General features: G+C 37.1%; 1 protein-coding gene across 1 annotated transcript; it reads left to right on the top strand.

Annotated features, from left to right (window-relative positions):
* The first annotated feature begins 23989 nt into the window (after nucleotides 1-23989).
* AGTR1 (angiotensin II receptor type 1) lies at nucleotides 23990-69981 on the top strand. Its single transcript, XM_036115636.2, has 3 exons — nucleotides 23990-24178; nucleotides 33799-33883; nucleotides 67989-69981. Exon 3 carries the CDS (start codon nucleotides 68039-68041, stop codon nucleotides 69116-69118), a length of 1080 nt encoding a protein of 359 aa, XP_035971529.1. The 5' UTR covers nucleotides 23990-24178; nucleotides 33799-33883; nucleotides 67989-68038; the 3' UTR covers nucleotides 69119-69981.
* Nucleotides 69982-72089: the final 2108 nt, after the last annotated feature.

Genomic DNA, 72089 nt, shown 5'->3' with positions numbered 1-72089 from the left:
CAAAGTGGAGGGGATCTAGAATTAGTGATGGAGGGGGAAAATGAGGAGGACCACTTACAGCCTGGGATCCACTACAGCATCAGGGCTGATGTCACAGTAACGTTCCTTCTGTTAGTTTTCAGAAATGTTAACCAAGCAAGAATCCTGCAGAAGCTGTGTCTGGATAGAGTAAAATTAAGGTGAAAAGAAAGTGTTTCTGCATTGTGCAAGGGCAAATCTGTAATGAACACTATTGATGCTTAGCCTAGACTCCCTTTCCGGCTGACACCCCTCTCCTAGAGGTTGAGTGTTGGCTGCTAATGGCTCACAGCTGCCCCCTTCTGGGGGCCTCCTCATCCTGGAAACTAGTACTTCCCCACATAGCCAGGAATGGGAGGACCTCAGCCAGTGACTGACTGGCAGTGCACACAAAAGGCCACCCCCCTCATTTCATGGTGGATCAACTTAGTACTGCAATTTGTACTCCAGAGCTTCCTTGTGGAATCAGAATGAAGCTAGTCTATGAGGCCACATCCATGCTTAGCTTTTTTCCCTGACCCATCCCACTTTCCTTACTCCCCTTCTTCTGAGATTGTTCCCTCAGTAAATTACTTGAACAAGAATTCCTGTCTCAGGTTCTGCTTCCAGAGAGCCCAACATAAGACACTATTTATATAAATTAAATATACATGCACATCAACACACAATGCAAATTTGCAAGAACACACATAAATAAAAGGAAGTACATCAAACAAATTAGAAACATTGCTTCAGTGGGGAATCAGCATAAAAGAGAACAAATAAATAAAAAAAATAAAAGAGAGGACTGGCACAGACCAATGTAGATACTATGACATGAATTGAGGACTGTGATTAACTATGCACTGCACACCTGAAATCCAAAAATAAATAGACAGGTAGTTAGATAATTCTTTTAAGCAAATTCTTTTTTTAAGATTTATTTGAGAGAGCGAGAGAGAGAACACGAGCAGGGTTAAGGGCAGAGGGGGAGGGAGCGAGAGAATCACAAGCAGACTCTCCGCTGACTACAGAGCCCCATGCGGGGCTCAATCTCACAACTGTGAGATCATGACCTGAGCCGAAACCAAGAGTCCGATGCTCAACCAACTGAGCCACCCAGGCACCCCGCAACTTCTTGTCTCATACTATGTAAATGTACTCAAGGATAAAATTGTCCTTTCCTTAACATTTGTTATTTGAGTATTCTTTTACTTCCCTTGAAGTAAGACTTGAAAAGATTAAGAAAGGTAAAATCCCAGTTGGTTTTTATGGGTCTGGACCATCCTTATTTCTCGTATTCTAAATAGAAAATTTGTAAATAATGCTAAATTTATTACTTCAACTTGGTCCTACCTTTTTTTCTGTCTGCTTGGCTCCCATCTCCCTCTGGCCATTCCCCACCCCCACCTTTTACCATGAATAATGTGAAAACCTTATAATCAATATCAAAGCTACCAAAAGCATTTCAGCCTGAGTTCTTCTCTTTTGGCAAGGCCTACAAGTATGTAGTAACATCACAAACACATAAGAACAGAGAAATACAATTTTAGCATAGGAACTGAATAATGGATTTCTTTCAGACTGTGTCTTATGTGTTTGGTATCTGTATAATACTAGGCACAACAATATGTGTTCTGCTTTATCCAGCTGAATTTGCCACTATGCTTTTTTTCTAATTCAATTAGGTCCAACTAGCAAATACTGATTAATGATAACTGCTCTTGGTTGCTGCAGAAATCATTAAGACACAGTCCATCTATTTAAACATTTTGTAATCAGTGTTAAGGAGAATATTTGAATATATTGGGTCTTTCTTCAAACTTTCAAGGAGAAATTTTCACATTCCTAACTTCTAAAAGTGTTCTCATTTCCATTCTTTTAAAATTATCTCCATACTTTATTTAGTAAAGAGTTAAAATTATTTTCTGATATCTTTCTTTTCAAATCTGCTTTGTAAAAGTTTTATATTATCCCTAATCTTTTCCTTGCCCTGAGATGGGCAAGGAAGAGATTATCCCTCCCTGTTGAATTGCTAAACTACCCAGAAAAAACCTTGACAGATTCTCAAATGTCCATAACAACACTGCTCTTTCTCTTGATAGTAAAAGTGGCTCGAGACTGTAGGGATGTCCAGGGATTTCATCAGAGGCAATTTGTATAAGAAGCTCTCTGGGTTTTTTGGACATACAAGTGATGAAATCATTGCTTGAGAATATTGGGAAGGTGTTCTGTGCCCTGCTTCTGTTTCCAGAGCCCCAGAGTCCTGCCAACTCCATTCATATATAAGCAACTACGCTGTTATGACACCTGGTGTCTTCTTTATAAAGCACAGTCATGAAGTTCAGACCCCTAGGCTAGCCTCACAATCTGGCTGTCAACTACTTTCCTTGATTTATATTCCCAGTGTGACTTCTGTTTTTCTTTCTCAGTATTCCCAGGCATTCCAAGAAATTTCACTCCTGAGTGGTACTGTACATACCCTGCTGATGCAGTGCCTGTGCCCCCTTACTCTACCTGGTGAACCAGGACTCACTTGGTGAATTCATGACTGAATGCCCACATCTCTCATCTCCTATGGTCTCGAGCTACAAAAGCTATTTGTGGGTAAGATACTGGTGTTTCAGAACAGCTTTTATTCCCACTTGGTCTACATCTGATCAACAGGACTGGCTGCACAACCCTTCCCCAAGTCATCCTCAATTCAGACAACTCAGGAAGAAACTCCAAGGCTAACCCTTTCACTTATCCACTTACACTTATTCCTCTCACAGCCAGTACTCTCTCCTCCTCTAAATTTCATCCAGCTCTCCACTCTGACCCTCTTACATCATCTCTCACTCACACATGTTCCTCTGCCCCTGGGGATAGAAGTGCCCACATAAGGGAATTACTGCCCTCTGAATGTCCATGTGTCATTTTCCATTCATGGGGTTTATCTCTAGTCCAAGATTAACCTGAAGAGTGAACTCTCCTTTCCAAATACTACACATTCAGTCTTACAAGTCAAGGGGCCTGGAATTAGCTTCTTTGTTTGCATACACTTTGCTTTATCTCCCAGGACACCTTCCAGTAAGAAGCACAAATCCTTTGTGCAAAACTCAAAACACTTTAATTACAGCAAAGGTCCCAGGACCAGCTTGATTATCTGTACCAAGAGTTCCCAGGACAAGTGGTTCACCTCAGGAGCAGCTGACCCCTCCAGAGAGACCCGATCCTTCTCTCCTCTCATCAGATACTAGAGACAGCTGGAAACACTTGGTGGGAAACTTTGGAGCAGTAAAAACCTTCATGTCTCACATCTTTCCCTAACTAATCCCCATCATGCTCTGAGATCCCACAGCCACAGATTCTTCCCCTCAGATCTCCCCGCTGTGTTCTCTGGAACATCCATGGAATCATAAATAGAGTGTCCTACGTCCTCAGTTTCTTGACTGAACATTTCATCTCCCGCCTCCCCATACTGAAACTGCCTTTTCTCATCAGACACCACATTCCCTGTGGCTTCACGATAAGGGACAGTGTCACCTTACTTCCCAGTGCCACCCCCTGACTTCTATTCCTCTTTCCAATGTGTGTAGCAAATATCTGCCTCTTTGAGACTTTCCCTTTCTGGCAATACCCTCCACATTGCCATCACTCTTGGAAGACATTAGCACCTATCTTGTTACATTTTTCCACCTCAAGATCTGATATCATTCTGGGGAATATTAATGTCCACATGAACTACCCAACACCTTCACCTCTTTCCTTAGTCTTCTCATTGCTGGGGGCCTGCATATCCAGTTCACTCACAGCCTCCTTGGACTCTGAATAGGCACTTCCAAGGACTAAATTAAAGCATCCTGCTTTGGCACCACAACCTTCACTCCTGCCAGCTACTTGCTATAGTTACTCCTATTCCTTTAACTTTCTGAGCCCTCCAGTCCCACCACCCTTCCACTTCATTCCAAGCAACCAACCCCTCCTCACTTCATCATTTTCCTCTCAACGTGAGCCTCAATATTTCAGTTCCTCAACAATCACTTGCCAATATTCTCAACTCCCTTGAACATGATCTCCCCATAGCCCCCATGTGGCAAAAAAAAAAAAAAAAAAAATCAACTTTATTTTTACTGTTTTATTCCAATGTTTAACTGGGGATACAACATGGTATATTTATCTTACATGTTATTTTTTTAATCTGCTCTGTCTTATTATATTTTAATTTTTAGATGATTTTCCCATTTACAATTTCTTAGAATTTTCTTAGCTGTTTGGTGTAAAGCACGATGTACTTGAAAAATGCCGTGCAAGCAGAGTACATGCTGAAAATATAGTTAAGTAAGATGGTTTGCAGCCTGACTGCAAGCCTAGCCAAGAATTCTGAACAATGCAGGTCCGTTGCTTGCCTCAGGGGGAAAATTAGCTAATTTTTAACTATACATTTATAATACTGTATTTTTTATCTCTGTCTATAAACAAAACAGAGGAGTTGGAGGTGAGAGTACAATGATTGGGTAGGAGTCAGTTGCAAGGGAAGTCTTCTGCTGTGTCTCCCTATATGCACCCCTGTCAACCCTCCATGGTAAATGCTTCTAATCAGGGCCACCACCAATGGTTGCACAGGTTGCTTCCTGCAAAAGAGCACCTAGTAAGGAAGTAAATAGGGGTTAGAATTGAAAGTACATGCTCTACTCTCTGACCTGTATGCTCTGGTTTGGAGGAAGAAGTGCTTTTTTCTAATTAATATAAAGGCATAATGTAAATGACCTTTTCCCCATCCCCTCCAATGCTGAACCTCCAACTCAAAACTTGAGACAAGTTGATCCAATCAAACCACTACTGATCGCCTTCTTTATGTGTGGTGTCTGCAGTCAGACATACCTGAATTTTTTTTTAATTTTTTATTGTTATGTTAATCACCATACATTACATCATTAGTTTTTGATGTCGTGTTCCATGATTCATTGTTTGTGCATAACACCCAGTGCTCCATGCAGAACGTGCCCTCCTCAATACCCATCACCAAGCTAACCCATCCTCCCACCCCCCTCCCCTCTAGAACCCTCAGTTTGTTTTTCAGAGTCCATCGTCTCTCATGGTTCGTCTCCCCCTCCGATTTCCCCCCCTTCATTCTTCCCCTCCTGCTATCTTCTTCTTTTTTTTCTTTTTTTAACATATATTATTTGTTTCAGAGGTACAGGTCTGTGATTCAACAGTCTTGCACAATTCACAGCGCTCACCATAGCACACACCCTCCCCAATGTCTATCACCCAAGCCACCCCATCCCTCCCACCCCCCACCACTCCAGCAACCCTCAGTTTGTTTCCTGAGATTAAAAATTCCTCATATCAGTGAGATCATATGATACATGTCTTTCTCTGATTGACTTATTTCGCTCAGCATAATACCCTCCAGTTCCATCCACGTTGTTGCAAATGACAAGACATACCTGAATTTGATCTCACCTCAAGTGCTTACAGACTAGGACCTTACACAAATTACTTGACCACTCTGTGCCTCAATTTCCTCATCTGTAAAATGGATGGGTACTGACTTTTTTTAAAGATTAAATGAGATAAAGGTAGTGAAGCCCCTAGTACAGTGCCTGCATATAGCATGTACCTAATTAATATTGGCAGTTAACTAATAAGCAAGCAAGATGGATAGATGGGTGGATGGATGGATGGATGGATGGGTGGATGGATGGATGGATGGATAAAGCAAAATATAGTCTTTGGCTATCTCCAGTCACTCTGCCTTGAAAAAAGTGATATATGATCTACATGACTGGAGTGATGGTATTAGAGGAGAGAATCCTAAAGAAGCAACAAAGGAAAAATTTTTGATAAGTGACTTTATTCCTGGAATTTCTGCCATTTATTTTGTCTGACCAAGGCAGCACTTTATTACTATAGGACAAGAAATGATACATATCATGGGGAACTGTCCATCTCTCACGTCTCTGATACTTTACACATAAACTTAAAGACCTTATGCATTTTATGAACAAATTAAGTGAATTAACTTGCATTGTAGGTGCTCAGTTTTACTGATAACTTGTTTACAGTGACATCTTATTTCTAAAAAAAATGTTACTTATCTAATTTACAGATACATAGCACATGGGGTGAGTAAAATGATATGAATTAGTTTCAAGCAGAACATATAAAATATGTTATAGGAGTTGAGAGTATGTGATAAATTGCTAATAACTTTAGGAATGGCTAGGCTTTAGGATGTTTGCATGGGAGTGGAAAGTGTCACAACTGGAAGGTTTGCATGATTAAGATTATGAAGGTCCTTCCATGCCATGCTAAGGATATTATAGTTTACTCTGAAGTCTTCAACCAAATGTTGAAGTAGAAGAGTCCCAGGAAAAGATTTGTATTTTGGAAAGTCCCATTTTAGGTAATGCAGATTCTCACCAACTCCAAGGGTAAAATTGGAGGGAAGGAAGAGTAGCATGGAAGCTGTATTAATTTCCTAGGGCTGCCATAGCAAATTAAGACAACTTAGGTGGCTTAAAAGAATAGAAATGTATTCTCTCACTCTTCTGAAGACTAGAAGTTTAAAATCAAGGTGTCAGAGCTATATTCTCTCTCTGAAGGCTCTAGGAGAGGGATTTACCCTGCAAAAATCTTACTGGTCTAAATCCTATTTACCTGTTGCTTATTGATTCTCATTTCCTTCTTTTTCAGATGCAAAGTACAAACTACTTTACTAATCTTCACATGTTTAATTGCTCTCTCTGAACACTGGACTCAGGCCAAAATCTGTCAAATTTTTTTCCTCTGTAATTCTGGGACATAGTGAAGAGCTAAGAATAAAATGAGGAATTATCATTAAGACAAATAAGGTTATAACAGTCACTTAAGCCAAGAAATGAGAAGAATTCTAAGGATAGTTACTAGTCTGGTTTATAAATATCCATGTTCACCCTCAAGTCACTCCGTATGAATTTATTCAGGGAAATTCCTCTTTGCTTAATTTTTATCAATATATTTTAATAGATAAGCCATTTTAGAATATTTAATATTTTCCTTTATTAATAACTACCCTTATGATATCATATTATTAATCAGTCAATTAAAAATATTGATTTTATAACATAAAAAATTTTGAGGTCATTACCAATAGTGTTGAAAATATAGTGGCATTGGGTGGGAGGAGGGAGAATTGGAGGAAGGTGGTCAAAGATAAAAACTTCCAGTTGTAAGATGAAGTACATGATGCCTATAGTTAACACTGCTATATGGTAAATAGGAAAATTGTTAAAAGAGTAGATCCGAAGAGTTCTCATCACAAGGAGAATTTATTTTTTGTTTTTATTGTATCTATATGAGATGACAGAAGTTAATTAAACCTATTGTAGTCATCATTACAATATGTATAAATCCAAACTTCATGCTCTACAACTTAAGCTTATACAGTGACATATGTTAATTATTTCTCAATAAACTGGGGAAAAAGAGGTTGTTTGGGGGTTTTTTGCTTTGTTTTAGAGAAGGGGCGAGAGAGAGAGAGAGAGAGCGAGAGAGAGACGTGGTGGGGAGGGGCAGAGAGAGAGGGAGAGAAAGAATCTTAAGCAGGATCCATGCCCAGCGCCAACCAGGTGCCCCCAAAAATTTATCTCAATACCAATACTGATCATTATCATTCTCAGTCATGATCAATCACCAATCAAATCATCATCAATAGTTTCTTTTCCTTTTTTGCAGAGCAGTATTCTACAGTATGGATATACCACAATTTATTTATGTACCTACTGAAAGACATTTCGGTTGTATCAAGTTGTTTTGGCTATCACACATAAAGCTGATATATAAAATTATGTTAAAAAAATAAAATACTGTCGTACTATGTTAATTTCATGTAAATTAACCAATTTAATCTTCACAAAATCTGAGGTAAGTGTTATTATTATATCCATTTTACAAATGAGGAAGCTGGGGCCTAGGGAAGTGACAGCCCAATAAGTGGCAAAAACACTACTACAAAACAAACGGTGTAGCTCAAGGGTCATTCTCAACTACTAGGTTCTACCATGTAATAACACCTTGCATTATGTGATGCTTTGTGTTTTACAAAATGCTATCACATAATCTTCTTGCCAAAACCAAGAGGTAAATATATCCATTTTCAAACTGAAGTTGCTGAGACTCAAAAAAGTTAAGTAATCTTTCCAAAGTCTAACAGCTGAGATGTGATAAATTGGGGACAAGAAATCCAGTTTTCTCCTAATCTGTACTCCTTTTCCTATACTCTGCTTCCTATAAAAGAAGTTAAAATTATCAACCCGTAAAATGCATGGCAATAGTAAAAATTCTTGTTTTCTTGTCAAATCACACTGTTTCCTTTAAAATATCCAGAATTTAATTGTTACATTTTTTTGCATGCATGAAAGACATTCATACTGTAATAATGCATATAAGGATCAGTTTGGGAATTAAAACCTATATTATAAGAACAGTGTTTTTTTCTGATCAATTATAATTCTTTATCAATTTAAGTCATCATTTGACATGTGCTAAATAATAGAACACTGGATAGGGAGTTAGAAGACTCGACTTCTGGTCCTGGTTTCATCAATAACAAGTGAAACTGGACTATCACTTAACTGCTCTAGGCTTCAATTTCCTCATCTATACAATGATTGGACGCTCTAAGTTCTTTAAAGCTCTCTACAGCTCTAAGAATTATGAAAAATCAGTATGTCTTTACAGGACACTTTCCATGTGCTTTACTAAGTTTGTGGCAAGTAAACAGCAAAATCTGTACAAATTTATTCAACAGGGACGTTTTAAAGAATGCATTGACCTCTTTCTATTCTTCAGCTACTGTACTAAATGTTTTCATGTGCATACTCTCTTGTTACACAGTTCAAAATCACCCCAAGAACTTTAATCAATTCACCTGGAAATGTTGATTGGGTACTGCCAAACCTGCTCCTTCTATTGCCAATGTTAATTATGCTCTACTTTCAATTTGGCATCTTACCTTAGTACTGATTTTTCCTATGACGATAACTGGCTTCATCTTGTATTTTTCAGAGTACTGAACACATTCAATTAAAATATAGTCAAGGATCAGAAGCCAGAGTCAGTAATTAATGTAGCATTAAAATATATATGTGGGGGGGCGCCTGGGTGGCTCAGATGGTTAAACGTCTGCCTTCGGCTCAGGTCATGATCCCAGGGTCCTGGGATCAAGCCCTGCATCAGGCTCCCTGCTTGGCGGGGAGCCTGCTTCTCCCTCTCTCTCTACTGTTCCCCCTGCTTGTGCTCTCTCGCTCTATCAAATAAATAACTAAAATCTTTTAAAAAAATAAATAAAAATAAATAAAATAAAATATATGTGTGTGTGTATGTGTGCGTGTGTATATAAACACACATATAGAAACATATAAAACAATAGATTCATTCTAAATCCTCAGAAATTTCACTTATTTATGAACTTTAAGCAATTAAAAGTTAATAGAAAAGGAAAAATAATTAATTTTGAAAACTGTAAAGACACTGCAATGTCAAAGTAATGCTGAGCATCTACTCGTACTACAGTATGCATTAAAACCATTACATTTTTTTTCTTTTCCCTAGGTACAAATGTTACTATAATGTGTTGATGAAAATTATATTTAGACTTGTTCTCTTTATTTAAAAGCCTTATGTTTTGTGTTAGGAGAGGACAGTTGTAAAATTATTAACTGTACATTAGTCTCATACTAATTTCAGAGGCTATTAACAATACAAACAACATCTTGGTGGCTGGGAATTAGCCTCAATCACAGCATATTCCATAGGAGTTCATCTTTACAATCTGTTTCATACTGCATGCAAAACACTAAAGCTATAAGCAACAGAACTGTTGGAATAGCAAATGAGGCTTGTATGTTAAATATTTGGCAGGTATGAAGGATCAGACGGGATCTTTTCAATGAATGGATGACATTTGGCTTTCTCAACAGCAACATATGGTCTTTATTGAGCACCTAATATGTGCCAGTCACTACTCTGAGCAACACGAATATCATAGGCAATATTATACCATCCTTTTCCTTGGCTATAACATACCAAGACCAAGATTTCTTCCATTATTTCAGCTCGAGTATTCAAAGGGAGTCAACTAAAATATTTCAACAAATAAAACCTTCACTACCTCTATCTACCCAAGAGTAAAACAGTATCTCTGGGGTCAACTGAATATGTTGACCCTTATTTTTGGTTTTTCTTCCTCTATAGGTCGAACGCCTTTGGGTGTTTGAACACAAATAGTGCTAGGAAAAGACAGTTTTTCAAATTGTGTTCAAATTAAATGGTAACTAGTTTTTAAAAATTAATTCCCTTAATCATTTGACCTAAAATTTTATAAAATCAAAATACCCAAGACAAAAATAGATTAGCAAACACATGTGTTTCCTCAATGTAGACTTAGGAATTCATACCAAGCTTAGAGTTCTCAACACCAGCAATGCCCATGAAAGCTAAGCTAGGATTATATGATATTCTGAGCTCAACAGATCAGGAATTCTGGAAAGGCTGTGCATATTTTCCTCTTCCAAACTTAAGTAAATAGAAAACAGAGGTAGAATCTATGACCAGTGAAATGTTGAAAATTCTGGTTCTTTCAGAAATTTAGCTTTGTTACCACACTTACGAGTATGACTGATGTACTCTCGGCAAAGACCAGAACAAAAGGAAGTTAGACAAAATGCAGGGGAATGATTTAGTTGATCTTAAAGAAGAGTCTCTTAAGCACACTTATAAAAGGGCAAATAATAAACCTTTGAGTATTAGAGATTTAGAGAGCCATAAATAATTTGACTAGTCACCAACTTGCAGACAAGGCATATGGGCTCTGATTTATGATTCTAGATTAATTCATATATGGCATATTTCAGTTCACTTTTATGCATATCACCTAGTACTTAATTATACTAATCAGTCGTTGATACCTCTTTTTATATTGGGATGCGTGTTTTCATTTTTAGCAACACTTTCTACTTAAACTTAAAATAAAATGTGACAACTATTCAGGAAATTTGAATAGGCATTGTGTTTGAAGAAACACAATTTCTATTTAATAGAAATTTAAAATCCAGTTATCAGGCAGAGTCCCAGTAAGAAAGAGAATTTATCCTAGAAGGATCATTGAAGACTTTCAAAATCCTTAGAGAAGTGTGGATAGGGATAAGGAAATAAATAAAGTACAATATTGTACCTAGAGACAAGCAACAGTGGGAAACCATTACGACCCCTAGAACTAAAGGGATGAAGAGAGGAAATGGTGGTCCTGGAACCAAGTGAAAACTGGAGCCATAAAGAATGAGCTTCCCAGAATGAACTAGACACTTGGAGGGTGACATACTGCCAGAGACTCCATACCAAAGCAGGGAGGGAGCTGAGAAGAAATATACCAACCTCCCGGCCCTCAGACCTCTTGCCTGTGCCTCCTCTTAACCAAATCCAACAAGATGCCAGAACGAGAAGCCAAACCCAATCTCCCATTGACCAATTTTAACCAGAGGCCAACCAGCAAGAAGACCAGATGATGTCTTCAGGAGTAGTCAATCTCCCCAGGAAAAGAGCAGGATAGAGGACACAGAATGGATTTGTGTGGTATAGAGGTGCAAATGGAGATTAATCATCACACCAGAATAGCTAAGTGCACTTTACTTTTTTTAAGATTTTATTTATTTGAGAGAGAGAGATGATGGTGCAAGTGGGGTAGGGGATGGGGGACAAAGGGGAAGGGAAAGGGACAAGCAGGCTCCATGCTGAGCGCAGAGCCCGACTGGGGGCTCCATCTCATGGCCTGGAGATTATAACCTGAGCCAAAACCAAGAGTCAGAAGTTCAACCTACTGAGCCACCCAGGAGCCCCAGCTAAGTACCCGTTAGATTTAAAATATGAATTGGAAACATTAACAGGGTCCTTTTTGGAGTTCACCAAGTGACAACAGCATGAAGAGAAAAAGCATTCAAATGTATTCCCTAAGAGAGTGGTTATTACAAAGCTATCACAAAATGGCGAATCTAAAACCAATGCTCCTACCACCTGGGCTTTTTCTCTGCAAAAAAATATGATCCTGTCTTCTGGAGTGAAGAACGGAAATATGAAGTCACATTTCTAAAATAATTGGTCCTTGAAAATTTTATTTTAACAGACCCTGTGAGCCAGGTACTCCATTCCAGGTATGTACCCTTGAGAAATGTATATATGAGTGGAACCATATACAGGGATGTTCATTCCAACAATACTCATATTAGCCAAAATGTCAACACAAATAGCATATGGTAGGCATATTCATACATTTAAATACTCTATCATAATAAAAATGAACATACAAACACTATACATAGCAACATGGAAAATTGGGACCAACCTGATGTAGAGCAAAAGTAGCAAAATGGAGACAAATACATTAAACAGTATAGTTCTATCTATATGAAGTTTAAAATCTATATTGTTTAAAGATACATTCATACATGGAAAAAGTATAAAGAAAAACAAGGAAATGTTTACCATACAGGTCAGCATGCTGGTGACCTCTAAAGGGAATGTGATAGAAAAGAGACACACTGGGGGCTTCTGACATTCTGGCAATGTTCTATTATTTTTTTTACTTGCACAGTGTATTAGTTAGCTAGAGATGCCTTAACAAAATATCACAGACTGGGTGGCTTAAATAGTAGACATTTATTTTCTCATAATTCTGGAGGCTGGAAGTCCAAGATCAAGGTGCTATCAGTATTCATTAAGGCCTCTCTACCTGGCTTTTACAGGGCTGCCTTCTCACTGTGTCCTCACATGGCCTTTCCTCTGTGTACTCACGGAGGGGAGAGAGCTCTCATGTCTTCCCACCTTCTTGTAAGGACAACAGTCCTACTGGATCAAGGCCCCACCCTTATGACCTCACTTAACTTTTATTATTGGCTCTATCTCCAAATACTGTCATACTGGGGTAAGGGGTTCAACATATGAATTTTGGAAGGACAAAATTCAATGCAGAACAGATGGTCCTTACATGGATGTTTGCTTTATAATTAGTCACTGTTTATTTTATGTATTCTTCTATATGTGTGTAACATTTCACAACAAAAAAAAATTTTTTTTAATTATTACCTGAGTTCCTTTTACTTGAATATTTTGAGTTTTACAATGAAGAGGTTTCTTGATAATTAGACAGATAATTCCTTTCCAGGAAATTTTATGCTTTGAAATAATTTCCTTTGGTTCCTAATCCTTAGTTATAGCACTCACCAGATATAATAAATTAGAAGTAAAAATCTAAAACATTTTGTTTCTGCAACGTCTTTGGGAAAGGCATCATAAGTGTATCTATTGATGAAGACTATTTGTCCCAGAACACATGTACCAAGCATCTGTTTTTAGGAGATAGAGCATAGAAAATATAACTGCATTGTTTGATCTCAGAAGGGAAGAATTATAGTATGGAAACATCATAAATAATAATTAAAATAATACCAGTGTGCCAAAAAATATATAAAATTTGATTCTGGTGACTTTGGACTGGGATTTATCAAAGTAAGGGCCAAGCTTACTGATGAGAGAGTGATGTCCCCAGGGACAGAGAAGTAGAGAGAAAGCAACTCTAAGGCAGGAGGAAAAAGGCCTTCTGAAATTAAATGTAACTTAAAATAGAGTCCTAATTAGAGTGGTGAAATAATTTATTCAAAGAATAATCTAGCCTTAATATGACATATTTGATTTCTATTCCTTGAAATTTAGACAAGTTCCATTTCACCTTGACATTATTTTCCTTTCATATGCAAGCATTTATCAGAGGTAATAAGAAATACTGAAATAATAATTTAGGGGGCTTGAGTATCAACCTTTTCTGCTAATTTTCTTTAACTTCTTTATATTTTTATTTTTTATTAAGTTTTTTAATTCCAGTGTAGTTAACATACAGTGTACTATTAGTTTCAGGTGTACAGCATAGTGATTCAACACTTTCATACAATACCCAGTGCTCATCACAAGAGCACTCCTTAATCCCCATCACCTCTTTTCCCCATTCCTCCCCCCCACCTCCCCTCTGGTAACCATCAGTTTGTTCTCTATAGTTAAGAGAGAACTCTCTCTCTCCCTCTCTCTCTCTTTTTTCCTTTGCTCTATGTTTTGTTTCTTAAATTCCACATAGGAGTGAAATCAAATGACATTTGTCTTTCTCTGACTGACTTATATGGCTTAGCATTTAGTCTCTAGCTCCATCCTTGCCATTGCAAATGGCAAAATTTCATTCCTTTTTATGGCTGGATAATATTCCATTTTATATATATACCACATCTTCTTTATCCATTCATCTATCAATGGACTTTTGGGCTGCTTCCATAATTTGGCTACTGTAAATAATGTTGCAATAAACATAGGGGTGCATGTATCCCTTTGAATTAGTGTTTTTGTATTTTGGGGGTAAATACCCAGTAGTGTGATAGAACGATCATAGGGTCATTCTATTTTTAACTTTTTGAATAAACTTCAAACTATTTTCCACAGTGGCTGTACCAGTTTGCACTCCTACCAATAGTGCAAGATGATTCCTTTTTCTCCACATCTTCAACACTTATTGTTTCTTGTGTTTTTCATTTTAGCCATTCTGCCAGGTGTGAGGTAATATGGCATTTTAGTTTTGATTTGTATTTCCATGATGATCAGTGATGTTGAGTATCTTTTCATGTGTCTCTTGGCCATCTGGATGTCTTCTTTGGAGAAATGTCTGTTCATGTCTTCTGCCCATTTTTAATTAGATTATTTGCTTTTTGGGTGTTGAGCTTTATTCCTTTTTTATATATTTTGTATAGTAACCTTTTATCATATATGTAATTTGCAAATATCTTCTCCCATTCAGTAGGCTGCCTAGTTTTGTTGATTCTTTCTTTTGCTGTGCAGAAGCTTTTTATTTTGATGTAGTCCCAACTTTTATCATATTTTTACTAATACAAAACTCCTTTTCCTAATATATTTTTCTCATGACCTGAAATGTTTCTACATCAATTATGTTTTTATACTTGCTCATTTTTTTTTCTTTTAAATGACTTTCCCTGGAAACCAAATCCTAAAATGAAAAAACACACCACAAAAATACTCTCTAGATATCACCTTTCCCTTAAGGTATCACCTTAATTCTGTCTTTTCCTTCCCTGACAAACTTGATAAGAAAGTCTATGCTTATTCTGTCAACCTAGTTATCCCCCAACCTGTGACAATGGGGTTTTGCCTCTCCATTCTACTGAAACCACTTTTGCTGGGTCATCAACTACATCCTATTTGCAAGATTCAGTGATTTTTGGGGGGCTCACATGTTTGCATCTGATGCTTAACACCCTCTTTTACTTTAAACCAAGGTTTAGCAAACTGCACCCTCCTCCCTGCTTTTATAGAGCCCATGAGCCTAGAATAGTTTTCACAATTTAAAATGGTTTTAAAAAAACAAAAGAATAATATTTTGACATATGAAAAATATATGAAATTTGAATGTCAGTGTCCATAAATAAACTTTTATTGGAACACAGACACAACTACTTGCTTATGTATGGCTGCTTTCTCACCTCAAAGGCAGAGTTGTAAGGTTGTCTCAAAAGCCTAAAATATTTACTATCTGGCCCTTTGCAGAGAAAGTTTGCCAATGCCTACTTAAAATTCACTCCAGCCAAGTTTTCAGGATGCCTGGAAAAGCTCCTACTTCTCTGATAAGATCTCCCAGAGCTGTTGTGAAGATTAAACTAGACAACATATGCAAAGTAACTAAGACAGCATCTGTCTCACAGTTTGTGTTCAAAACAATGTTAGCTCTCTTGTCGGCTGACTCTTCCTGCTCTATCACTTAGATGTGTGTTTCCCAAGATTTCATCTTCATTTTTTTCCTCCCTTTTCTCTTCACTCTCTTTTGTAAACCTCATTTTCTCCCATAATCTCAAGCATCATTTCTACACTCATGAGTCCCAAAACTACATATCCCAGCCCAGATCCTGCTTTACTTGGATGCCCTTTAAGAAACCAAGCTGAGCACATCCAAAATTAAATTCATCCTTTCTCTAAAATATGTTCCCTTTCAGTATTCCTGAACTCAGTTAATAGCACTGCCATCTACCCAGCCTCCCAACCCAGAAATCTCATCTTTTCCTTTGTGCCTCTCTCTCACCCTTCATATCCAACTAGTCAGTCTATGAATCCTTTCCACTGCATTTCAGAAGCTTGTCCCACTATCCATAGAGCCAGCACTCTAGTTTAAGTCCTCTTCATTTTTCTTCTGATATTTTTAATTCATCTCCTGGAATTTCTCACTCAGTGGGCCCACAATCTGGTCCCATTTGGATATATCCTTTACATTTCCACCAGAATTACTTTTTACCTTCTTACATAACAAATGAGATCATAGGACTCCTTGCTCAAGGATTCCTATGACTCTCATTACCCACAGGATAAGTCAAATACTTGAACCTGGCCTTTCAAAATCTTACCCTCACCTCATCCATTCATCCCTTCAACAAATATTTATTGAGGATGTACTATGTGCCAACTGCCATGCCAGACTATGGGTACAGAGTGAATAAGGCCACCAAGATCTTTACTTGCTGGGGGATTCCAATCCAGCAGAAGAGGTCAAGATTAAACAAAGAACCATTTCCCTTCTACCCATATTGGAAAAGACACACTGTCATAGTGTCATCTGCACATATAGTGACCTCTGTCTAGAATACCCTACGATAACTTTCTCCAGCTTGGCTATCAGAGTTAATTCTGGCCTTCTTTGCATTCTCTGAGCATATCTCTAATCTTTAAATGTAATGTTGTTATACAACCCTGCTAATTTTACCTCCCTGAATTGTGAGCATCTTATATTCAGAAGCTGTGTCTTATTGATGCCCTCATGTCTAATCCAGTAGTTATTATAGGTGCTTTGATTAATTAATAGTATCTCTTCTGTGACTAAAGGCCCAAAACTGGCTTATGTCTACACTATAAAAATAAGCAATATTTGAAAAAAATCAAATAGTAAGAAATATTTAAAGAGACAACATATGTTGTTCATGGATAAATGATATGGATAAAATAATACTTTATTTGCATTTTTAAGCAATTATTTTAAAAATGTTTACTTTTACATTTTGTTCATTCAGGAAAGGCCAAATGATTTGCCAATATAAAGTATATTTTAGCTGTTAATGCTTAATTTTTATCCAGTAATTTTATTTCTTATTTTAGTATGTTCAAAGTATATTTTAGTATAATATAAATGTCTTTGCTAAGAAATATGTGAGAATATTATCCTCACAGTAAGATATTTGTTTTATATGAATAATATATTTACATCCTGTAGATCTTCAAGTCATAAACAATGCAGAAAATAGAGAATGATGGATGAGCTGCAGAAAGATTCAAGAAAGTAATTATAATAATAACTATTCTAATCTTTAAGATGTGCCAAAGGGGAGATCCAGGAAATTACCAAGCAGTTAACATCAATACTAGGAAAGAATAAGAACAAATAATAATAGAATTGATCAAGAAGTACTTAGGCAAGAACAATTTAATGAACAACTAGCAGCATGAGTTCATGTAGAAAGACTGTGGAATATTAACCAGACAGAAAGGGTGAGTACAAGCAGAGTCAGCCAAAGGAACCTGAATGTCTATTTAAAATTATACAATAGCCATTGAAAAAGTGTCTTAAAATAATCCTGTAAGGATAAATATAAAATTAACTTTTGGCTGACATACTAGAAAAGACAGGACTTCATTTAAAAAAACTTCCTAGACAGAAGAGATCTTCAACCCAACCACGCTTCCACCACTGGATTCAAAGTGGTACATATGAGTGCTGATGGTATTACTTCAATACTCTTACTCCATCTCCCAACAATCAATTGCTCAAACTTTGCTAATAAGTGGTTTTCAAGCCATCCAAATGTGGACTGTTTATACAGGCTGTCTTTGTGAAATGCCTCCAGCATGAAACTAGTGTAGATGAAATCCTGACTAGATGACAGCTCTTAGCAACACAGGGGCAGCAGGTGAGTGCATCAAGTTTTTCTTTTTTAAAGATAATTTGCTTATGTGTAGGGAAGTATTTTGGGGCTGCATGGTCAAGTTAAAGATTCTAAATGGGCCAGAGGAAGCTTCATTCATTAGGAATTATCTCCAACCCAGTGGAGCTCAGATCAGCTATAAACATCTCCCCTGTCAAAGACATGCCTTGCACTGATTAGGGAGGAGCCTTCTGCTTGGACTAGGAATCCTGCAGCTCAATCAGCAGGGCAAGAGTGTATCCTAGGCCAGCATGGGTGTTCTCAAGATGGCCGGATGCCAAAGAAGCATCAGCCAAGTGGGCAGCCTGATATCATGACCTCTGTAGTGAGTAAAGGACAGCCAGCATGATTGTGTGAACGAACAATCTGACAGTCAAAAAAGAGCCACCCAACAAAATTGAACCAAAACAAGAAATGTGGTGGAAAATATTTAGGTTGTACTATTCTAAAGACAATGGGAACTTAACTAAAATTGAGATAGCCTAATCTCCTTATCTTTCCTCAACCAGTTCAATTCAAACGCTATTTTACAAACGTCACTCATTTTGCTAGAATTTTTAATCTGAAAGTCTGTTGAATTCTTTATATGGGTCAAAATATATTCTGCTTGCCACCCTAAATACCTACCCTGTTCTTCCTAAATACTTCATTTCTCAGCACCTCCATCTTTTTAGCAATTATATAAAACTTCCTTCTTTTAAATTAAATATTTAATAAATTTATACAACTCTTAGGTGTGTCAGTTCCTCTATCCAGAGTATGATGTATCTATTCAATGATTATTAATAAAAATGTTCATAGGGGCACCAAAGTGGCTCAGTCAGTTAAGCGTCTGACTCTTGGTTTCGGCCCAGATCATGCTCTTAGGGTTCTCAGATCCAGCCTTGTGTTGGGCTCTGCCCTCAGCGAGGAATCTGCCTGAGATTCTCTCTCTCCCTTTCCCTCTGCCCCTCCCCCAGCTCTCTCTCTCTCTCCCTTTCTCAAATAAATAAATCTTTAAAAAAATAATGATGTTCATAGATTTAAAACACTCACATATTACAACTCCCTTGTTAGGAATTTTATTTGTGTGTATCTTTTCACTCTTTCTTATCATCTATCAACATTTTTATTGGTTAGTATACTAACCTTGCTTTTTTTTAGAAAGTGAAATTAATTCAATACTAAAGTGATCCATCTCATTTATTATATCTGACTTAATCTCTAAAGTTAAGAATAGCTTTATTCCTATTAGTTTTTCCCTCATTCCTCATGAACATTTAAATAATTTTTAAATGTTTAATCATAGTTAAAGTCAGATAGAATAACATATTTTACTCTTTTAGATTCATCCAAGCCTCTACAAATTATATTTCACATTTGCCAGCTTACTGGATAACATTTATTGGGCTATCCTTATGCTCTGGTGAGTTACAGAACCTTACAAATATTCATTCTCTTATCTTTATAAATGAAGGTAATAAGAAATAGTAGAAAGGCTGTCTAGTTAATGATATATGAAGTTTATAACTCTGTTTTTTAAGAGGTAACATCTGTAAAAAGGTATAAAATAGAAGGGGGAAAACAGTTGTTTACTCACGCTACATATTAGTTTCTGAGAGTATACTATATGGAAAATTTAAATAAATTTCCTGAGACATTGATCCTCATTATAATACATAGCATTGTAAAACTCATTTATACTTAATGAGGCTATCTATCTACATGCTCCAGTCAAGGATATTCAACAATGCTCTTTTATCGTCATAGTCATCTCTTTCTCTATATGCCTGTAAAATTATTTAAAGCAGGGATATCAATTTTGGTAAAGTACATTAAGTAAGACAGGCCCCTATCTTATCAAAAAGACTTCTTAGAATAGTGGCTATATTTGAATAATTGGACAACATACATGCTTAGAATTAATGGGGTTAACTTTTTTTTAAAGCTAACATTTGTTTAAGTACTAACTAACTATAGAACAGGCACTATTCTATTTGCTTTACATGTATTATTTCATTTAATCCTCATTCACAATGAGTGAGATACTAATAGTACTCACATTTTACTAATGATTAAACTCAACCATAAAAAGGTTAAATAACTTGCTCAAGTTCACATAACTTGTAAACAGAATATTGGAAAACCTTATTTTAAGGAAAGATCTAGATGTTCACTGGTTTGGCCAACCTTCACTGATGGCTCTTAAGAAAATGGAAAATGGACTCCAGGTCTCTAAACATCTCTTTCAATAAAATCATGCTACTTTATGTATTCAAAAACAGTCGCATAAATTCAAAGGAAAAAGTGGTAACTTCTGGCAGATGTGAGTGGGAAAATTAAAAACTGGCATGTGATCTGCGTCTTTAAGGATAACCAAGTTTTCAAATGGCAAAGGTTGGAAGGTAGTCTAGAAATGCATCAATATGGGCAAAAAGATGGAAATTAAAAAACCTGAAGAGATGTGAAAGGCACATCTGAGAATCTAGGAATAGAGGTAAAAATTTCAAAAGCTGGAGAGAGAGAAATTGGAATCAAAATGAAGTTTTTTCTGTAAGTTTAAACTTCATGAGGCTTAATGATATATTCTTTGAGAAAAATTTTAGAATAAGAGAAATACAGAAAATGTTGGTTTTCTTCCATTTTGAGTAACGTAAGTGGCCATTTGCATGAGTTCCAATTTACAATTGCCAGTAGCTATACAATGAATTCACTTAGAAGTACTATACATAGGATAAGAGTATATGATGTGATGTCTTACCCAATGTTCTCTGAGACAATAAACCAAAGTACATGCAGTAGCAGATTAGGTTAATGTCTGCCATAGTATCTATCTGAAAAGTATGGCTCTATTCTCTTAGCACTTCTACAATCACTAGAATGGACCTTCATTTACATTGCAAATATTTATGTATGTTTATAACACTTTCTCCTCATATAAATGCAAAGTACTGAATTGTCATAAATATGAGAACCAACTGCATATTCTAAATCATAGGAATGCCCTAGAGTACAGGTATAGGCACACTCATGTGGTTGTAACAATTAGGCCTTCAAGTTTAGTGACAGCAAAATGTGTCCACACAGACGTTTCTTGCTCTCCAAACAGTTCCTGTGCTAAGCTCCCTACCTTCTAGTTCACCCTGCTATACTGATGTAATTGTTACAATAAAATTTGGGTAACATACACAAGCATAAAAATCAAATATCCTCTAAAAGTATCCATAAGTATGACCTTCAAACAACCACTGTATGCATTTTAGTGAAAGTAATCCATTTTTCTATGCATATACATGTATATATTTGAAACTGGGCTTCAAAATCCGTGTCTCTAGTCATAACTCTAAGACTCACCTTTATGTATAGGATCAATGTGGTATTATATCCAGAAAAGCCAAGTGTTTAAAACCATACTATTACTCAGCTGATGCATCACAATAATAATGATGCCATTAATTTCTTGGGAATTTTTCTTCTCATCTGTTTGTTTCTGGTGATATAATATCCCTAAGAGCCAAGCCCACCCTTTCAAGAAGTTTCACCCAAAACAGATGACTCTCTAAGGAACTTCTGGTCCTCAAAACTATCACCATTTCTAAAACCAAGCTGGAATTTAGTACAGGCAGGATTTATAGCACTAAATCGATTTAAAAATATAAGGCTCTCCCGGGGCGCCTGGGTGGCTCAGTCGTTAAGTGTCTGCCTTCAGCTCAGGTCATGATCCCAGGGTCCTGGGATCGAGCCCCGCATCGGGCTCCCTGCTCAGCCAGGAGCCTGCTTCTCCCCCTTCCACTCCCCCTGCTTGTGTTTCCTCTCTAGCTGTCTCTCTCTCTGTGTCAAATAAATAAATCTTTAAAAAAAAATAAAAAATAAAAAAAAATAAAAATATAAGGCTCTCCTGAACCTCATATAATAATTACAGGAACATTGGGGCGCCTGGGTGGCTCAGATGGTTAAGCGTCTGCCTTCAGCTCAGGTCATGATCCCAGGGTCCTGGGATCGAGTCCCGCCTCGGGCTCCCTGCTCCTTGGGAGCCTGCTTCTCCCTCTGCCTCTCTCTCTCTCTGTCTCTCATGAATAAATAAATAAATAAATATTTTTTAAAATCTTTAAAAAAAAAATTACAGGAACATTTCCAAATTTCACTCAGACTCTGGCATTTGGTTGTCACATTAGTTGAAAAGACTATTCATTCTCCATTGAATTGTCTTGGTACCTTTATCAAAAATCAATTGACCAGAATATGCTAGAATTTCTGGACTCAATTATATTCCATTGAAATGTATATCAATCATTATGCCAGTAAAACCCTGCTTAAGTTATTACAGCTTCATAGTAAATTTTAAAATCAGGAATGTGAGTCCTCCAACTTTGCTCTTCTTCTTCAGGATTGTTCTGGACATTTTGGGTCTCTCGCACTTCCATATGAATTCTAGGATCATCTTAATTTCTTCAAAAACAGCTTGTTGGGATTTTGATTGAGATTGTGTTTAATCTGTACGTTATGGGGAGATTATTGCTATTTTAACAATATTAAGTCTTCCAATCCATGAACATAGAATGTCATTCCATTTGTTTAGGTCTAATTTAATTTCTTTCAATGTTTTATGGTTTTCAGAATACCAGTTTTACACCTTTTTAGTTAAACTTATTCCTAAGTATTTTATTTTTTTGATCTATGGTAAATGCAATTTTTTTTCTCATTTCATTTCTGGACTGTTCCTTGCTGAATATGCCTATTAGCTCTAACAGTTTTTTAATTGATTCCTTAGGATTTTCTAAATGCAAGATCATGTCATTTGCACATAAAAATACTTTTACTTCCTTTCTAACCTAGATGACTTTTATCTCTTTTTCTTGCCCAATTGAGCTGGCTAGAACTTGTAGCACAATGTTGAATAGAAGTGAGGAGAGCCAACATTCTTACCTTATTCTTGATCTTAGATACAAAAACATTCAGTCTTTCACCATTAAGTAAGATGTTAGTTTTTCACAGATGGACTTTACAGATTAAGTTCCTTTCTAGTCCTAGTTTGTTGAGTACTTTTATCATGAAAGGGTGTTGAGTTTTGTCAAAGCTTTTTCTGATTTATTAAGATGATCCTGTGGTTTTTGTCCTTTATTCTACTGATATGATGTATTACATCAATTGACTTTCAGGAAACTAATCTTGCATTCCTGGGATAAATCTCCCTTGATCATGGTGTATAATTGTTTTTATAGGTTACTGGATTCAATTTGTTAATATTTTGTGGAGGATTTTTACCTACACTCATAAGAGATATTTATCTGAATTGTCTTTTCTTCTGATGTCTTATCCGGTTTTAGTATCAGGGCAATACTGGTCTGATACTAAAGGGTTGGGAAGGGATCCTCTTTTGTTTTTTGGAATAGCTTGTGAAGAAATTCTATTAATTCTTCCTTAAATATTTGGTCATATTTTGTTCTTTAATTTTTTCTATTTTTATACTTTTAAACATGCACTCTGATAGCATGTCCAATAGGAGGACATAAATGTCCAGCCTTTCACTCTGTAAACCTGAAATTAATATATGGTATCTATGATCCACAACAGTATTGTCAAAGTTTGAGTTACAGGAAAGAGAAGTTCACTAATTCCTCCTTAAAAAGTTTTCCAAGTTTAAAAAAAAAAAATAGTTGGGAAACGTTTGTTTCGGGCGTGAACTGTTTCTCCTGTTCCCCCAGCTCTCTCCCATTTCGCGACCCTCCCCAATGCAGAGTTCTGAACCACGTGCGCACAGATCTGATAGGTGACACTGGGGTATGATTGTTGCATCCTCCCGCTTCCGTCAGCATCTGGAGGGGGAGGAGGTTGGGCCAAGAGGGTCTCCAGAGGCGGAGCGGAGGAGGAGAGAATGCAAAACAGTGCCTCGTCCCTGGAACCTACGGAGGAGCAACGCCCCTCGCTATAAATTCAGAGCTGCCTCATCGCGGATGATTCCAGCTCTTGTCAGCCAGGGCCCCAGACAGTGGCGACAGGCACGGCTAGCAGCTCTGCCGTGCTAGGGCGGTGATTGATGGGGAGCAGCCCAAGCGAACCCCAGGAGTGAGGGCGCACCGCAGGGACGCGGAAGCGGCGGGCGGAAGCCCCGCACCAGCGCTGCCAGCTTGCGGTCCGACCTGGGCTCAGCGCCCTGGGCGCGGGTGAGTCGACACCGACTCCCATGCCGGGTTTGGGGGCTGTGGGGCGGGGCTGATCAGTTTCATGTCAAGGCGTCCTAACTGCGGGTGCTGTGCTGGTAGGCTCCCGGGGACGAAGGAGAGAGCGAGCTTAGTTCCGGCCGGCACCCACCGGGAACTGGCCGCGCTTCCCCAAATCAGGTGAGGGGCGCCTGGGTTGCAGGGAACAATTTGAGACTTCGCTGCGTGCCCCCAAAATTTCATTCCGATTTGACCAGACTCTTTTGAGTACAAGCAAGATATCTTCAGAACTGGGATGCAACCACGTAAACTTTCTTCCCGAGGCTTTTAACCAACTCTTGTCCTTTCACTGTATCTTGAGTGAGAAGCCGGTATAACTCCGCGGGGCGTCCATTTAAAAGTTGTGCTATTTCTAAGGTGAAGTTCAGAGTGTCCCCAACCTCCCCCTCCGCTTCCAAGGCAACACCCCAGCACAGCTCATTTCCCCCTCACCCCTCCCTGCAAACCATACTGGTGGGTCCTTGGTACTGGACACCGCCCCCACCTGGAGCAAACTCTTCCACCTTCAGGTGTTCCCAGGTGCCCTTTGATTCATCAGATTGGCAAGGGGGAGAAGCCGGGGCGTCTCCACACCCCAATCCCCACAGCCCTGGCCAGTACACGTTTGTAAGAGAAGCTCTTTTTGGCTCCCTTCCTCCACACCACCTCCTAGCATCCCATTCTTCAATTCTCTTAACTGCAGCCCAGTCTTTCTACACTGCCAGCCTGCTACTTCTCCCCAAGACCTCAGCATGTCTTTCCCAAAGCGTATCCTGCCCCATTGTCTTTGCGCAGCTAGTAGAGACCCCGCTATTAAACCCAGCTGGGGTTTCTTTACCTTTTCTTTGTTTTCTGGTGGTGTATCAGAAGTCCGTGACTGGCCCTCAAAGCCCTCTCTTCTCAGTAAAAGTTTGGGTGCTCCTGTTCTCCTGGGATCGAATTTGTGACTTAGCTACATTTATTTCTAATGTCATTCAGAGAAGAGAAAGTAACAGTGAGGGATGTAAGAAATCTGGGACTCGACCGTTCTGTTTTATAACTTTGTTGAGCAACTTGTTTCTCCTAAAGGTACCTCATCCCCAACATAATTCTCTTGGTAGATACCATCTGAATGTCCTGGTTTATTTCCTTTAGCATAAGCTGTAACCTTTTGTAAGTCTTCTCTAAGAAACTGCTTCTCTGTCTCCTGCAGTGCTTCCCTAGCTCTAAAGACCCCACATAGATAATCTCTAGTTAGGTTGTGGTGGATTCTGCCACCCTCACAGGCAGACAGTGGAGGGGCAGGGAAGCGCCAGGAGCAGGGAATGGGGAGACCCACTTAAATGGCTGTGTACTATTAGGAGAGTTATTTCACAACTCTGAACCTCAGGTCCCTGCCCTTGAGGTTCCCTCCAGTGATAAAATTCCTTGATTCCTTTTGTTTCCTAGTTATTTGCTTAAAAAATAATAGTCTAAAATAATTACCCATTTAGCCCATGTTTGGGACTCTCAAAACTCTTTAAATAACTGTCCTGGTAAATTATCTATTCTGAAAATCATTACGTTTCCAGGGCTGGCTCCAAAAGTCCAACTCCCTCCCCCCCAGATTATGGCTGGCAGTTCCCATAACTTGGTTTATGGCTCAGGGAGCGTACCCCCAGTTGCCAGGTCTCAGCATTTGTTAAAGTTTCACAGTTATTAGTGTCAAATCTGTCATCTCCTCTGTCTTTTTCTTTTTTTTTTTTTCCTGACTTCATTGTTCTTTGTGCCCATCATGAAACCTCCATTCCTGGTAAGGCTCTTCTTTGACTTAAACTGAATCAAATGCTCCATCATCCAACTCAGAAGAAAGCTGGTTTTCTTCCACTGGTTCCACTGATGCCAAAGGAAGACTTAGCTTCCTTGAGATGTATAAAGTGCCTTTCAGTCACTTTTGCTTCGCCAATGCTCCCCATCCCAAGAGTTCTAAGCCTAAATCTTTGCTGTCACTCTCTAATCCTGGTTCAGTGTTCAAAAAAGAAACAATCTGTGGATTGTTCAGGTTTCTTACACTGTGTTTTTTTTTTCCAGTTTGAAGTAAGAATTATGTGTGTGTGTGTGTGTGTGTGTACATTTTTTGGTTTGTTGCGGCTGCTTATTACTGTTGTTGCTACCATCACTAATTATTTGCCCTGTGCAGGAGGAAAAAGAGTGAAAGAAAATTTAATCTGCTACTTACCCAAAGCCCCGGTAAAATACTTAGCTGAGAGAAGTCTAAAACTAATAGTTTAAATGTATGATGACTGTTTTCTGTAGTTTTATCTGTGCCACCACATCCTTTTCAAGCAAATAACAGATTTGCTGTATTTTGTTTTCAAATTTGTTACAGGAACCTAGACTAAGTCCCATAACACCTGCATGTTTTGGCTGCCTGGTGCAGGCTCCCAGCCTTTAGCCCCACACTCATTAGTTGACCTAGTGCTTTGCCTGCTCAGTCATGACTGGGCTATGCCAGAGAGTCTCCCAAGTAAGCTAGCAAATTAAGAATTTTATTTAGATGTTTGAAGTAAAGCCAAGTGTTGTAAAGATTAGAAAGCTGTCTTAAAGACACATTGTGGCAAATAACAAATATAGAGCCAGACCAGCAAACTATGACAAAGCAGTCAAGTCCAGGTTAGGAATGCTCTTCTCCCATGTTATCTAGTAAACTGGACAAATCACCTTTTAAACTCATCGCCACTGAAAAGTGCTATTATTTTTCTTCAAAATAGTTCTAAGCCATCCCTTTCAAAACTGCCTAAAGTCACTGGATTGCATGGTTTGTGTTCCTTGCCATGTAGTTACTTATTAAAATAGCATATCAAAGTTCCCATAAGTAAAAGTAAGTTTTGTTCCACTTCCAGCCTAAATTTAGCTGTCATTTTACTTTTTTTATTAATTATATGAATTTTAACTACCAAAATTCAACTTTTCAATGACTTAATATATAAAGCTATCTTAAATCAAGGAGTGTCTATAGGGATTTAAGGTAATATTCAACTGATTTGACAAATAACTACTGTTATCCTATTAAAGCTCTAAAATACATCCAAAATAAATCACAGCCAAAAAAACAAAAAAATCAACAACTAAAGAGCTATACATGAGTTATACATTTGCCAAATGTTTTACTAGTCAGTGGTTATTTTAATGAGAAATTTGACAATTGGAAATAGAAAATGAAGTATAGTCATAGAAATGACAAGTGAATCTTGATATTAGTCATTGTATTAACATTGAAAGTTTTGCTATCTGATTTTTATTCTCTGTAGCAGATGGTCACAAGGGAAAACAATTCCTTTGAGAGTTAAAATCAATCTTTCAAATATTTTACTGACAGAATTCACTATATGCTGTAAATATCATGACTTCTGTATTTTACATTATTCTTATAGCTCAATTTAGAAGTTTTTATTTGTCTGGTTCCTAAATAGGTGCATCATCCAAATGTCTTAAGTAGAAATAAATGTCTAGAATTTGCCAGAGATTACCAGAGTTTCCTTCCTATATCTAAGAATATTTTAAATTGTGTTGCTAGTCTCACATTTAATTACTTTTCTAACATTTAATAGTTTAGAAAATGGGTGAAGAAATGGGTATGCTTTGTTTTTCCCAATCACATTGTGCCTTCATATTCCAAGTCCTAAGTCTAAATGTCCTTAAAATTTTAAATCATGGAATTAATAATCATTCAGTTTGGGTCAAGTTTTATATGATTTCTTGTTCACTTTATACACATATAAGCTGTTTTATTCTTCACCAAATGATGTTAAAACTTATTTAGATCAGTGGATTTAAGTACTTTGAATGGTTAACTTCAGAGTGAGAATACTGGAGAACACACATATGATTGTGTACTATTAAAAAGAGTTTATGGGGGCGCCTGGGTGGCTCAGTTGGTTAAGCGACTGCCTTCAGCTCATGATCCTGGAGTCCCGGGATTGAGTCCCGCATCGGGCTGGGAGTCTGCTTCTGCCTCTGACCCTCCTCCCTCTCACGCTCTCTATCATTCTCTCTCTCTCTCAATAAATAAATAAAAATCTTTTTTAAAAAATAAAATAGTTTATGATTGCTAATTTGCTCTCTACGATGTCTTTAGATATTTACCAATTAATATTAATCAAAGCTCCTCTATCCACCTTGGAAAATAAAGAATTATATGTATGAAATGTATCAACAATAGAAGATACTTACAAAGGAAATACTATGGATCTGAGTGATATTAGCTCCTTAAGAACACTGAAGTATAAAAATGGTCTTTGGCCTAGAGAGATGTTGGTCAAGCTAAGTACATATTTGGATATGAGTCTCTCCAGGCATCTCCGTGACACTGGGGTGGGAGGCCATTTTAAAACAAGCCTCCTTCCGTCCTACTTTTCAGACCAGGTGAAATGTCTAATGTGGTCACATTGTTTGATTCCAGCCACTTCCACAACTTTCCCTTCCTTAAGGGAGTATACCTCCTTTGATAATATATGCACCACATCCAATGCATCCTTGTATTCTATTACTAAATGCTCCACAAATCACTTTCTTGCTTGCTTATTATTTGTTTTCAGCTAAAGCCATGGAAAATGTTAAATACATTTTTCAGATCCCTATATTTTAGAAGAGATACACTAGAGAGGAACCATTTTCCTAACCTCCTTGAGTATAGTATCCTATTAGACACAATAAAATGACTTGAAATTGATGCTTTACTCTTACTAATTGGGGAACTAACTACTATTTTTTAGTCTAAAGCTTAAAGGCAAGGGGAAAGTAGAGGAAAGAGTAAGAAAAGGAGAAACAGAATAAAAGTTGAAATGGCAAATCAGTGGTTCTTAGGGCATTAGGGAAAAGGTAAGGCAAGCATGTTACAATTACCTGGGAGGCATTTTAAATCCATATATATTGTCTAAACTTTACTTATTCCCATTGCCCCTACTGAGAACCACTGTACTATAAATTAGGAGCAACCATCCACAATTACCTCAAGTGTCAAGGCAAAGATCAGCATCATGGCCATCATGTGGGAGCTTGTTAGAAATGCAGACTTTCCGACTCGACCCAGACCCATTGAATAAGAATCTGCATTTTAACAAAATCCTCAGGTGATTCAAATGCACAGTGAAGTTAGAGGAGTCCAAGTGTACAACACCTAGGCCTTGTTTAGAATGATTACCTAGGGCACCTGGGTGGTTCAGCAGTTAAGCCTCTGCCTTGAGCTCAGGTCATTTCCCAGGGTCCTAGGATCCAGCCCCACAGGGCTCCTTGCTCAAGGGGGACTTGGCTTCTCCCTCTGCCCCTCCCTCTGCTCATGCTTGTGCACTCTCTCGCTCTCTCTCTCTCATAAATAAATAAAATCTTTTAAAAAATAGAATGATTACCTAGAGGTTATTTTATTGGCTTTTTAATAAACTAACATTTTTACATAAAGCTAACATTTATTGAGCACAAATAATATGCCAAACACATTCAGCCTTTAATATTGTTTTTATTTAATCCTCACAACATCCCTATGAAATAGGCACTGCTTTATCCTCATTTTATAGATTAGGATACTGAGTAATAATGAGATAAGTAACTCACCCAAATGTGGTAACTGGTAAAGATTTAAACACAGGAATTTTGATTCCCGTGCTTTTAGCTGCCACCCCACACTGTCTACATTTGGCTGCCTGCTTTTTAAGGCCTCCTAATTATTTGAGAATTTACTTAACATTATAATTTGAAATCAAGTTCTGTTTCATCGAAAAAAAACAAGATCTATTCCATTTTAGTTGTAACATTTGCCTGTCATCTTACCTTTAAGTGCAATAATAAAGGATTCTAGAAATTCCTTCTTTAGTTGGAAAATAAATACTAAAACTATAACAGCTCATTATTTAAAACTTAAGATTTGATATCTCTGTGTTTTCTCATAACTTAACTAAAATTTACTCTTTTTACCTTTTGGTGTTCTGATGCTATTTAAAAAAAAAAGTTTTCTCTTGAACAAGTGATTCCTTACCTACACAAATTATTCAGCCTTCCAACTCAAATTATAGAACACTCTTTCAGCTTTAATATGAACATTTATCTACAAGCATGTTCACAAAACTAGTTGAATATAGTTAGTAATCAATCAGTCTGCAAGCAAATGGTGACTTCTTTTAAGCCAGTGACTCCCCAGATGATTAAGTCTCTGAACAATTTCTCCTAGTGCATGTAGATTCTCCAAGAGCTGTCAGTTGGATCTGTCCAAAAGCCTGTTGTTCTGACAGGGGCTCATTGATGTTGATCAAAAGACAGAGGTGAGTCTGGGTTCCCTGTGATCATGTTTGAGAGGAGAGGTGTGTCAACATGACTGAGCAGCTACAATTTTCCCAGTGATAAAGGGACATCCTTGGGAGATGGAACTTCACCAGCTGCTTAGATCTGGAACTTTAGGCAGCACTAACAGTACAGTGTCTAATTTGTAACTTATGGCTTAGGACACAATCAACCCAGGGCTGCCATAATGCCAAGTTGTACGGGCCTAGCAGGGCGGGAGTGCCCAGGAGACATACTGCACATAGCAGCAGAATTCCTTAGAGCTAATAAATGATCAAATACCAGTGATTCTCTTATGACCCTTTATAGTCCTGCTAGTCTCACTGAGCCCAAATACTTGTGACTGCCGCTGCACAGAATCTGCACCAGGTTTTCTTCTAAATAAACTGAAAAACATAGCATTTCTACCAGTAAACTTCATACATTTATACCTTTATCATCACATACACTTTTCTTCACTTTTTGACCCAAACTCTTCTCATTATCCAATTCAAATGCATTTTACATGCTTCTAAATCTGTGTAGTATGCCACTAGAACAAGAATATTCCATTAACCGAGCTTTAGTAATCTTTCTGTTCAAATGATGTCACTTCACATAAAACACATTGTACCATGATGGATCCCAGCCCTTAACCTTCACACAGTTAATTGCTGCCACTTTATCAGGAATGGAAAAGAATCGGATGTGATTCCTACGTAATGATTTCTTGAATGTGTTCTGGCATTTGATCTACTGGGTTAATAGAATAAATTTTTAAGAGAAACACAAATCTATTCTTTTAAGTTCCTATTAGATTAAGCCATATGATGGGACATTATATAGTCATTTTTACATATTTAATAATATTTAATAGCAAGGAAAGATAATCATAAGTGAATAGAGCAATATAAAAACATAAATCATGAGAGTGATCCAACGTGTGTGTGTGTGTGTGTGTGTGTGTGTGTGTGTGTGTGTTTGGGAGATTCTTGTCAAGTTGCCATTATGCCCTTATTGGGTCATTGGTATTCTAATGAAAATAGTTATATTAGCACTGATGTGTGGTTAAAATCACTGATATATTTTTTAAATGTCTGCATTTTTGTAAACCAGATAAGACTAGGAAAAATATATAACAAATCTTAAAATCTTTTGAGAGTTATTAAGATCAAGGCTAAGATCAAAAGTGACTTTTTTCTTTCCCTTATTTTTTGGTATGTGCTTTCAAAATCTCTATTACTTTTATACTTCTTACTTTTTGTTTGTCTCAGAATATCTATTACTTTCCCTCCAACTAACTCTAGATTTCAGATCTTTAGACAACTGCTACTAACTCTGTAGAGAAGGATACTGGCAAATCCGATGCTTTCTCTGATTTTTTTTTTCCTAAGATACACTAGTGCCTTACAGGAGTTCACAAGGTTTATACCATGGTGGTATTTCTTGTACGAGAAATAATCTTGTGGGAAATGTCTTATTGCTATAACAACAAAACCACTGAAATGCAGGGCTAAAAAGAGATTCTTCTAATGCCAAAATCATTCCAAATAAGAATGTTATATTAAAGTTGGTATACATTGTGGTTTAAAAAGTAACCTATACTATACCTATTGTCTTTTTGAATAACTCTTCAGATTTAAAAAATTTCTTACTTAAATATGTCCCCCAAATCCATAATGAAAATTACTGGTTAATTTGGCTACATAAAAAAATTAAAATGATCATATAGTAAAAAGGACCATAAACAAAGTCAAAAGATAAACAGGAACTTGGGAAAGCTATTTGCCACACATTACATGTAAAATGCTAGTTTCCCTAACATAACATAAGCTCTTTAAAATGAGAAACAGTGAACGACCCAATTGAAAAATGAGCAAAGGCCATTACTGGGAAAACTAGTAGAAGAATAACTACAAAAAATAAAAAAATAAACTCAACCTCATTCATAACTAAAGAAATGCAAATCAAGACAAATATATACTTTTCGTTTATCAAACTGAGAAAAAAAATTGAGATTTGATAAAAGCCAGGTTGTTAGCATCATATATTGGTATAACCTTTATAGAGGACATTTTTTAAGTATCTCTCAAAAACATGGACTATACAGTTTGCTTTAACAATCATTTTGAAACTTTTCTACTGATATATAGCTTTAAAAAATGCATATGTATAAATAGGATCACTGAGGCATGTTCTTAAGCAGCCAAAAAGGGAAACTGAAAAAAAGAAGGCCGTAAGGCCCAGTAATAGGGGCCTGGTTGAATAAATCATCATGTATCAGTGCAATGAATGAAATATTGTATAGTCATCAAAATAAATGAGGCAGATGTATGTATACAGTATAGATAGTTCTAGCCATATTAAGTTTAACAAAAAAGCAAACAGCAGAATAGTATAATGTATAAAATGAAAAAATATGGATATACACATTTGTATGCATGTGTGTGCTTTTTTAAAAGTCCTAAAAGGGGGCGCCTGGGTGGCTCATTCGGTTAAGCGTGTGCCTTCGGCACGGGTCATGATCCCAGGGTCCCGGGATCGGGCCCGCATCGGGCTCCCTGCTCAGTGAGGAGCCTGCTTCTCCCTCTACCTCTACCTGCCACTCTGCCTACTTGTGATCCCTCTCTCTCTCTCTGTCAAATAAATAAAATCTTTAAAAAATAATAAAATAAATAAAATAAAAGTCCTAAAAGGATACATATGAAAGTGTTAGTAATAAGTACCTCTAAGAAGTGGAACTGAGAGACCATTACAGAAGGCTAGGAGACATGAAGTTTTATTTTTATACTCTTTTATAACTTGACATTTATACCACAAGCATGTATCACTACACTGAGAAACAAAAACAGACATACAGAAAAAAAGATCTCTTAAAAAGATTTTTTTTCAATTCTTGTGCAATAACGCTTATATAGGTTTATATTAAAAAGAATCATTTATCAAAGTTTATAGATTCACAAGTGAGTAATCTATTATGATATTTCTTATATTAGTAGTTATGTCTACAGAAGTGTCTTAGAATAAGATTGCACTATTTTACCCAAAAACATTGTTTTTCTCCTCTAGTGTGTATCTACAAGGGTATGGGGGAAGATGTTGACTATAACCAGGAAGAAGATGAAATCTCATGACAGACTGCCACTTGGTACAGCCTAACTCTCCATAAGGACAAACACATCCTTGATATGGGCCAAACGGTTTCATTCCCTTCAAAAACACATTCCAGATGTAGTGTTAATATTTACTCTGTCAATTAAAAAATGAAAATCTGACCATATTCAGTGAATCCCATTAATCTTTTTTCTTTTCAGACTGAATACATGATAAATTGGTCTAAAATGGCTGGGGCTTCATCTGAATAAGACACGAAAGCCATCCCAGAAGTTCTGCATCCAGGTAACATGTCTTACACCTATAGCACTCTATCTGTCAGTGGTTTTTCTCTAATATGTCAACAGTGGAGGTAGCACAAGAAGCCACATACACCATTGTCTAGAGATAGAAACAGAGGAAGCAGAAAAGAATGAAATTCCAGTCTTATCTCATCCCTTATATGCAGCTTAAGAACATATATATTTATATAATTTTAAATGTAAACAATGTTAGAATTACCATGATATTCATCTATTAATGTAAACCATGTGAGAGATTTGCAACCCCTTGGCAAGGATCTCCTTGTGGCCAGTGGTGGATTGTTCTTCATACTATGTAGGGCTTTGAGAGAACCAGGAAGGAAATGATTGTGTTCTCTCCTCAGCCACCCAATGGGGGATTTGGGCTCTATGAGGCACTCACTTCCAGAAGCACATGTCCAAAGACCATATGTCCAAGGACCATAAACCTTAAAACTTGACCTGCTCACCTTCAGAAAATCCAGATGTCTCTGAGTCTCATTCTTACAAAAGTTTCCCTTACTCCCGTAAGATATAGGCAGAAGGGCAATGTGGAATTGGAGACAAGGTACCCTTTAATACCTACAGTCTAGCCCTCTAGTAGGCATGAATCCCATGGAGTCATGCAGCTGGGCATTACACTCAGAATCTGAGAGGGCAGCGTTGGTAATCAGAGACTGCTCTGTCCTTCTATTTCCTGTCATGTGGCCCTGCCTTTTTCATAAAAAGACTCCTGGATTTTCCAGATTAAAAGATTTTTTTCTCCTCACAAAAACTCAGCTCAAGGAACAAGTCCTCAACCTCCTAAATTAACAGGGGAGACACTCCCTAGTCCCTCCAGGGAGAATAAAGAGAATAGCTTGACCCCTTCTCAATATATTGTGATTACATTTTATCAAAGCATAAGATAGATACGATAGGTGGTGAGTGGGTAGACAAATGTTAGAGGTGATTTTATTCTTCTTTGTTCCGTTGGCAAATGTGAAACAGTTGCTGGAAGCACTCCACGGTGGTATTAGGAAACTATTTAGGATTGCTTTAATCTTGGAGACAAAAATAGTAACATTCTACAGAGTTCTGTCACTGGAAATCTTTAGGTTTGGGGGGTTTTTTGTTTGCTTTTTCGAGGTGTAGTTAAGCTTAGAAATCTGGGCTGTACATGTTTTCAGCAAAAATCCAGCTCTAGAAAAAGTACATTGAAATATATGTCCTAAATAGGAAGCTTTATTTTACATCCAAAGAGTCCTGAACAGAAGGAACTCTGTCCATAATATTCCATCAGCCTTATAACAGAAGAAGCAAGACAGTGATCCGGGGGGGGGTTCCTGATGGAAATGATTCTGTGAACAGCCTCCCTTCTCCTGTTTTGGAAGCTCTCAGTTTCTAACAGTCACACATTTGTAGCAAAACTTTCAAAATAATATGATGTTTTGCTTACAAATAAAACAGTGAAAAAAAACCACTATAATCTTAAACTTTTCAAACCATTAAGTTACAGATGAATAGGCAAAACATGCTTAATTCAAAGAAGTTATTTTTTGTTGGTTAAAGAACTGATGCTACACCAATTCTGCCACTAACTAGCAACTTTGCTTTTGGTTTCTTGTAAAATAATCTCTAGGGCCCCATCCCAATCCATGGGCACTCTACTGAAATACAAAAGGTGTGTTCAGAGTTTCTGAACGTTGCAGTGCCCGTTTTACCAACTTACAACTAAAGAACTCTGACCTCTTATTGATTTAAACCAGTAATGTGTAAACAGCATTTCAGAGCTTGTTTAATAGGACCAAAAGAATTTAAGTTGAAATCTACTTAGGACAAATGAGGAAAACCAGGACATTTAAAAGAATAAATAAAGACCATATTCAGTGGCTTAAAATCTGTAGACCTGCACTGTCCAGTATGGTAGTCATGTGCCATGTGTGGCTATTCAAATGTAAATGTAAATTAATTATCATTAAGTGAAATTAAAAATTCAGTTCCTCAGTTGTGCTAGCCACATTTCAAGTATTCCAATAGACACATATAATTAGTGGCTACACTGTTGGCCAGCACAGATTTACAACATTTCATAGAAAGTTCTATGATACTATGGCTATAAACAACTTACTAATAATTGAAATGGACTTCCATTGTTACTTGGTAAGAAATTTTTATGCTCTTTTAAACTTATTTGGAAATTTTAAAGTATTTTTTAAGGGGCGCCTGGGTGGCTCAGTTGGTTAAGCGACTGCCTTCGGCTCAGGTCATGATCTCAAGGTCCTGGGATCGAGCCCCGCATCGGGCTCCCAGCTCAGCGGGAAGCCTGCTTCTCCCTCTCCCACTTCCCCTGCTTGTGTTCCCTCTCTCGCTGTCTCTCTCTACGTCAAATAAATAAATAAAATCTTTAAAAAAAAAAGTATTTTTTAATTCTAATTTTCTCAGCGGTACATTATTTAGTATATAGTTCTCACAGTACTTTTTTCTTTTTCCTATTTATTTGCATATTAAAATACATGGTATTAAGTATCTCCTGTACTCTTCTAAGGTTAGATGTTCTTGTTTACTTAAAAATCATGAGAAGAGGTACATGCAATTATATTGAACTAATATATAGCTGTTGGTATTTTTACCTGCATCATTGACATCTCCAAGTAAACAAAACTAAAAAAGATGTAGGATCATTTCTAAAGACCCACATATTTTTTTATTCTTTATATTCTGTGAGATTTTTTCCTGCAATGATAGATATGTCTCAATTGTATTGACGTAACTACAGATGACTTAACATTTTTTTCAGAAATTGAAGAGCCAAGCAAAATAAGTATTAGATGACTTATTTCTTTTTTCTTTTTATAGAAATGCACAAGATATTAGAAGTCTCTATTTTTGTTTCCAAATCATAGGTATCACATAGAACAGTAGTTTGTTTTCAATTTTTAATTAATATAATCACCACCTGTTACAGTATATTCTGAAAGTTCTTAGTCACCATTTTTCCACTAATATGATCCCATTATTAAAATGTCAGTCTCAATTACTTTCTAGTCACTTATACCTAGTATTCAATTACATTTGGTTCCTGGACTAATGGTTGTGTGTTACACAAGGCAAAAAATTAAAAACGAATTTGTCTTTGAGTCATCGAAGCATCAAGGATTTGAAATAGCTATATAACTATAAGAAAAGCATATAAATATCCAGCCTGTATTCCCTTTACACATTTAATAGTATTATTTTTCAATAAAAGCATATATAATAAAAGTTTGCACCCAGTTTGGAATTATCAAGTATGAATCCAAGTCTTACCAATGAAAAAAAGGCAAAGCAAAGGGTAGTCATTTGAGGGGTGGTTCCTACAATAAACAAAAACATAGCTTTCTTTATAGAGTAACAGGTTTACTCCAAATAACCTGTTATCTACAGTATATTCATAGAAACACTGTTCCTAGGCTTGAAAAATAGAGCTAGGTATGCTTAGCACATAACTGACCATATAGGAGACTCAAATTTAGGTTACTGTTAATATTTTTAATAATTAAAAGAGTTCAGAGAATTAGCATCAAAATGTGGAGGTTCTGTTTTGCTGGCAGAGAGAACCTTTGACTAGTACCAAAAATATTGTCATCCTTCCCCTTCAACTAGTCATTCCTTTTAAGACTTTTAAGAAGATTTAGACATGTAGGAAGCATTTTTTAAATTCCAGAAAGTACAAGATATCTTAGAAATGTAATAACACAACACAGATCTGGTAAAAGGTGGTTATCTGGAACTAGGTCTTGGGCACCTTTTCAGAACTTAAATGCTAGGGGGCTCTGGGACAACAAGAAGAATGTCATACTGCAAGTCCAAAATCCAGTCAGGAACAGCCTTCCTCCTCCTCTCATGTAGGCAAGGCCAAAAAACTTCTACACACAGCATGGGTCACCATAGAAAGCAAACAGAGCTACTGTAGATAAAACTAGGCAGTGGCTAAAAGCTAGACCCTAAACCTTGGCTCCTCAGTGATGCTCCCAAGTCAAAGAGGAAGAACAAAATGGGCGTTTCACTGCTTCTGGTCCCTCTAGTATGGCCAGTGTACACAGCAGGAGGATAAAACAATTGTCTTAACAGTGTAAAGCAGGAAGTCCAAACTCCTTTGGCAGTGTGAAAGCAGTGCAAATTGGAGTCACTGATGACAACAGCTTCTCATGTGATATATATAATACTAATAGGTCAGCCATATTTTATTTGACTCCAAACCATTAATGAATGCTTGTCTTCATTTTACATAGAACATATTTATCTATACACAGTTGAACAAATAGGGAGCTTTAAAAATGAACCTATTTGTGAGAACTACTGCCCACAACACATCAGCTTGGTGGGACAATTGAAGTAGTAGTAAGCTCCTCTTGGATTTCTGCTAGAATTTAGACTTAATTAGATGGATGAATTAGACAGAACTTACTACCTGAATTAGAGTGAAAAATAGAATATGTACCAATTAAGTGAAAGAAAATTCATACTATGAATAAAATAAATGTCAATAAATTAAAATTTTTTATTTTAGCTTCCTTAAGATATATGACAAATTTAACAGACCTAATTTAACATCTCAAAATGAAGAGATCTCAGTAACCTATTTTATGATTTTTATCTTCTTAGGAAGATGTTTGACATCTTTAATTTTCATATTTAATCAAATTTTTTTCTGTTTTCAGTTTCTATGGTGTCACTATCCATCAACTCATATTGGTTGAGTGTGTGTGTGTGTGTGTGTGTGTATATCCCAAGAGAAAGTAATTCTGCAATCCTCCTCAGCAATTCATTCTAACAATTAAGAACCCTTAAGCTAAACAGAATAATTCATTTCACAGGAAACTTTTATTCAATATGTATAATTAGTTTTAGTTAACTTTATTAATGAAATGTCGCAAATCAATTAGGTTTGCAATAATCAGATGCTGAGGACCCAAGAGGGGCCATAACTCTCACAAGAGGGGAAGGTGATATACAATTTAGTTGGGAAGCAAATGTAATTAGATTTGATCAGTTGAGTATTCCTATCCTGATGTGGAGTCGGGCACATACCCAGACCTGAGTACATAGTTAAAAAGAAGTAGAAAAAAACAATGTGACTTAGAAAATGTCTCCATGGTCCTGTCAGCCACATACTGACAGCTGAAGTGGGCCTTTGAAACCACAGGTAGACACATTTTCTTCAGACAGTGCTATCTTTCAAATTAATTTTTCAAATCCAAATGCCTGTAAGTAGGCAATATATAAACTTTCCTGTTTATCACAGACCCCATCGTTACCTAACGCCTTACAAAGGTGCTTCATATATTTATTTAATTGCTCAAATCCTGATGACATTTCAGTTTAAAACTATTGTGATCTAGAAGTTGGTTATTGAATGGGTATTGGTTAATCCTAAAGATACTTCCTCAGACTCTAAAATAAAAATATCAAATAAAATGTCATGATAGTAAGAATCCTTCTGAATGAGAATGATATTAAATACAAGTTATTCCTACTTAGGGTTGTAGTTTGCAACAGATTCTGCTGTGATTCATGGAGTATTTCTGCCAGATACCTACATGCCAGACACTACTCTCAGTCCTGAGGACAGTGTGAGCTGTAGACAAAAACCCCTGGCCTCAGAGAACTTATGTTCTGGTGCATATAGACAAAAAAACAATCAAGTAAAATATGCAATATGTTACATGACATGGAGAATGGAAATAGAAATGAGAGGGGAAGGTACAGTTTTAAAAGGGTATTTAGAGAAAGCCTCCTTAGTAAGAAGGAAGGAACTCTGTGGACATCTGGGGAAGGATTCCTCTAGGCAAAAGCAAAGCATAAAGCAAAAACAAAGGCCCTAGGCAATACTATGCCAGCAAATTCAAGGTACAGCAAATAGGCCAATATCCTTAGAAACTACAAAAGAAGAATATATAACAAAAGAGAGATCAAGTTATTGAAGGATAGCTGGACTAATAGGTAGAAACTGGAAACATTAAGAATGGGTGCTAGAAGAGAAGAAACAAATGGAATTTTAAACCTAAATGATTTAAAGACTTAAAATGCTTTGAAATGTAGTGAAATGTTTCCAAAATGGAAGATTTTAAAAAGAAGTCAGGTCTGTGATTCAATCCCCAACAGTTAGTTCTGTGGCTATAACTTGAACTCTAAATATTAAAAATGTGCATTTGATGTCAGTTCCTCCTGGACACCCAACTTATTTGTTTGGGGCCTTTGGTTTACTCCAAAAACACTTTGCCTATCACTGACCTATAATCCCTTGTCTCTGGGCCTGAAAGTAAAACTCCTCAAGTAATAAAAAAGTGGGGGTACACAACATTGCCATTAGATTATTTTTAGTGAAAGCTTTGCCTTCTTAGACAAATATACCGGTGAACTTAACAAATCCCAGGGATACCACCAAATGTAAAATGATTTCATATATTAGTTATCCCATTTCAATTATTTTATCTCCAAGTCCAACAAAAAGAAAATTCTAAATAAAAAGATACATTTGGGATTGTAAATGCGGCATTCATCCACATAGAACAAGGAATAAAATTACTTAATGAAATATTTCAAATTCAACCAACTCTACAAATGTAAGATAGTCTGAATGAGAAGAACAGTCCTGACTTTGCATCATATTTTAGCGGTGTTGTTTTCTCATAATCCCCATGCTTTTTTCCTATCCTGCTACTGTTCAAGATTTCCTAATGAGGATTAGGGAACAAGTGTATTTAACAATCTGTATTTGCAGGTTGGAAACAAGAAAATGAAGACTAATAGTTTCTCTCCTGCTAATTTGATTTTCTACAGCTCCTCTCCTACCAGCATAGGCAAAGGACTTAGTAACTATTTCTAGCAGATGGGGCCAAGGAAAAGACAAGCATCTGTGATGTCATGCTTCCCCCAAATGGGCCAGCTGCCCTACAGGCTTCCATTAGAGACTTCCCCAAGAGTAATAAATGAGAAGTGATCATGAACAGAATGAGAAAAAAAAAAAAATGCAACTTCCTTTATTCTAGAAAAGCAATACCCAATGGCTGGTTAACAATGCTACAGTAAATGTTTTTGTACATTTCTTTTGCACATATGGAGAGTCTTAAGGTATGTACTCAGAAGTGGAAATGATGATCTGATTTCCACAGTGGTGGTGATATAAGGAGATTCCTGGAAATGGGGTTGTGCTGAGTTGACAGAAAGACGTAGGGGTTCAGTCTTTAACTGCCAATGTGTGGTTGGCTCTCTAAACTGAAATATGACCCCAAAAGAACCTCTTCTGGTATACTTCCAGGTCCTAGGGCTAGTTAATAATACAAATGGTTATTTATTGATAACTATACAGGAATTTATTTCCCAGTACCCCGCATATCATTGAAATCCCATAAAATCAGCCCAGCAAGGAACGAGAACATATTGAGAGTATACAACACATAACTTTAAATGAGAGGTTTTCCTTTTTTCACACAAAAACATGAAAGTCAGTTTGAACTGATGTGGACTTCTGTCCAGGTGAGTGCCTCTGATTTCAGAAAGCATGTACCTCTTTTGTAACTCCAGCGTGTCCTTGGAAAGTGCTGCATAAAGGCCAAACTGCCAAGTCTAGTCCTTCTCTGAGGAAAACCTTTTTAGTTGTATGTCAGTAGCTGGTCTTTGTTCTCTTCAGTGCTCATTGCAAAATACAGCAATTCTAATTCTAAATCCCAATAGTATTGGGAAGACAAGTGGAGTTAAAATAATGCCTGTAATTTAATCAGTATTTGGTCACTAATAAAAAGCTAGTTAGTCACAGCTTCCTTTCAATCCCTCTCCCACAGATTTCTCTCCTGAAAGGAGATACTTACTATACAGCATTTTAGGGAAAACAAACTTTCCTCAATTGCTAGGGCTGGAGTAATGAAAGGTTTGAAAATAGTATTTTAAGCACCATCACATTTTTTCTTTCCATTCCCTGAGGTCGAACAGATTCTTAATTTCAGTTTTTCAACTTCCCTGAAAATAATTTCTGTCTCTACTTAACCTATTTCAATTCAATATTTTATCTTCTTAATCTGGTAGACTCACAAATTTAAGTCATCATGCAGATCAGAAAAAACCAAGTGAGATGTAAAGCATCAAAATGGCAAATCTTCTCACTCAAAAAGCTAAAAATAAAAAAAAATCTCAATCCAAGAATGAATCATCCTTGAAATTTTCCCAACTTGAAGTTTAGTTTTATGGGTGAAAACTTTGGGAGACCAGTTTGGGAAGCAACCCAAAGCAAACAGCCAGGTACTGTTACATACACATAATCTTAACTTCCCACAACAACACTTAAGAAGTAGCTATGATTGTTGCAATTGTATTATATTGCTATTTTATAAATGTAGACACACAGCAACAGAGAAAACAACATCCATTAACTGGACACTTACTGGATCAGGCACTGAGTTAGTCACTTTATCTGCATTTTCTTACTTAATCCACCAAAAAGCAAGCAAACAAACAAACCCTATAGGCTAGGTTCTCTTATTGGCTTCATTTTTTTTACGGACACTGAGCCTAAGGGGTCCACTTTGCTAACCAATGTCAGCACCGGAACTGGAATTTGGGACTGACTTCAACACCCTGGTTCTGACCATTTCTTTTCCATATGTAACCCTTCAAATTCTCCAGAGCCTGATATCTTCCTGCTGTTGCTTTCCATTAACTGCTACATCATCAGCATTTGTTTTTACATATACCTATAGAAGTGAGCACCTTGTTAGTATTAGCTTGTACTGATACAGAGTGCAAGTTCAAGCTAGCATTATTTTGAATAGTAGGAGAGTCCAGAGCTCTGAAAGGAATTTTGAAGATAGGGTAAAGCAGATATTTTTCTGTCACATTTCAGTGAGAAAATTGTTAATTCATATGCCACCAGCCAGTCACAAAAATGCAACAGGAAATGAAGGAAAAAACGTAACCACTTTAAACAATGCGGTCTGTGGTACAAATTAGCGTACTGTGAATTAGTTTCCTTCTGCTGTAGAACTGATCATTTGGATTATGTAGGCAAGCAGGGTAAGACATTACTAAAATTATCCTTGAATCCTAGCTTTGAGATCTATGGAAGACACTAGGCAATTTGCCTGAGAATACATAGAAAACACTTTTTAAAAGGATAGGGATGGGTTATTTCCCTCTCTGTTAAATATTAGCCTTTGAAATGAACCCAGCTGATCTGCTAAATAACACTTGCAAATTGTTATGTCTTAATAAAGTGACAGACTGAGAGAGAAGCCACACTAGACCTGCTTATGCTTCTGGAAGCTGCACAGGCCAGGAACATTATGCAATAATGCCTTTTAAAAGAAGGGAGCCTTTTAGCCTTACACCTTGCCTGGCAACAAATGTAGCCACTTACTCCAAATGCAGGCATAATTAGAATCTATGAAAATCTAGCATCAGAATCCCAAACCCCTGGTGCAATACACAGTAAGTTACAGCTTTTATGTCTGCAATATTTTCAACCATTCCATTTAAGTATGTGAATATATGAGTGTGCTGTGTTTCAGGGAGCCTTGTTCTATAAGGTTATGGAAAGCTTTTACCATTATTAATCAGGTATTCTGTAAACAGGACACACCACGTTTTTAGATTTCTGGAAGGCTCAGAGCCTGCAATGTTACTGGCAAAGGGCAGGCCCAAATGCGCTACTCTAGTGAAAAATCCCTGTGCAAACATGGAACACGGTGAAAACTTGAGGGACCCAATCTACAGTAGGCATCACTAACAATCATCACCTCAATTACAGCTTTAACCATGCAAACCTAGGCTCATTCGTTAGTTTATCAAATTACAGCAGAGCCTTATAAAGTAAGCCTGAAAGAACATTAATTATAATCTAATCTTGGATGACCAATAAAAGAAAATCTTATTTTAAAACCCTCATAAAAGTTGTAAAATCAGTGTCTTAAAACTGAGAATAGCTTTTGTGGAAAGAGAAAAATAAATGCTTTAAAATATAAGGTTAAAAAACACAGACATCTTAAAATAAATCAGGGAAAACTATTTTTCAGAAAATAAATTTTGTTCCTCTGCTTTGTGACTGGCCGATGAGTTTTGAGTTTGAGGATGAAGCTATGCTCAGCTGTCTAGTGGAAATAGCAGGGGAAACAAGTTTTTCTCCTTCATTTCCTAAGGTGTGGTGATTTCTTATTCCCAGGTATTATGTCTTTAAAAGATTTTAAATCTTAAAAAATAGATATTGAAATAGAGAACTGAAAGTCTCAGCTGGCTGGGTATGATTTTTAAAATAGGTAATACAGACCTCTAGTGGCTGAACAGTTTGAAAGCCTCTGCAAGGAAAGGAAATTACGAGGCAAGTGCAGGCAATTTAAGGAGGAGGGGGAAAAAGAAAAAACAGTTACTAGTTAAAATTACTCACATTGCAAAAGCCACATATTTCACATAAACAAAAAAAGGTGAGCGCGTGCTTCAAGGGAATGTGAAACACCTGCCATCCTTTACGATGCTCCTTGATTCTCCTAAAATAAGCAAGGACCTTCCCACCAAAGTTCCGGCAAGAGGTCTGGATCTGTATTGATTTTCATCCAAAAGATTAACATCCAGTTCATCTATTATATGAATGGACCCGACAGATATTTGTGTTATGTGAAATAGATTTCTTTTCCTTGGTACACAGTTTTGCCTCACTGGGACTCTTCTTCTAAATTCCCCATGAAAGAGCTCCCCAGGAAAATGCAAGAGATCCCTCACACAGCCAAAGCTTACCTGTCCTGTTCCCCGGTCTCTCCAAGGGCAGCCCCACGCTGCCACCGGAGTGGGCTTAGTGACTGGGGCCCTCTCCAGTCTACAGGGAGGGTAAACTGTTGGATCCATGCACAGGCTTAAGTGATTACTAAATATCCCTCTAGACTAGGTTCCTAATTTGAATGAATGCCCAAATCACCTGCAGAATCTTGAAATGCAGATTCTGGCTCCGTAGGTATGGATGGGCCCTGAGACTGCTTTACTAGTAAGCTCCCAGGTGGTGCTAATGTGGCTCATCCAGGACAGGCTGGGAGTAGCAAGGAAACTTTATAACATCTCTTTTTATTTTTTTAATTACACTTTTTATTTTTACTGATTTTTTCATTTTTTTTAACGGCATCTCAAAATTTAATTTTTGAATTTATAAAGCTTTTTAAGTTCTCTTTTACTTGACTATGTACAAGTATCACTGGGAACCTGTTACTCAAAGTTTGTAAAGATGATCCTACACTTTTTTTTTAAATTTTATTATGTTATGTTAGTCACCATACAATACATCATTAGTTTTTGATGTGATGATCCATAATCCATTGTTTTCGTATAACACCCAGTGCTCCATGCAGTACGTGCCCTCCTTAATACCCATCACCGGGCTAACCCATCCCCCCACCCCCTCCCCTCTAAAACCCTGTTTGTTTCTCAGTCCATAGTCTCTCATAGTTCATCTCTCCTTCCGATTTCCCCCCTTCATTTTTCCCTTCCTTCTCCTAATGTCCTCCATGCTATTCCTTATGTTTCACAAATAAGCGAAACCATATGATAACTGACTTTCTCTGCTTGACTTATTTCACTTAGCATAATCTCCTCCTACACTTTAAAAATGGATTCACTGTCATCTGTTTAGCTTGGTGAGTTCATGATGGTTGTGAGCACTTCTTTAAGCACTTACGGCCATCAGGCACTTGGTAGCCACAGTTAAACATCTGATTAGCCATACTGGGACAGTGAGTGAGATCAGGTTTTGTGCATGTTGAAAAACTACCTAAGGTTCCAAAGTGAAAGCCACACCATAAAATCAGGCAGAGTAAAAAGCACAAGCTGAAACTATAAGAATCAACAGATCAGAGTAGAAAATGGAAAAATATATTTTTCAGGCAAATGTATTATAATTCCATCATCTAAATAATTTCCTATTATAGCATGTTGTCAACCTTAATTTTGAAATCCATAATTTTAGAACTTATGTCACGGAGTAGTCTTTAAAAGCCTCTTGCAAACTTTTAACATCTAGTTTCAAATCAAAAATAATATATTAACAAGCTGTAGCATGGAGGGAGTACATAAATTATCATCATTGCCCTGCATGAACAGTAATTCACAGGTTTGGCTCAGACACGATTTAGATGAAATAATTAACTATGTACAGTACTTAACAGTAAAAAAGTAATTAATCTAGCTGCCTCATACTGGTTTGGCCTAAATAAACATGCAATAAAAAAGCCATACAATTTTATTATTTTCTCACATTACTAAGTTGGAATTTTAATATGTCAGAAAAAAGATATCTTTTCTTTAAAAAACATCACTTTCTTTTCAAATTTCAATGTACTGATTATAAGCTGAATGAGTTCCAATATTTACAATTGTGGGCAGATGTTCTCAATTTATAATTATGCATTTTACTTCACAGGAGTTTGGTAAAAGTGATTAAATTAAGGTGAAATAAAGGAAAAAAAATCAATTTTTTAAACAAAATTACACACTCTGTTAATAGTACTATAATCGTGTGGTGGTATAGCTTTGGCAGAATGTTTCAGATAAACCTGTTTTTTGCCCCATGGGTTCTTGGAGGAGACAAGCTGCCTTTTGGCCTATAGTCCCTTTACCAGTAGGTCCACAGGTAAAGGGAAGGGTCATTATTTAGAGTGAGGGCAACAAATAAGGCAAGTGTCCCTGTTGGGGCAAGAGAAAAAGGTTCAGGTGATTTCTGCTAGGGAGAAAGTTCATCCCACTCAGGTGCTGTGTTTTGTTTTGTTTTTTTAAAGTTCACTTTCAGCCTATGGATACTCCTTTGCCTAATCTCATAGACTATGACATGTTCTCCCCTATATAATTCCATCGATTAATCATTATATTATTATCCCCATTTCACAAATAGACAAAGAAGAGGAAAAGGCTGAGTAATTCTTCCAAAATCAAATAACACACAAGATGTAGGGTCAAAACTCAAACCCAGAGACTTCTGTGTCCAGCCAAGATGGAGTAACAGGGATTTATTTACCATCTCACCTAAACAACATCACTCTCTCTCTCTCACACACACACACACATATAAATATGAAACAATGATTTTTATATATATGAAACAATATATGAGGTGCAATGCTTTCAAGACAGTATACATCAGACAACAAAAGGCAGTAATCTCTAAGGGATGGGATATAAATGAAGTGAACCCTATGGTTGTCCCAGCTCACTGCCTGGGGATAGTTTCCAGCCATGGCACAAAGAAGAACCCAGAAGGAGCTCCCAGGTCTCCCTGAGTTGAGGAGATGGAGGCAAGAGTCCAGAGAGGCAAGGAGCTAGAGTTCACAGGGCTGAGTACCAGAGAGTTTTACAAAAGAAGAGCCCAATAATCTGCAAAGTATCCCCCTTGTGTTTCAGTGCATGTGTATGAGTAATCATCCAAGAGGATTAGAGGGGACAATCTCCAGAGAACATCCAAAGCCAAAAATAGTTCCTGTTCCCACCAGACAGAGTAAAAAACCTTGTAATTCATGGGGCATCAGGTGGTATACTCAGAAGGATTTTTTCGCCTCCAGAATAAGAAAAAAAAATCAGCCCTAGACTAAATGCTGCTCTGGTCCCACCAAACAAAGCATAAAGGCCAGATCTGAAGGGATAAAACCATGTGCAAGTAACTTAACTGCTTCCCAGAACAAAGCTGGAGAATATTTGTAAGAATACAAAAACATCCAATAACCAACAAGGCAAAATTTGTAGTGTTTAGCATCCATTCAAAAATTATCAGGCATGCAAAGAGGCAGGAAAGTACAATCTATAAAGAGAAAAAAAATCAATAGAAACAGACTCAGTAATGATACAGATGATAGAATTAATGCACAAGGATATTAAGTGGTTATTATAAGTGTGTTCTATATGTTCAAGGAGCTAGAGGAAAGTTTGAACATTAAGTAGAGACATGTAAGATATAAAAAAGACTGAAACTGAATTGCTGGAGATGAAAACTACAGTATCTCAGATGAAAATGCACATCGAGACTTCAGATACTAAGATGTTCCTTCTACTGTACCCACAATATTCTTCCCTGGATCCTGAGTTTGATCCCAGCAGCCTAATACTTAATACTTGCTTATTACTACAACTCCCAGGCAAATGTTGCCTTTAGCAGGTGGTTACCAGCTAAAGACAACAGCGTTCCTGAAGCCATGGAGCTCTGATGGGCCATGTGGACCTTTCCCATCTCACTTTGATCCCCCCCACCCCCCACCCTGGCCCGTGCCTATCTCTGCCCAAGGAGCAGATTCCACTACCTTCCACGGACTGCTTACTCCTTCATTCTAGCATAAAGACTTCTCAGTAAAGCAGCTGCTAGTGGTCCTCAACATGGCACCTCCTGAGTTATAAGGATGTTTACATTATCAGACCAACATTTTCTATCTTTGTTTTCTGCCTTACCTTGAAACCTCTATAGCTTGAAAAAGCATGAAATTTGATCTTTTCACACAAAATAAAATTAAAATAGAAGTTAGTACTTTTACAGCTCCCCACTCTTCCCATCTAAGGTACTATGTGTAAAACCATGATCTGTGTTCTTCCAGCTAACCAGGCAATTAACCAAAATGTACATGTTGTCCTTTTGCAGAATTCAAAATATGCTCACAAGAACTAAACTATTTTTCCAACAAAACTGAAAAATCAACTTGTCCAGGAAGTTTTATTAGGGCTAGAGGCCAAAGAAATGTATCTGCTAGCCAAGTGTTACCATTCATCAGAAATACTCCATATTCATTATTAATCCTGTATAATTCCCTCAATGTGTCCACCTAATCAATACCAGATATATTCTCCTTATGTACTTCTGTGTTTTCCTTAAACCGGCAGTGAATTAATTTAGAAAATATATTGGTATCAAAAACACAAATGAGTAAATAATTTCTTGCTTGGAGCATCACAGTTCACTTTAGAAATACTTTACTTGACAATGAATAAATAATATAATAATAAATAAATATTTATTTGAAAAATAAGTATTTTTCAGAACTTGTTAAAAATATTTTAAAATTTAACCTCATTACCAGTTATATAACCAGGGCCATTAGGGCAGCGTGGCTCTATGAAATAGCAGCAGTCTCTTTCATTATTGATCTTCCTTTTGGTACTAGATGATATTTTTTGAATAAATGTTAAAATAATATGAAAGAATACCCGAATGTCACAGATTCTATACTGTATTCACCCATTTGGAGACTTTGATGAAATGCAGCAACAGCTCTAAAAGACTAACAGTATCTTTAACAATATGGAACGATGAAAAGGGAAAAATAAGTTGCTATTGGAAACAGTGAAGGAGGGAGTGACATCCAGGCTGCCGTTCTGGAACAGTTCTCGTGCTCTGAGCTAGGCTCTCCTGCACACCCAGGTGGGGCCGACTGGCTGGGTGACCCCAGGAATGAACAGTAACCTCAGCCCATCACATCTCTGTTTGCTCACTACCTCCAACTCCTCCGCCATAGATTGTTGTTCGGTGTGGAAATGGAAGGGGAATTTCTAAAAGAGGTGTACTGCAAGTACTTAGTGTAATATAAAAACACTGAAATATGGGGGTCTGCAGCATCTTGTGGGGCTTAGGTTCTGTTTTCTCAGTTATAAAATTAGGCAGTTGGCCTGGATCCTAGATTCTAAAGTGGCAGCCCTTGGACCAAACTTGATCTGCAGAAGAGTTCTGTTCTACACAGTGTTGCTGCTATTATTATCATTATTATTATTTGTATTAATTGAATACATTTCAAAATAGGATATTTCAAATAAAATTTTAAATTTCCAGCTTATATTTAAAAAAAAAAATCATCCTGTGCCTCCCTATCACGGCTGGCACAATTGGCTATAGCTGAGAAGTGAGACTCCCCACCCCCCACCTCCTCCGAGAAAGAGGAAGGGTCCTCCATTCACCACCATGACTGCTTCCCTCAACTGTTATTCTCAGCCCCTGTAAGTATTTGAATATGTGAACCTTGGAGCATGTAATTTCAAGAGACTATTCCAGCAATAAAATGTTATGAATCTCTGACTTGTTTCCATAAAAGCAAAAGACTGTAGATAATAATAGTTCAACTACATTATAGGTGAAAATAGACTTTGCTTGGATAACCTGACAACAAAAACACGATTTAGAATACAGTAATTGTGTATTTTTACAGGGACAAAGGGCATACATATATATATTCCTGTATTTCTCTGAAGAAGAAAAGGAATAAATATGACCTATAAATTTCCTTCTATAGCAGAGATTTCTGTGATGTCCTGATCCACATTGAGATAAAACTGCTCTCCAAACCTAAACTCAAAGACCATTCAAAAGTCATTCGACTTTTTATGTAAAGAGAACATCTTAATTTGTTAGCATAACATAAACCATGTAATTTATCTTGTGAATGGCTTTAAACTGATCATTGACATGTATACAACCATGCCTAACGAAATACTGATTTCTAAACACTTTCTTTGAATTAGAACCTCCTCATAGCAAGATATCCAAAATTATTAGATTATGTTATCCTCACAAAATTCTAATGAACTTCACAAATCTGCCTACTCTATTCTGAGTACAAAAATACTCAGCCTATTTTGTTTTCTCATTATTTCATACAGTAATAAAGTAATACCAAAAATGTTATTACCAGAAACAATACAAGTTGTATAATTATTAGAAAGTCAATCTCGTGAAATCATATTAAAGAACAACAATTACCACATGTTAAGTCAGATAATTCAAGGAAGAGACTTATATGAATACTACGGGAGTTGTTGGAAAAGAAATTCTTTTCTCTGAATTCTGCATTTTGAAGGAAATTTTTGCCATTTAATTAGTTGAGGTATGATTCACCAACCAAAGGTCTGTAGTGTGATATTTTTCCCCCTCCAACTTAAAGTAATCTTAAAACCATCTGCCCTTTATTTGTTCATACTTTCACTTCTTTTAAAAAAATGGATCCTTCCTGGATCCTTTACATTGCTTTATGGGATTAATAACAAATTATATCACTATATTGTATTGTATAGATAGGGCTCCTAACATTGTTTCAGTCTGTTCTTGGCTATGTGTAATAACATGACAAACTATACATATGTAAAGTAAAATTTTATGGAGCAATTTACTTAGTATTGTGTGGGAACGTATGAATATATATTGAGAATATAAATAATGATAATAACAATAGATAACATTTACTGTTTAATATATGGAAATCTTTTACTCCATGTCTTATTTAACCCTCACGTTAACAGTATATAGTAAATTTTTATCCCATTTTAAAGATGCGGAGACTAAGTCTCAAAGAAGGTGAATAATTTAACCAGTTATATGATTAAGTCAAAGGTGGAGCTGGTATCTTAACTAATCTCCGTGACTGCAAAGCTTATAGGTTATTTCCTATGACGCCTGACAGCCAACAGACTCTACTAAAGTTAATGTTTCCTTTTCAAACTCTAAGTGCTGAATAAATACCTCTTAATATATACATTAGCTTTCCACTTCAGTCATGTGTTAAACTTGTTTTTATTGTATCTAGTCTATTCACACTGAATGGGTATAATATACTGTCTTTTAAGGAAATTATGTTAAACATATAATCTTACAACATTCTTCCAATGGCAAGGTAGAGGCTTTATAGTCTCATTCCCATTTGTCAGGTCAAAGTCCAATGAAGGTTTAATGATTTGCCTAAAGTTTTAATTTCTAGAGAGACAAAGAAATAACCCCCAAAACCCCTACTCCTAGTTCTAGACTCATGTTTTGACTAAGTCTTTTTTTTTTTTTTTACCCCTGCTAACTTCAATCAACTGATTTCTACTCTTCAATTTCTTAAATTAGGTTGCTTTCTTACTCACTGCTTTTGGTTTTATGTAGTATTAAGATCTGACATCAACGTTCACTATATCTTTTCACTCTTAATTCTGAGTGTTTCCATCTGATTGTTTATTTTTGTACTTTATGAGGGTTTTTTTTTTTATTTCTGTTTTACCCCAATTATCCAGGAAAGGCTGCCTGCATCTTTTGAAAGCTCTGATGTTCTCAATGAAAAGACCTTCTAAATGACCTTGTTTGTCTCCCCTGGAGTTGCATATCACAACTTCAAATGCCTCACTAAAATGTTACCCGTTTGGCATCAGTATACAGAAAAGGCTGTACTCTGTGATAAGAAGTACAGTGGTGTTTTCCTAGTGAGAGAATAGAGTTCTTAACGGAAAAAGGGGCAATATAATTTCCTCAGATTTAGCTGGTATTTTAAACACAATGGTGCTAGAACTAGTCCATAAGGAATTTGTAGGGACAGTACCACATGAACCAATAATTAATATTCTAGTCATGGGACTCTATTAGTATCGCTCCTTTAGAAATCCTTTTTCTAGAAATGTTCTTCCTCGGCTATAAAAAACAATTACTTAGTGCCTTTATGGATCAGAAAAGCAGCTGGGTAGAGGAGGCAAGCATGAAAGACTCAAACTAAGTAACTGAAACTCTTGGGTTGCCAAACTTGCAGAGTATGGTTTGTAACTAATGGTATGTTCATCCTCTCTCTCACTTTTGTGTACTTGGTTTTATTCTAATGAGAGCCTCGATGACAGACTACATTTAATGTGTTATTCCACAGGGGGGAACAAAGCCCTCATGTAAATATAAAGTTGAATTTACATTTAAATATTGCAAAGTCAGTTCAGAACCTAACACTGCAGATTGACTCTGGCCCTGTCAGATTCCCAACAGTGTCTTTGGCAGTGATGCCACCAGAGGGCAGGGTTTGACTTCCGGACATGGTGGCTTCCTCCTTCTAGAGGTAACTTTGGGGCCGCTACAACAGCCATCAAATCCCTTAAAGACCTTATAATAATTCTAAGCTCAAATCTCTTTTCAGGTGTACTTATGCAGAATCCTGGAGTTCTGGAAAATGCTTAGAGAGGGTAATTTCTAGAATGATCTGGCACAACAGATATTTAGTCAACTCATAATTTCAGAGCTCCTACTAAGTACTCAACATGGCCTTGGACATTTGAAGGTTACTCAGCAGGATTTTACCTTTTGATCTATAGTTTCCCTGGGATGATATGAATATAATACTTGAAACAAAAGCTACTAATAAGCTATAGTATACAGTTAACTTATTCCATAAAAAAACAGGAACTACAGATATCAAGAATTGAAAAAAAGGGGGGGACTAGAATAAGGTTTCTCAAGAGCTGCACAACTGACATCTTAGGCTCGATAATTCTTTGTTGTGGGGTCCTGCCCTGTGCCTTGTAAGATGGTTAGTAGTATCCCTGGTCTCTACCCACTAGATGCAAGTAACATTGCCTCTCCCCCTCTCCGCCTGTTGTAAGAACCAAAAATGTCTCCAGACATTGCCAAATGTCCCTGGAAGGGCAAAATTACCCATCGTTGAGAAGCACTGAACTAGAGTATGAAATGATGACCTTACCCCCCCAAAAAATAACTGAGCCTTGAAATTTTAGAATCTCAAAAATGTAAGGACCTGCTCTCTCAGCCTCAGTTTCCTCATCTGAAGAATGGGAATAATAGTGCTTACCCTCATAGGCCTTGTTGTAGTTTATTAGGACTACCTGAACAAAATACCACAGCCTGGGTGGCTTCAACTACAGAAATTTACTTTCTCATGGGTCTGCAGGCTAGAAGTTCAAGATCAAGGTGCCAGCAGGGTTGGTTTCTGGTGAGACCTCTATCCTTCACTTGCAGATGGCCACCTTCTCATAGACCTCTCACATAGCTTTTCCTCCATGTAAGCACATTCCTAATGTGGTCTTCCTCTTATGAGGACACCTGTCACATTGGATTAGGGCCCCAACCTGATGACCTCATTTACCAATAATTACTTCTTAAAAGGCCCTACCTCCATTGAGTATTAAGGTTTCAACCTATGGATTTTGAAAGGACACAATTCAGTCGAAAACAAGGCTCTTATAAATACAAAAGCAATTATCACGATGTTTGGTGCATAATAAACATTCAATTAATCATAGCTTATAAATATAACTAATGTTAATACTCAGCCACTTTTATAAGTCATCTTAGTGCATCAGATACCAGCAAAATCATAGAGGAGCATAAAACAACTGTACATTAAATAAGTTTATTTGAACACTTGTGTGTCACTCTGTGCTGAAGTTATTAATTGAAAAGTTTAAACTGACATTTTCCCCACTGATATAGCTAATCACTTCAATGATGCTCTATCTTCCTTTATGTGAAGTTCAGAGGGCAGTAGGTCTTGCATCCCCAGCATCTGATGAGTAGTCAGTGTTCCAGAAATAAATTTGTAAGTACTTTGGGGGATTTCTATGTGTAAAGAAATTCTATATACAGTAGCTCCCCCCCCCCCATATGTGGTTTCACTTTCCACAGTTTCAGTTACCTGCGGTCTGGAAGCAGATGATCCTCCTCCTGACACACTGTCAGACGGTCAATAATAGCCAAATGCTAGGTCACAACCTATGTCATTCACCTCAGTTCATCTGGTCACATAGATATTTGATCATCTCACATCATTATAAGAAGAGTCAGTACAATACAAGGTATTTTGAGAGAGAGACCACATTCACATAACTTTTATTACGTTATATTGTTACAATTGTTCTGTTTTATTATTGTTCTTAATCTCTCACTGTGCCTAATTTATAAATTAACTTTATCATAGGTACTTATGCAGAGGAAAAAAACACACTATATATATATATAGCATTCTGTATCCATGGTTTCAGGCATCTACTGGGGGTCTTGGAATGTATCCCAACAAATAAGGGAGGAGTACTGCAAATATTTCTCCAAGAGGAGGCTTAAGAGTGATAATTCACTTTCACCCTCTAATTTGTTTTTTAGCTTCACCTATCTACAGAAGCTAGACCCAAAATAAATTGGGGAGAAAAAAATAGTTTCAAACATCCATGGTCTTCAGGCTGGAACCAAGTAACTGGAGATTTTGAAATTGCAAAGGAACATGGACCTTCTTTAGCCAAAAATATTTGTTTATAAAAACTCGAGGATGTTAGATATTTCTGTCACACTGGCTTAGCATTTGACATTTCTGCTGGCTCAAGTGCAATTGTGCTGTCCTATTTCTGACTGCGGGGTTCCCTCCCTAACCACAGTTGATTTCGGACTGGAGGCTTGTAACTTTGAGGACAAGAACAGCGTCAACTTAGCTAGCTGGAAGAACAAGAAGAATTTTACTATTGTGAAGACAGGAAAGTGCTGTTGTTACAGCAGCTTCAGGAAGAGTGGAGTCGACGTTGACAGTTGCTGACTTGAACAGTTTTGTTGTCAGTAATAAAAGCAGAAATTGCTTGCTGAAAGCAAAGGCAAGAAAAGGACGAACTGCTATGGCAAAGTTAAAAACAAGAGGAGATGGTGGTCTTGGTGTGGCAGAGAATGTTCAGAAATACTCTCCTTGTCCTTAAAGAGTTGCTGCATGAGTAATGTGCCACTTCACTACATAGCCCTTCTAAACAGAAATGCTATATTTCCACTTTACAAACCAAGGGATACATTTTATTTTACATTTAGAGGAAAAACAGACAATTGAAGGCAAAAGTGGTGCAGTAACTTATGCAGCTCTCTGGGAAAGAGTTCGCTTTTTTCCCTGCTGCTCAGACTGCACACAAATACTGGGTATATATTTTAATTTCAAATCTGACATGTGACATCTGGTAACCCATTTATTGCTAATGAAGTTTTCACAGGAAGGCAGTCACCAGTATCTCATCGTATTTTCCAGTTGGCAAAGTATTGTTACCTTTTATTGGCCCAGCATTTGTGCCACTTATCACAGCCTGTTTAGTTAGAAAATACAAGTAGTCCCACATAGAAATGAATGGAATGGAAATAATAGCAGATAGAGTGGTCTAAACTTTTTATTATAATCAGTGGTGTAGTATCATTGTAATTTATATTTAAAAATTATATAGGTATTCAAGAGAATGATTAGAGCTGGCAGAACCCTCCAGTCCAAGTAGCTTGTCAGCAGTGCCATCAGCCTCCCTCTCTGAGCCTCTCTACCTCTTTCTGGTACATTCGCTTCTTCCACTTGCAGCCCCCAGTGCAGTGCCCCAGTTCTCCTTATCCAGATTTGCTTGTAGGAGGGGAATTAGTCATTTACACCATAGTGTAAATTTAATAACACTAACAAAAGTCTCAGATCTACAGGATCTTATGACACCTCCACATACATTATCTCATGAGGTTCCCAGCAATGTTGTGAGCCTGACAGGACAGGTATCTTTTACTTCTTCATTATCATTTTTCAGATGAAGAAAATGAGTCACAGGTTAAGAGAAAAGTTAAAGACTCCATAGCTCATAAGAGGTAAATTCATGTACTGATTCCGATCTTTCGGTTCCCATCACCACGCTCTTCTACTGTGTTAGTCACCTGAGTCCGTTTATCTCCTCCCTCAGGTAGATCTTGGAGGTATGGAAGTGGATATTGTCAACCCAATCCCACTTAAAGAAATTCCAGACAGTTATGAATGAGTGCAAGGAGTATTTTATTAGATGACATCCTGTTGGGCACCCCTTAACTACACTAGTCCTGAATGTCTGAAAGAAAAACACAGTCTAATGAATAATTCCCAAGCTGTATTTTAGGAGTCTGTCATACTTATTTCAGGTTTTGATGCCTCAGAAGAGCCAAATGAAAGCATTTCAGCTGAGGGCACTTTTGTCATTTGTTGGATTTGGTTTTGCCTATTAATCATGATTAGCAGCACATAAGCCAGAGTTGCAAATTAAGATGACAGTAGGGCAATGATTTTTAAACATTAGTGTACATCAAAACTACCTGGAGGGCTCATTAAAACATAGCCTGCCGGACCCCACCCACAGAGTTTCTGATTCAGTAGGTCTGGAGTGGGGCCTGAGATTTGCACTCCTAAGGAATTCCCAGGTGAGGCTGATGCTGCTATTCCCGGGACCACATTTTCAGAACCATTGCTACAAGGGCTCTGTAGGTGAGGGAAGCATCTAACGCTGTATTGTCTAATTTGGTAGTCAGCCCCAAGTGATGACTGAACTCTTGAAGCGTTCAGCTACTTCCAACTGAGATGTGCTGGAAACATAAAACTATACTCCTAATTTTTAAGAGTTGGTACCAACAAAATGTAAAATATTTTCATTTTTATATTGATTACATGTTGAAATGATAATATTTTGGATATGTTGGATTAAATAACATATTATCAAAATTAATTTCACCTATTTCTTTTTACTTGTTTAGTGTGGCTACTGGGAAATTTTTAATTACATATGTGGTTCACATAAAATTTCTTTTGAACCACACTGTCCTAAAGAATTGGAAAATAGCAGTGGGGATTAGTAAACCACAGAAAATTCAAATCCCAAAAACTGAAAGTGCTTCAGGGGCCAAAGAAAATAAATCTGTTGGTCAGATTTAGTCTGAGGGCCCCACTTTATACCCAAGACATTTGCTGCCACAAGTATTAAATGTAGAAGCCATACAGTATCTACCATTTGACCTTTCTTTCAGCATTAATCAAATGCCTCACTATAATTCTTGAAATAAATGCATTAGATTAAAATAATGAAAAGTATTTCTGCTGAATTTCTGAATAAAAAAATTCCATTAGTTTTTGAAGTTCTGAGCTTTCCTTATTTAAATTTCACTTACCACTACAGAAATCATATAAAATTTATATTTTCAAAGTGCTTTTATGTCTTCCTAAGACCTCACTGTTTACCTTTAGCAATCTATGAAATAGAGGTGGGAACAAGGGTTAGTATTTCCATTCTAAATATTCTGTAATATTTAAGGGATAACGAAGAGGTTAAATTACCTGTGTATGACTGTGTCAGCGGTTAGCGACAGAGCAGACTGACAGAACTCTCGTCTAGTGCTTTCTCTGAGAGACTATTCTGCTGTCTCTCAGTTTTTACAGCATTTTAATGTTAAAAAGAAAAAAGTAGCAAGAAAACTGTGTTTCAAAAAAAATGCAATTCTATGATAAAATCAAACATTACCTTACAGAATTCATTTTCTTAGGACAAAGTCCATTTAGCCCTTCAAAACACTGGCTAATATACTACTTCAAAATATTATTCTAAATAATATATTACTGTGATGTTCTTTTATAATACTCTGCCCTCACCTCTGTGTTGTTTTTTTTTAAGATTTTTTTTTATTTTTTATTAGAGAGAGAGAGTACAAGCAGGGGGGGCAGCAGGTAGAGGGAGAGGGAGAAGCAGGCTCCCCGCTCAGCAGGGAGCCGGACATGGGACTTGATCCCAGGACCCTGGAATCACGACCTGGGCCGAAGGCAGCCGCTTAACCAACTGAGCCACCAAGGCGCTCCTCACCTCTGTGTTTTTATCTGGACAACTGAATCCCATTAACTATTTGCTAAACTTTAAAAAAGTTGTATCTTCCCAACAAAGAAATCTGAAAGTAGGTTTGTTTTGTATGAGTTATTTTAACAATAACACATTGTGCCACCTTTTTCATAGGATGATGTAATCCTGACTCCCTAACTGCAGGGCATGCTTGTAATTTTGATTTGCAGCCATGAAACAATCTGTCTTTACCCTTTCACCTGGAATTGCCAAGGAATAATACAGGGGATGCCTGAGAGGCTCACAGTCTAGAAACTAATCTAGCTAGTCTAGATTAGGGCTCAAACTTATACACTTGACCTCAATAACCTAGGGTCACAACCAGCTATCCAAATGCTGTGCTGGGAAAACATTTCTTTGAGTAGATAATCTAAAAAATGGGGAGAAAAACCAATGTCACTATAATATAATACTCTTACATAGAGTTTCTTTATCTTCAGTAAAAGGTAAAATTCATTCTGTTTTTAAGAAAAAAACTTCTTGTATTTAACTACAGAATGTTATTAAATCATTGTGGCATTAATAATATCCATATCGATAGATAGATGTTGGCTGATTTAAGGATTTATCAAGTCATTTCTACTTGTTAAGCCATTATTGCCTTTGTCTTCAAAAGATATATACCTGTTTCAAAGAAAGGTTATAAAATTTCAGTGTTTCAGGAGATTTCTTTAACCACGTACCAGTTCCCTGAGAATGCAGAGGTCTAAAGAAGCTAAGTGACTGGTTCAAGGTCACCTAGTTAGTGAATGAGAAAGCCAAAATTAGAATTCTAGTCTCCTTATACGTTGTGTAGGACCAATTTGTAGACTATCATTCAGAGTATTCCTACTGCAATCAGAACATTGGGCAATTTGGGGAAACATGTACAATACAGGTAATATTTGATCCTTCTAGCTTCATTTAAAATGTATGATTATGAGGACTGGGTTATATGCAACTAATGAATCATTGAACACTACATCAAAAACTAATGATGTACTATATGTTGGCTAATTGAACATAAATAAAAAAAAGACAAAACTTAAAATTTTAAAAAGATTTAAAAATTAAATTAAATGTATGATTATGTGATTTCTATAATGTTAAAAACTTAAATCTGAAATGAACTGCCACGTGGCCAGTAATTTCTAACATAAAACTCATAATACATATAAATTCTATAATAATATCATGATTTCATAAGCATACAAATTAATTAGCACTTCCTTTCTTTCCCAGTAACTTTCCTCATACCCCTTTAAAGTGGAATGTGAAATGAGATAGGCAGTTTCTGCTGCTGATTTAAAGTCTCAGAGAAGCAAATATGAAGTGGCTTAACATACAAAATTTGGGTTTTGCTCACAAGTTGGATAAAACAGCTGTTGACGGAGATGCCCACATTGGAGCTGCCTTTTTCATCTATTGAGAAAGGAAAGCTTGTGAACAGTCTCCAAGAGCCATATTATTAAAAATGATGTTTCCTCCCTTTTGATGAATGGCTGAGATGCTGATCCTTTGAAATGTGGTTATGATTCCCTTGGGGAAATTCTGAGTTCCTACGTTTGAGGAATTTGGGAGTATAAGAGAACAGGAGTTTATTTATATACAAGCCTTCTTCCAAGCTGTATTTATTTTCCTTTTCTCTTAGTCTGCACAGCACAACTCTTTCGAGGCTCACTAAAGCCTTCCATGACCCTCTATTTTTAACATAAGAATATTTTCTACTAACACCAACAGGTCAAAAGACGATTTCTAGCATGTGATTAGACTTCATGACATGTATCTCATCCCTACCTGTTTCCCTTTTCTTTCTGAAATTAAAAAAATTAAAAATACAACAAAAAACAACGAAGAGTTTAAGATAGAAAAAGAGTAGGAAGAAATATCATAGGAATAAAGGGAGTTGTTTGGGGGCTTGGGATATTCATCACAGGTGAGTTATTTGAACTGTAATGTATGATAAATAGAAGCATCTGAAGTGGAAAGAAATTGAACTGTAATTTAGTGTTACATTATTAGATATTAAAGTATTGAATAATTTCTAATAAGCAAAAATTTAGGATTCACATTTTACCTTCATTGAAGTATATACCCTAACTTGGAAGGAACTTCTTAATTTTCTTTCATAAAGCTGAGTTCTTTCTATTCTTGGGCTATTTTGGAAAGCAGAGGGGAGGGCTAGTTGAGGATGGCAGGACATTTAATCACCATCACCACAGTTGGTTACAACTGGTATGTGCAGAAATAAGAAGGCAGTTCTATTTTCATTTCTTGTGAGGCAAGCCACAGTGGATGATGCTGACTTGGGAAGAGGGCCAAAAACCACTTTTACCACTTAGACATATCATACAGCCATTCATTAAGCTTAAGGACACTGAATCTTGAGTACTTATTCAGTATGGCATTAATAATTGTAATAAAATATATTGTGTGTTCTAAGAAAAATATTCACCTAGGAATTGAAGAGGTAAACAAAATCATCTCCCAGAAAAGTGTTTAACATAGAGAGGTTAGTCTAGGATTGCCAGCCATTCTCTCGTGCATCTGACTTAAAAGCAATTCTGGTCACTTGCCCCATGGTGCCAAGCTCTCTGCCATGCTCCCTTCTTCCTGGCTGCCAGGATTACCATGATGGAAAAGAGTACCACCAGAAGGGCTTGGATGCTTCATTAAAAGGCATGACGGGGGCAGGAGTGAGCATGAATAGGGGCAAGACTATAATGCAAAGTTTATTGGGTCCAAGCAACTTAACCATTATCTCCAAATAATGTGTAGGGCAACTTCCAGTCAAGATGAAGACAATAAACTAAGCAATCATGGACATTACCCTTCTTTCTCTAAATACATAAAATATCAAATCAAAGCTCTGAATAAGAATTGAGACCACATGGGGCACCTGAGTGGCTCAGTCAGTTAAGCGTCTGCCTTTGGCTCAGGTGATGATCACAGGGTCCTGGGATCAAGGCCCGCGTAGTAGGGCTACCTGCTCAGCGGGGAGCCTGCTTCTTCCTCTCTGCAAACCCCCTCCCGCTCATGTCCCCCCCCACTCTTGCTTTCAAATATATAAAATCTTTAAAAAAAAAAGAGAGAAAGAAAAAAAAAATTGAGATCAATGGGCCAGAGAAGAACCAATACCAGTTACACAACCAAGATAAAGTTTTAGTGAGTTTATCAGGATGGAATTCAAGACCATTAGACGTGTGCACTAAAGGCAAGTGAAACTGGCTTTCCTGGTTAAAGCCAGAAACTGGAAAATTACTGCCTATTGTGACCAAAAACTAGATAACTTCTGCAGACCAGCAAAAATTTGAGAATGGGCGGGGGGCCTAATCTGCATTATCTGAAGAAAAAGTATGGCATTGGAAATGAGGCTGAAAACTGGCATTAAAATACAACATGAATATTGTATGCCCAAGCAGAAATTTCACAGGCCACCACCATATAGACATCAGGCCTCCTAAAGAAGTTAATCCCCACAGATTAACTCACAAAGATTACAAAATTTAAGATAAAGGCAAATGCCAAGAAAGAGTGTCCACGGATGAAACAAATAGAATTTATATGAGAAGAACTACAAACTACAAATAGTAAAGCAATTGGATAGGGGCTCTTAACATACAGATGTTCAAAATGTTTAAAGAGATAAGGGTACAAATAGACCCTATAAAATAAGAACAGAAGGTTAAGAAATAAGAACAAGTGGATTTGAAAAAGAAACAAGTAGAAACCGTAAAAATTTTACTGCCAACTTCTATGATTCAGTGACTTCACAAATGGATACTGACTAACAGTTGTCCCCGGTAGAATGCTTCATTCATTACTGAGGGAAAAAAACACACAGGAGCAGAAAAAGTTGCTTTCTAAAGTCTAAATTATAAAATAGAGCAATAAAAAGAACGACTTTTGAACAGGATGGTTTATTGAGCTGCCCAGCACTCCCAGCAAATGACTTACAAACACTAGTCTACTCTTTTAGATATTTAAGAAAGATACTTTGATAGAAGATTATTCTAAAATATAATTACTTTGTCTTTTAGTTCTCTCTTTATTATCATAGGAAACTATGTGGTATTTTTTTTCCCTTAGATTGCAAACTCATTAAAAAAGGAGCTTGTAATGAACAATTTAATTAGATTGGTTTTGGCTTGCCTAAAAGCTTAAGAAGGTATTAATATTCTAATCAAAAGTCTTGGGGAAATACTCTTAGAATTAGAGAGAAAAAGACAGGAAGAAGGAAGGAAGGAAGGGAGGGAGGGAGAGGGGAGAGAGAGAGAGAGAGAAAGAGAAAGAAAGAAAGAAAGAAAGAAAGAAAGAAAGAAAGAAAGAAAGAAAGAAAGAAAGGAAGGAAGGAAGGAAGGAAGGAAGGAAGGAAGGAAGAAAGAAAGAAAGAAAGAAAGAAAGAAAGAAAGAAAGAAAGAAAGAAAGAAAGAAAGAAAGAAAGAAAAAAGCGAGAGAAAGAAAAAAGGAAAGAAAGAGAAAATCTTCCTTCTTAGGCTTGTTTTTAAGAATAAAGGAAGCTAATTCTTAATCTCAGGAAACAAACTGAGGGTTGCTGGAATGGTGGGGAGTGGGAGGGATGGGGTGGCTGGGTGATAGACACTGGGGAGGGTATGTGCTATGGTGAGCGCTGTGAACTGTGTAAGACTGATGAATCACAGACCTGTACCTCTGAAACAAATAATACATTATATGTTAAAAAAAAAAAGAAGATAGTAGGAAGGGAAAAATGAAGGGGGGGAATCGGAGGGGGAGACAAACCATGAGAGACTATGGACTCTGAAAAACAAACTGAGGGTTCTAGAGGCGAGGGGGGTGGGGGGATGGGTTAGCACGGTGATGGGTATTAAGTAGGGCACGTACTGCATGGAGCACTGGGTGTTATACACAAACAATGAACCATGGAACACTACATCAAAAACTAATGATGTATGTATGGTGACTAACATAACATAATAAAATTTAAGAAAAGAATAAAGGAAGCTGTCAAGGAACACAAGGTATCTACTATGAAAGCAAGCAGTGGATAAATGTAGGGTGGCCACCATGAGCCAACCTTGTGTTTACAGCAGACTGAAAGTTCCCACCTGACTCAGGGCCAATGTATTCAGCTGTTTAAGATGATTTTTTTACTCATACTTTGAAAGAACAACATCCTGGTATTTTTAGCCTTTTATGTCAAGAGAAAGAACTTACCAATGATAAACCTTTTTAAAAAAATCTTTTGTGTTTTTCTGAGCCATGGCTAAGTCAACATTTGCTTGCATTCAAAAAAATAATAGTAAAGATTCAAAAAACCATATTTATTAAACACATACTGTTTGAAAGGTATGCCCAATGCTTTTGGGTTATCTCATTTAATTCCCATAACAATCATATGCAATAAGAATCACTGTTCCCATTCCTTACAGATAAGGGAACTGAGGCTTATGTTCAGAGAAATGCGGTGACTTACCCAGAGCCATACGGATTTGTAAGTGGCAAGGGAAGATTCCGTTATAAGTATTTTGACTCCAAACCCCATCTCTTTTCCCCCAAGAAGAAATGGTGCTATGGGATTCATATAAGGCACAGAGCCTGTGTAAAAGCTGTGGTTAGACCCAGAAACAGGGAGAGGTGGATCTCCTGATTTTTTTTTTTAATCAGTATATCCTACGTGCTGAAAACCCTACTGGGAGAAGAAATAGAATGAAATGTAGCTGCTTTCTGGGATTCGTAAGTTTGCTGTTCCTGATAGATCACATCTCTTTCCTTTGGCTCCTCATCAAAACAGCATCCTTTTGGCTTCAAAGAGAAAAGAACCCTACTCTTTCCCAGTCATTTATCATCAATTATAGGTGCCAACTAATCACAAGAGTTCCATTTTCCCTCTTTCCTGAGAATCTGGTTTCTCTAGGAAAGCCTATCAGTGGCAACAGTGCCGACAGAGAATGATATTTCTTGCACACCATTATGGCCCGAGTCACCCTCGCATCCAGCGCACATTCAGATCTGACATCACTGCCCAGGCGGTTGTGAGATATCTGTAAATTTTTAAGAACAGTTTCCCATGGATGATGCTGCAGACATCTGTAAGGAGGGAAAAGTTCACGTGATGACAATCTCTACTCTACCTCGGCTGGCTCACTGTTGCCTTTAAGTTCTAACCACTTTGTTTCCCATACATCCTCCAAAGTCCAAATACCATCTTCTCTCGGGGGTGCCCCTGATCACTCCCCCAGTCTCCCACCACCAAGCTGGGTCAATGATAAATACGGAACACTCCATATGACCCTGTTACGGCATAATATTCAACACTAGAGATAATTCTGTCTTTAAAGCTCTAGGCCCCTCCCCCCGCTCCCCGGTAGACTCAAATGCCTAAAAGGAGGAGAAGGAATATGAACTTTTTCACTTTGCATCCTTAATCCCAGCACATAGTAGGTGTTCAGTGAATATATGATAAATGGATGACTGCCCATTAAATGCACTATTTGCATTTATACTTCCCTGTGCTTGCTCCCATTGTTTCTATCATCTTAAAATTCCTCTCCCCTTTCTGCTCCCCTCAAATATGAGAAAATTTGTTTCCTTACCTGGCAGGAAGTCTTGATCATTACTTATATAAATATTTATGTAAAATGTTCTTCTAATTAGTATATTCAATGTGATGTCCAGAGTTTCTCAAGTGATATACTCATTTAAATAATAAATACCTGGGACGCCTGGGAGGCTCAGTCGGTTAAGTGGCTGCCTTTGACTCAGGTCATGATCCCAGGGTTCTGGGATCAAGTCATGCATCGGGCTCCTTGCTCAGCGCAAAGCCTACTTCTCCCTCTGCCTGCAGCTCCCCCTGCTTGTGTGCTCTTTCTCTCTCCCTGCCCCTGACAAATAAATAAATAAAATCTTTAAAAATAAATAAATAAATAATACCTTACTAAACTTTCCAGTGATGTTCCCCCAGTTACTCAGAGCAGCCTTTTAATATTAAACATTAGTCAATATGAATCAGTACGAACTGAAGAAGAAACTGACCTCAGATTGTGAAGGACTTGGAGTCCAAAATATGTTTGTAAACTGGTCCTTTCAAATGCAAATTTTCCCATAGAAATGCTTTAATAAATGATGGTTACAGTTCCAGCCTATTGAATAAAATTCTAGTCACTCCAGACACAGTATTTAATGGAACCAGCCTGAGACGTGTACTCTTAGAGTTAGGGTCAAGAGAGAAAAGAAGAAAGAGAGGAGAATTTCCTCCCTACTTTCAAGCACCCGAGCTCATGGTCCCCAAGGGATTGTAAAGCATTAAGTTTCTTCCTTCCTGTTAGTGCCCTTGTGCCCAAGCTGAAGCAAATATTTACCTCTACCCTAGTTTTCAGTTATGGAGTTCACCCAGACTGCTTTTTAATCTTTGAGATTCTTTAACCTTGACATTTCCACTTTTTCCTAGGCAAAATCCAACTGATCTCAACCAAATGTTAGAAGAACAAATAAGTAAATTAATACACATTAAGGCGTAAATGACTGCTAGCCCATAAACCTTTTATGAAGCATTTAATTTTTAATAGAGAATAGTTGTTTACCTAAAGGAATTTATATTTCTAAACTGGCATAATTTCAGTAACTATAATAAAATAAACTGAAAAATCAGCAAAATATAGGGAAATCCTTCTGTGTGAGGAAGAAATAGGTCATATCTCCCTGAGAGCCTAGCCCTAGTTTCCATTATATTTATTCCTCCTTTTCATCTTCTTCTGTTTTAGAAACCACATATTTCTAAAAGTACCAAGGATTTTTTTGTCTGTTTGTTTGGTTTGGTTTTGCTTTTGGTTTGGATTTTTTATCCAAAGTGAGACCCAGGTTAACATTGAGTATTTTCTATAAGATCCTTTCAGGAACAAAATGTAAATTATTTCATTAGCCCCACGGAAACTAGTCTCAATATGTTATACTCACAGCTTTTAAGTTATATGCATTTACTCATCCTTTTGTCCTCTGGCTGCATCATTCATCAAACATTTATCATCTGTCCCCTGGAATAGGCTGGGGCCTCCATCAGTAAACAAGATTATTCGAAACAGGCCCTACCCTCAAGAAGCTGACATACCAGTGGAGAAGACAGGTCAACAGACCATTACAATACAGTGTCAATCCTTGCATCCAAAGTGCCAAAGTGGCTTAACAAATGGAACAGCCAATTGCCCAGACAAGTCAGAAAGGCTCCACAGAGGATGTGACATCTGCTTGTCTGTGGCTACTAATGCTCCCATGAACGAAAAGAGAAGAAAAACATTTCAATTATATAAGGCTGAGTACACAAGGAGGAGATGATGGGGACAGGAAGCCAAAACCTTGGACAAGGAGAGTAACTACCTCTTGTGAGAGGCAAAGAGGCCACTTAAGAAGCTTTTCCTTCCTAGTGCTCGCTCTTAAAATCTAGCTACCTGAGTCTCATCCCTCTTACAGCACCACTTTATACCAAGATGAACGCTACCTTAGGTGTATGTGCTCATCCAGCTCTCCTGGATGCCAAGCACAGCTCTCCTGGGCAGACTAGTAGTGTCTTATTCTTGTCTAGGATACTTTGCTGAGAGGAATGAGAGGAATGCACAGCCATGCTCTTCTAGAGACCTGCTCCTGGTGTAGCAAGAAGATCTTTACCCAGCACCCCTTTCCCGCCCAGTCAGCCTCGCCTGTGCCCGATGCTGAGCTTTCACCTCAGAGCATGCTGTGCCACATCCTGTGATGTTACCCTCACGGCATCCTCAGCCTCCCTCCCAAGGGTTTTCTGACAGACTCTGCTAGAGCAGAATATGTTGATTTTCTAAATCACATAAATGAATAGCCTGATTACTTGTTATGTAAAATATTGAAGCAAATATTTGCAGACGTCTTTATGGAGCTCATTCCTGAGCACCTGATTCTTCCGAAAATCCTAGAGAACTGCTGCTATCTTAAGCCCCCACAAAAAGACATGTTTTATTGATAATCCTGACCTATTCTGCTCATTTGACATTCTTGTTATACAAATGGTTAACCTCAGAGTTCACTCCAGAAATCGCTGGCAAGCACACAAGTTAGGAGATTCAGTCTCTTGTGCTAGACTGAGTTTGAAATTAAAGAATAAAGTGGGTCTTGCCTGTAGTGGCCTGGGAAACCATGGCAAGAATCTGTTCCACAAAGTTTTGAGCGCTCCCCCTTATCCCTTCCTAAATCAGTTCCCACAATGACCAATTTCCTCAGTAACCTAGAGGAAGCTATTCTGATGACTTCAGGGAGGATGCTAATAATGTTTATATTTAAGTAAAGATTGTGAAATGAAAGAAATGGTTTGAAGAATAAAATACAGATGTGTCACACTTCTGAGGTTAAGACAAATTAATTAGCCTTGCCTACCTCTGGAAAAACTCAAGTGTTCCTGAATAACTAATTTAATTCAGTGTTATTTTCTGACATTTAGATTAGGCTTTTTTAATCAATTTGGAAGCTAGGATTTACTTCTAGAAAAAATGCGAAGGACCTAGATAAGTTTATTCACATAGGATCCCTACTTTCATTTGTCTGGAGGATATTTATCACTTCCTAGAAAAGCAGTATGTTCTAAAAATTAATTCAAATGTGTAAACTTAGACTTTCTCAGTTCAGGTTTTCTCCAGAAAGTATCTATTTTTCCCTAAGACTAAAGTTGAGTTACTGTATTTATGACTGAAAATAATACTATATGTTTATAACCGGAAGTTAATTTTTTTTTACCTTTTCATTTTTATTTTCTCCAGGTGCATCTGGCATAGTGTCTGAGACTAATTAATTAACCCAAGAGTTCAAGATGATCCTCAACTCTTCCATTGAAGATGGTATTAAAAGAATCCAAGATGACTGTCCCAAAGCTGGAAGGCACAATTACATATTTGTCATGATCCCTACTTTATACAGTATCATCTTTGTGGTGGGAATATTTGGAAACAGCTTGGTAGTGATTGTCATTTACTTTTACATGAAACTGAAGACGGTGGCCAGTGTTTTTCTTTTGAATTTAGCACTGGCTGACTTATGCTTTTTACTGACATTGCCACTGTGGGCTGTCTATACTGCTATGGAATACCGCTGGCCCTTTGGCAATTACCTATGTAAGATTGCTTCAGCCAGTGTCAGTTTCAACCTCTATGCCAGTGTGTTTCTACTTACATGTCTAAGCATCGATCGTTACCTGGCTATTGTTCATCCTATGAAGTCCCGCCTCCGGCGCACAATGCTTATGGCCAAAGTCACCTGCATCATTATTTGGCTGCTGGCTGGCTTGGCCAGTTTGCCAACCATAATCCACCGAAATGTATTTTTCATCGAGAACACCAATATCACGGTCTGTGCTTTCCATTATGAATCCCAAAATTCAACCCTCCCCATTGGACTCGGCCTAACCAAGAATATACTGGGTTTCTTGTTTCCTTTTCTGATCATTCTTACAAGTTATACTCTTATTTGGAAGACCTTAAAGAGGGCTTATGAGATTCAGAAGAACAAGCCAAGAAATGATGATATTTTCAAGATAATTATGGCAATTGTGCTTTTCTTTTTCTTTTCCTGGGTCCCCCACCAAATATTCACTTTTCTGGATGTATTGATCCAACTGGGCATCATACATGACTGTAAAATTGCAGATATTGTTGACACCGCCATGCCCATCACCATTTGCATAGCTTATTTTAACAATTGCCTGAATCCTCTCTTTTATGGCTTTCTGGGGAAGAAATTTAAAAAATATTTTCTCCAGCTTCTGAAATACATCCCCCCAAAGGCTAAATCCCACTCAAGCCTATCAACAAAAATGAGCACACTTTCCTACCGCCCCTCAGATCATGGAAACGCATCCACCAAGAAGTCTGCCTCATGTGTTGAAGTTGAGTGACACACTCGAAACCTGTCGCTGAAGTAATCTTGTGAAAGAAGGAGCAAGAAAAACATTCCTCTACAGCACTTCACTACCAAATGAGCATTAGCTACTTTTCAGAATTTAAGAAGAAAAAGGTTATGTGGTCTCAACGAAACTTTCCAAAGCTCTGAACAAAAGCTTTTCTTTCCCTGTGCAACAAAACAAAGCAAAGCCATATTTCGCCCCATTTTGCACTAGATAGATGATGGCCACTCAAAGAATGATGTCAGAAACTGGATGAATGTGTTGATTGGGAAAATTTTACTGACAGAAATGACATCTCCCCAGTCTGCTCTTGTTCTGCTATTTTTGATTTCCACATAAAGGTATTTGGAATATGTTAAACCCTGAGAGGAGCAACAGGGGATCAGAGCTCAAGATTGCTCTGCCCAATTTCCAAAGGGCAGGAAAGCTTTTGTTCCTATTTAGCTATTAGCAACTCTGGCCCACTTGTACATGCTACTGCACATTTTGTACATAGACTTGCTAAGCAGTAATCATCGAGTTTCAGAAACTTTTGTGAAAGTCAACTAATGTCTTATAGATTCACACTGCCAAAATATGCCAGCTAATTGGCTTATTTGTACACAGATACTACCAAAGTCATATATAAAAGCTAAACTACTTGTAAAGGTATTACCCTGGTCCCAGGTAGTAGTGTCTTCCTAGTCATATCAGTTTTGTTTCATATCTGAGAAGTATATATATTTTGTGGTAAAAAGATTATATATCATAAAGTATGCCTTACAGTTATAAAAAGTGTATGTTCTATCTGTATATGTATACGTATATCTCTAAACTGTTGTTACTTGATTAAAATCTGGCAAACCTTAAAATAATTTTATCATAATGTATTTAATCTTCATTACTTAAAATGGATGCTGATTTATTTTTAAAACAAGACAAATGTAACTATGAACACATTTCCATTTAAATTTTAATAAAACAGATAGTTTAATACTATTGCTTATAGATTTTATATCCTGCCATTGAAAAGATAAATAATACATTTTATTCCGCTGCACAGCATGTAATAAATACATCCTTTTGAGTTTTTCGAAGTTTTTTATGCAACAAAGAAAAAAAACCAATTTCTTATAACACTAAAATAAGACAGTATTTTACACATCATTTTTTAATAATAGGACTTTTCTAATTACATACATGATCATTGTAGGAAATGAAGATATAGGAAAGCATAAAAATAAGTTATATTTAGTTCTCCTGCTTAAAAAATTACCATTTTTAACATTTGGGTGCATTTTCTTCTACCTTTTTTGGATTCATTATACACACATACATATATAAATCATGATATTTGAGTCAGAATGTATATAGTACTTTGTATACAGATTTTTCATTTAATGTAATAGCATGGTAGCTTGCCACATCATTAAATATTTTTTCTAAAACATTTTAATAATTGAATAACATTACAAGATACAGACACATTCTGATATAGTTAACTAGTCCTGAAACTGGAAGATTTAGCTTTTCTGATTTTTTGCTATCATAAATTGCACTGTGATAAATGTCCAAGTACTAAATCTGATAAATTACTCAATATAGTTCTAGAAGTGGTACAACCAAGTATACAGATATGAACATTTTTAATTCTCTTAATACATATTGCCAAATATTTTCCAGAAAACTTATAACAATTTATAATACTACCAACTATGTATGAACATATCTCACCACAGTCCCAGCAGCATGGGATATTTACTAGATTTAAACAAAAAGGAAAATTTACTGTACTACAGGTACTACATGCAAGAACAGGGATGCACCTGCCCTAAAGGGAGTACTGTAGCATTTCTGCTCCGCTTAGGCAGTTGCCTCATTTTTCTCCCTAGAGGCCTCCCTGGCTAGGGAGTCCACACGGAGCAGGCTGATGTGACCATCTGACTCAATAAACAGTGGTCAAAAGATGGGGGTGATGTATGAGATAGTCGATGGAAGCTGTAGGCAAAGGAGCGGGCATTCAGAGAGGTCTTTCTTGGTGGGCGGGCCAGAATCTCCACAAAGCAGCCTATTACATTCACACTCCCAAGGATAGAGAATTTATTTGAGAATAAATGTGGTTACAAATGTCTCATATTATCTCCCTTTTATATTGTTTTTAATTTCACTAATATAATGCCAGCCACTAACTCCAAAGTTCTGTTACTATTTTCACCAAGTATCACCTCTAAAAAATAAATTCTATCTTATCCCAAATTAGAGTACAAACTTATCCTATTTGAATTCCCTCCAAGTCAAATGTATAACCTGTTCATTTTTTTATTCAATAGCCATCTTAATCTAAGTGATTACAAGTACTTCAAATGTACCAAACCATTTGGTAAGTTACAGTTGATAAGATTTCTGGCAGATAATTGTATTTGGATACCCTCTATCTCATGCATTTATTAGCTGGCATGAATAACATGTCTCAAGCCTCATTTTCATTTAAATTTAATCAAATTATATTGTGATTTTTTTCCCGGTTCCATTTGATGAAATGGACATTGGTAACTTCAATGATTAATATTGCTTTTTTCAGTAAGACCAACTTAATACTGAAGTGGAGACTCTACTTACCAAAATACTAGGATGAGATGCCATAATTTACTCTTCATTGACACATTCAGAAGTTAGGTGAACTCCATATTTTTTTGGAATGTTTTTAAAATGTATGCAGAAAGGAATATACACCATAAGGTTATAGGTGCCAAATCATCCCAATATGCATTCCAACAGTAAACATTTCAATCAGCTGCTGTGGGCAGTATGAAAGAGAGCCAAGTAAGAAGTAGCTTGATTGGCAAGCCATGGAAAGGCTCACAGAGATCTGATACCACAGATTCTCAGTTTTATAACTCTGTACACTGGGCCTTTTTTTTTTCCCAAGAGAACATGCCAATCTGGGGAACCACAGAAGAGAAAACAGATTCAGACAAATCAT

This window comes from Halichoerus grypus, chromosome 1, assembly GCF_964656455.1.
Source record: "Halichoerus grypus chromosome 1, mHalGry1.hap1.1, whole genome shotgun sequence".
In the NCBI taxonomy this organism is placed as follows: Eukaryota; Metazoa; Chordata; class Mammalia; order Carnivora; family Phocidae; genus Halichoerus; species Halichoerus grypus.
This window is presented reverse-complemented; position numbering and strand designations above follow the sequence as displayed.

Coding starts and splice junctions, on each gene's coding strand:
- AGTR1 (XM_036115636.2), top strand. CDS start 68,039: ATGATCCTCAACTCTTCCATTGAAGATGGTATTAAAAGAATCCAAGAT.